The sequence below is a fragment of the Chiloscyllium plagiosum genome, unplaced genomic scaffold (assembly GCF_037043375.1).
Source record: "Chiloscyllium plagiosum isolate Xiang-an unplaced genomic scaffold, Cpla_swu_hap1 HiC_scaffold_35, whole genome shotgun sequence".
Lineage (NCBI taxonomy): Eukaryota > Metazoa > Chordata > Chondrichthyes > Orectolobiformes > Hemiscylliidae > Chiloscyllium > Chiloscyllium plagiosum.
In genome coordinates, this window is record NW_028270173.1 from 24,390,283 (window position 1) to 24,451,230 (window position 60,948).

Consider the following 60,948-nt stretch of genomic DNA (forward strand, 5'->3'; position numbering starts at 1 on the left):
CAGTATTTACGAACGAGAGGGACCGTATTGTAGAAGAGGAGAGTGTGAAATGGACTGGTAAGCTAGAAGAGATACCTGTTAGGAAGGAAGATGTGTTGGACATTTTGAACAACTTGAGGATAGACAAGTCCCCCGGGCCTGACGGGATATATCCTAGGATTATGTGGGAAGCAAGAGAGGAAATTGCAGTACCGTTGGCAATGATCTTCTCGTCTTCACTGGCAACGGGGGTGGTACCAGGGGACTGGAGAGTAGCGAATGTTGTGCCCCTGTTCAAAAAAGGAAATAGGGATAACCCCGGGAATTACAGGCCTGTTAGTCTTACTTCTGTGGTAGGCAAAGTAATGGAAAGGGTACTGAGGGATAGGATTTATGAGTATCTGGAAATACACTGCTTGATTAGGGACAGCCAGCACGGATTTGTGAAGGGTAGGTCTTGCCTTACAAGTCTTATTGAATTCTTCGAGGAGGTGACCAAGCATGTGGATGAGGGTAGAGCAGTGGATGTAGTGTACATGGATTTTAGTAAGGCATTTGATAAGGTTCCCCATGGTAGGCTTATGCGGAAAGTTAGGAGGCATGGGATAGAGGGAAATTTGGCCAATTGGATAGAAAACTGGCTAACCGGTCGAAGGCAGAGAGTGGTGGTAGATGGTAAATATTCAGCCTGGAGCCCAGTTACAAGTGGAGTTCCGCAGGGATCAGTTCTGGGTCCTCTGCTGTTTGTAATTTTTATTAATGACTTAGATGAGGGAGTTGAAGGGTGGGTCAGTAAATTTGCAGATGATACGAAGATAGGTGGAGTTGTGGACAGTGAGGAGGGCTGTTGTCGGCTGCAGAGGGATTTAGATATGATGCAGAGCTGGGCTGAGGAGTGGCAGATGGACTTCAACCCTGCCAAGTGTGAGGTTGTCCATTTTGGAAGAACAAATAAGAATGCGGAATACAGGGTTAATGGTAGGGTTCTAAGTCAGGTGGAGGAACAGAGGGATCTTGGGGTCTATGTACATAGATCTTTGAAGGTTGCCACTCAGGTGGATAGAGTTTGTAAGAAGGCCTATGGAGTATTATCGTTCATTAGCAGAGGGATTGAATTCAAGAGTCGTGAAGTGATGTTGCAGCTGTACAGGACTTTGGTTAGGCCACATTTGGAGTACTGTGTGCAGTTCTGGTCGCCTCACTTTAGGAAAGATGCAGAAGCTTTGGAGAGGGTGCAGAGAAGATTTACCAGGATGTTGCCTGGAATGGAGAGGAAGTCGTACGAGGATAGGTTGAGAGTTCTCGGCCTTTTCTCGTTGGAACGGCGAAGGATGAGGGGTGACTTGATAGAGGTTTATAAGATAATCAGAGGAATAGATAGAGTAGACAGTCAGAAACTTTTTCCCCGGGTACAACAGAGTGTTACAAGGGGACATAAATTTAAGGTGAAGGGTGGAAGGTATAGGGGAGATGTCAGGGGTGGGTTCTTTACCCAGAGAGTGGTGGGGGCATGGAATGCGCTGCCCGTGGGAGTGGTAGAGTCGGAATCATTGGCGACCTTTAAGCGGCATTTGGATAGGTACATGGATGGGTACTTAATCTAGGTTAGAAGTTCGGCACAACATCGTGGACCGAAGGGCCTGTTCTGTGCTGTATTGTTCTATGTTCTATGTTCTATGTTCTATGATAGCCAATTAAAAATAATGTACAATATTGATCTCTATGTGATATAAAGCATGGGGGTAGCATAGTGGCCGAATGGTTAGAACTGCTGCCTCACAGTCTTGGGCTCAATTCCAGCCTCGGGTGACTGTCTATGTGAAGTTTGCATGTTCTCACTGTGTGTGTGTGTGCATGTGCGTGCGTGTGTGCATGTGTGCTTGCGCGTGCATGTGTGTATGTGCGTGAGTGTGTGCGTGCGTGTGCGCGTGCGTGTGCGTGCGTGTGTGTGTGTGGGTGCGTGTGTGTGCGTGTGGGTGCTGTTTTCCTCTTGGGTTAGTTGGATTGGCCATGTTAATTGAATTTATTTATTGTCACGTGTCCCGAGGCACAGTGAAAAGCTTTGTCTTGCGAGCGATACAGGCAGGTCACAGAGTTAAGTAGCACAGATAGTAAATACTAGGTAAACAGCGGCAAAAACAAAACACAGGTACAGGCGAATGTTAAGAGTTTGTGAGTCCATTCAGTATTCTAACAACAGTAGGGTAGAAAATGTTCCGAAACCGGCTGGTGCATGTGTTCAGGCTTCTGTACCTTCTTCCCCAGTGGTAGAGGTTGTAGAAAAACATTGCCAGGGTGGGATAGATCTTTGAGAATGCTGGCGGCCTTTCCTTGACAGCGGGCCTGGTAGATTAGATTACTTACAGTGTGGAAACAGGCCCTTCGGCCCAACAAGTCCATACCAACCCTCCGAAGCACATCCACTCAGACCCATTCCCCTACATTTCCCCCTTCACCTAACACTACGGGCAATTTAGTATGGCCAATTCACCTAACCTGCACATCTTTGGACTGTGGGAGGAAACCGGAGCACCCAGAGGAAACCCACATAGATACGGGGAGAATGTGTAAACTCCACACAGTCAGTCGCCTGAGGCAGGAATTGAACCCGGGTCTCTGGCACTGTGAGGCAGCAGTGCTGACCACTGTGCCACCGTGCCATCATAGATAGATTCGATAGATGTGAGGTTGGCCTTTGTGATTCCTGAAGAAGGGCCTGTGCCCGAAACGTCGAATCTCCTGTTCCCTGGATGCTGCCTGACCTGCTGTGCTGTTCCAGCAATAAAGTTTCAACTTCGATCTCCAGCATCTGCAGACCTCACTTTCTCCTTTGTGATTGTCCAAGCTGAGTTCACCACTCTCTGTAATCGTCTCCGACCTTGAATGGTACAGTTGCCATACCAGGTAGTGATACATCCAGGAGAAAGTGAGGACTGCAGATGCTGGAGTACCAGAGTTGAAAAATGTGGTGCTGGAAAAACACAGCAGGCCAGGCAGCATTCGAGGAGCAGGAGACTCGACGTTTCAGGCGTAAGCCCTTCTTCAGGAATGAGGCTGGTGTGCCAAGTGGGCTGAGATAAAAAGTAGGGGGGAGGGAATTTGGGGGAGGGGCACTGGGAATACGATAGGTGGAAGGAGGTGAGGGTGAGGGTGATAGGCCAGAGAGGGGGTGGGGGTGGAGAGGTCAGGAAGAAGATTGCAAGTCAAGAGGGCGGTGCTGAATCCGGGGGTTGGGACTGAGAAAAGGTGGGGGAGGGGAAATGAAGCTGGAGAAATCTACATTCATCCCGTGTGGTTGGAGGGTTCCTAGGCGGAAGATGAGGCGCTCTTCCTCCAGGTGTTGTGTGGCCAGGGTCTGACGATGGAGGAGGCCAAGGACCTGCATGTATTTGGCGGAGTGGGAGGGGGAGCTAAAGTGTTCAGCCACGGGGTGGTTGGGTTGGTTGGTGCGGGTGTCCCAGAGGTGTTCCCTGAAACGTTTCGCAAATAGGCGGCCTGTCTCCCTAATGTAGAGGAGGCCACATCGGGTGCAGCGGATACAGTAAGTGATATGTGTGGAGGTGCAGGTGAATTTGCGACGGATATAGAAGGATCCATTGGGGCCTTGGAGGGAGGTGAGGGGGGAGGTGAGGGCGCAAATTTTGCATTTCTTGCGGTTGCAGGGGAAGGTGCCGGGAGTGGATGTTGGGTTGGTTGGGGGAGTGTGGACCTGACAAGGGAGTTGGGGAGGGAATGGTCTCTCCTGAATGCTGATAGGGATGAAGAGGGAAATATATCCTTGGTGGTGGGGTCTGTTTGGAGGTGGCAGAAATGACGGAGGATGATATGATGTATCCGGAGGTTGGTGGGGTGGTAGGTGAAGACCAGTGGGGTTCTGTCCTAGTGGCGACTGGAGGGGCGGGGTTCAAGGGCGGACGAGCGGGAAGTGAAGGGGATGTGGTGGAGAGCATCGTCGACCATGGTGGAGGGGAAATTGTGGTCTTTGAAGAAGGAGGCCATTTGAGTTGTTTGGTAGTGGAACTGGTCCTCCTGGGAGCAGATGCAGCGGAGGCGGAGGAATTAGGAATATGGGATGGCGTTTTTACAGGGGGCAGGGTGGGAGGAGGTGTAATCTAGGTAGCTGTGGGAGTCGATCGGTTTATAGTAATTGTCTGTGTTGAGTCGGTCGCCCGAGATAGAAATGGAGAGGTCTAGGAAGGGGAGGGAGGAGTCTGAGACGGTCCAGGTAAATTTGAGTCGGGGTGGAAGGTGTTAGTAAAGTGGATGAAATGTTCATCCTCCTCGTGGGAGCACGAGGCAGCGCCGATACAATCATCGGTTACCTCGTGCTCCCACAAGGAGATTTCAGGGAACACCTCTGGGACACCCGCAGCAACCAACCCAACCGCCCTGTGGCTGAACACTTTAGCTCCCCCTCCCACTCCGCCAATGACAAACAGGTCCTTTGCCTCCTCCATCGCCAGACCCTGGCCACATCATCTTCCGCCTAGGAACCCTCCAACCACACGGGATGAATGTAGATTTCTCCAGCTTCCTCATTTCCCCTCCCCCCATCTTATCTCAGTCCCAACCCTTGGATTCAGCACTGCCCTCTTGACCTGCAATCTTCTTCCCGACCTCTCCGGCCTATCACCCTCACCTTAACCTCCTTCCACCTATCGTATTCCCAGCGCCCCTCCCCCAAATTCACCCGTCCCCCCCCCCCTACCTTTTATCTCAGCCTGCCTGGCACACCAAACTCATTCTTGAAGAAGGGCTTATGCCTGAAACGTCAATTCTCCTGCTCCTCGAATGCTGCCTGGCCTGTTGTGCTTTTCCAGCACCACATTTTTCAACAGTGATACATCCAGGCAGGATACTCTCGATGGCTCACCTATTAAAGTTGGCAAGGGTACTCGCCGTCATGCCAAATTTCCTCAGCTGCCTGAGGAAGAAGAGACGTAGATGGGCCTTTGTAACCAGTGAGTCCACATGAAGAGTCCAAGAAAGCTGGTTGTGGATGACCACTCCCGGGAGCTTGACACTCTGCACTCGTTCCACCTCTGTGCTATGTAGGGGGGCATGAGTAACATCTCGCTGAAAGTCAATAATGAGTTCCTTGGTGTACTCCCCCACTAACACCCTGGAGAGGGAACACCCCGAGCCCCTGTTTATTGTAACTAGTGACTTCAATCAAGGCAATCTAAGGAAGGTGTTGCCCAAGTACCACCAGAACATTACCTGCCCCACCAGGGGTCCGAACATGTTAGACCACTGCTACACCACTGTGAAAGATGCCTCCTGCTCCATCCCCCGCCCTCATTTCGGGAACTCCGACCCCAATGCCGTGTTTCTTCTCCCGTCTTACAGACAAAAGCTCAAGCAGGAGACCTCCTCGCGGATACAGGCCCAGTGCTGGTCGGAGGAGGCAGAGGATCAACTCCGATGCTGTCCGGAATCGGCTGGTTGGGCCGTGTTCAAACAGGCCGCAGGTGCCTTGGACGAGTACGTCACCACCGTCATAGACTTTACCAGCAAGCGTGTGGAGGGCTGCGTACCGAGGAAATCAATCCGGGTGTTCCCCAATAGGAAACCCTGGATGAATCAGGACATACAGGACCTGCTAAAAACTAGGCATGAGGCCTTCAGCTCAGGAGACCCACTCAAATATAAGGAATCCAAGTGTGACCTTCGCAGAGTATATTGCTCTGCATTGTCCAGGGTCGTGCAGGCTAGGTGGATTAGCCACGGGAACTGTGGGAATAGAGTGATTCTAGATTGGCTGCTCTTTGGAGTGCTGGTGTAGACTCAATGGGCCAAATGGCCTCAATCTGTACTATACAGCTTCTAAGCTATGAGAAGATAAAAGGTCTCTAGGATGACAGCAGAACCGAAAGTTTATAAGTAACACAAAGACTGAATAGGCAGTGACTCTCATCCTTCGAAAATAAAAGGTTTGATGGGTTATAAATACTGGAACAGAGCATAGGAACAGAAATAGACTGCTCTGACTTTGAATCAGATTGTGGCTGGTGTAATTGGGGTTATGGTCAACGAGGAGAAGGTGAGGACTGCAGATGCTGGAGGTCAGAGCTGAAAAATGTGTTGCTGGAAAAGCGCAGCAGGTCAGGCAGCATCAAAGGAGCAGGAGAATCGACGTTTCGGGCATAAGCCCTTCTTCAGGAATGAGGAAGGTGTGCCAAGGTTAAGATAAATGGTAGGGAGGAGGGACTTGGGGGAGGGGCATTGGGAATGCGATAGGTGGAAGGAGGTTAAGGTGAGGGTGATAGGCCGGAGAGGGGGTGGGGGGGGAGAGGTTGGGAAGAAGATTGCAGGTCAAGAAGGCGGTGCTGAGTCCGAGGGTTGGGACTGAGATAAGATGGGGGGGAAGGGAAATGAGGAAGCTGGAGAAATCTGCATTCATCCCTTGAGGTTGGAGGGTTCCTAGGCGGAAGATGAGTCGCTCTTCCTCCAGGTGTCATGTGGCCAGGGTCTGACGATGGAGGAGGCCAAGGACCTGCATGTCCTTGGCGGAGTGGGAGGGGGAGCTAAAGTGTTCAGCCACGGGGTGGTTGGGTTGGTTGGTGCGGGTGTCCCAGAGGTGTTCTCTGAAACGTTCCGCAAGTAGGGGGCCTGTCTCCCTAATGTAGAGGAGGCCACATCGGGTGCAGTGGATGCAGTAAATGATGTGTGTGGAGGCGCAGGTGAATTTGTGACGGATATGGAAGAATCCCTTGGGGCCTTGGAGGGAAGTGAGGGGAGGTGTGGGCGCAAGTTTTGCATTTCTTGCGGTTGCAGGGGAAGGTGCTGGGAGTGGATGTTGGGTTGGTGGAGGGTGTGGACCTGACGAGGGAGTCGCGGAGGGAGTGGTCTTTCCGGAACGCTGATAGGGGAGGGGAGGGAAATATATCCCTGGTGGTGGGGTCCGTTTGGAGGTGGCAGAAATGACGACGACTGGTACGATGTAGATGGAGGTTGGTGAGGTGGTAGGTGAGGACCAGTGGGGTTCTGTCCTGGTGGCAGTTGGAGGGGCGGGGTTCAAGGGCGGTGGAGCGGGAAGTGGAGGAGATGTGGTGGAGAGCATCATCAACCATGTCTGAGGGGAAATTGCGGTCTTTGAAGAAGGAGGCCATCTGGGTTGTTCGGTATTGGAACTGGTCCTCCTGGGAGCAGATGCGGCGGAGGCAAAGGAATTGGGAATATGGGATGGCGTTTTACTGCCCCCTGCCCCCTGTAATTTTCAGTAATTGGGGTTATTCCCAATTCGAACTCTGGGGAATCCTATCCTACTGTTGTTCCAAAGAGTGCTGCGGGATTGGTTAGATCTAACTCAGAGGATTGTTCGGTTCAAGTACCGTATCAGAAAGAGGACACCTCCGACAGTTCAGCTTCCCTCAGAGAGTGGACAGAAACCAGGGAGTTAAACGAATTGCACAGTTCTCTCAGAAGAGGAGAGTGGGTAGTTTTAATCAGAATTGTTGTTGGGAAAGCCAAGAGGTTGGCAGATTACAGCATGCCCATCACTGACTTCAGAGTCAAGCAGACTTTGAACAAAAACAGTGTCTGAACCCAGTCTCTCTGCAGAGAGCCAGCATAAACTCAATGTGCTGAAGGATCTGTATTATTTCTCTTCACGGATGCTGCCAGACCTCCTGAGCTTTTCCAGCAACTTCTGTTTTTGGATCTATATTTACCGCCTGTCTTAATTCATACTAAATTCCATTCCCCTGTCAGCTCTGAGCTCAAGGGCCCTGGGTCAAGTTGCTTCTCAATTTTTGAAATTTTCTTCCTAACTTTCGAATCTCTCCATGTCCTTATCCCTTCCCTAACTCAGTAATCTCCTCCAGGCCCGGGGACGGTGTCAATTCAGAGTAGAAATAGGCTATTTGTCTCTCACAGCTGTCTGCACTCCTCTAATTCTGACTTCTTGACGAATCACCTCATCGCTAGTGGTTAGGCCTGAAGTTGCCACGGCGACATTTGTATGTCACACTTTTCCACCTTGCGTGTCTCCATTAAGAGATCTCCTTGAACCTACACCTTTAACTAAACTTTCGTTTGTCTGGTCTCATATCCCTTTGTGTACCTCGGTGTCACACCTTGTTTAATAACATACCCTGTGAAGCACTTGGTGATTTTGTTTCGGGTTGAAGGTGCTGTAGAAATATTGGTGAAAGTAGCAGCCATCAATTGAGAAACGTCTTTGAGACTGGTGACTTCCAAAATATTTACTGTTGAACTTTATTTTATTAGCAATACTCGTGTTAGTGCAGTTGTCTAAATTGTACACATGCAAATGGCGCTCTCCACGTAGACACTAATAAATGTTAGAAGGTTCCGGAGTCCTGGCTATCCCAGTGTTAATATTTAGCTTTCTGGATGAGTTCCCCTTAGCGTTAAAAATGTAAAGACGGGGTATTTAGACCTATTCCTGTCAGCATATTTAGTTGCCAAGTTTTCGTTGCATGACTCCCTTTTCAAATTCCACAATGATTTTCTTTGTCTTAACAATATCTTTAACTATTGGAATAAAATGTAAACTATGTAGAGCAGGCAATAACACGATGTAGGAAGTCATTCCCTAAGGTGATTGTTTCCAAATTATTAGCACTCGGTGTGGTCAATGTTGATGCTGCTAAGTCTGAGTCTTCAACGAGACCTCTCTTGACTCTGCGACAATCTCCCTCACATTTGGAGCCTTCTGAAAACCTTTCCTCCCACCTTGTTGTAGATAACACTCCCCACCTTCATGTCCCCCACATTTCACTTCACTCTATTCCATTATCTTTTATTCACTCATGGGATGTGGCCACTGCTGGCAGTCTGGTGTTTATTGCCTGTCCCTAGTTGCCCTTGAGAAGGTGGTGATGAGCTGATTTTTTTGGAACCGCTCCAGTCCATGTGCTGTAGGGACACCCTCCAATATCATTAGGGAGGGCATTCCAGGATTTTAACCCAGCGATAGTGAAGGAACATTTCCAAGTCAGGACGGCGAGTGGCTTGGAGGGAAACTTGCAGTTGGTGATGTATCTGCTGCCCTTGTCCTTCTGGAGAGGAATGATTGTGGGTTTGGAAGGTGCTGCCTTGGTGAATTGCTGCATCTTGTAGATGGTACACACTGTCGCTAGTGGTGGAGGGAGTGGGGGTGCGTCAATGTGGTGCTAATCAAGTGGGCTACTTGACTTGGATGGTGTTGAGCTTCTTGAGTGTTGTTGGAGCTGCACCCATCACACAGGTGTAATGGACAGCAAAGAAGGCTACAGCAATGAGTACAATAGGATCTTGATCAAATGGACCAAATGGCCAAGGGGTGACAGATGGAGTTTATTTGAGATAAATGTTGTGAGGTGCTGCATTTTGGAAAGGCAAATCAGGACAGGACTTACACACTTAATGGTAAGGTCCTGAGGAGTGCTGTTGAATAAACAGACCTTGGAATGCAGGTTGAAAGCGGAGAAGGCATTTGTTATGCTTGTCTTTATTGGTCAGTGCATTGAGTGCAGGAGTTGGGAGGTCATGTTGGAGCTGTACAGGACATTGTTTCGGCCACTTTTGGAATACTGCATGCAATTCTGGTCTCCCTGCTATAGGAAGGACCTTATGAAACTTGAAAGGGTTCAGAAAAGATTTACAAGGATGGTGGTGCATGTATGGAACGAGCTGCCAGAGGAAGTGGTGGAGGCTGGTACAATTACAACATTTTAAAGGCATTTGGACTGGTATATAAATAGGAAGGGTTTAGAGGGATATGGGCCAAGTGCTGGCAAATGGGACTAGATTAATTTCGGATATCTGGTCGGCATGGATAAGTTGGACCGAAGGGTGTGTTTCTGTGCTATACATCTCTATGATTCCATGATGTCCCTGATCTTCAAGGCACAAGTCAGGAGTGTGATGGAATACTGTCCATTTCACAGGATAACTGAAACTACAACAACATTCAAGCAGCTCAATGCCATCCCAATGAAGCAACCAACTTTATTGGCATCCTAGCCACCATCTTCAACATTCACTCCCTCCACCTCTGATGCACAGTGACAGCAGTGTCTACCAGCAACAAAAGGCACTGGAACAACCTACTGATTCTCCTTCGTCAGCACCTTCCAAACCCCCTATCCTCTATCACCTGGAAGGGCAAGAGCAGAGTTTGCGAGGGAACACTACAACCCGCCATGGCTTCAAGTACTTGGGCTCTGTGAACTGGAATTTCCATCTGTAGTGATGGTAATGAGTGGACCTCTTGTATTTGAGTTCCCTAATTGGGGCTGTGAACCTGGTCCAGTCAGGGAGCCCTGGCTGACAGACATAAAGAGGAGTGTCAGAGGTTGTGTTCACTCAGCTGGATCAGTGTCAAGGACTTTCCCATAAAGGGTGATTTGGTGACAGGATACCGGCCTCAATGGAGTTATTTCACTTCCTGTCTGATTCACTGTACTCCTTAAATATACCCCTGAATACCTGCAACCTTGCTCCAATGCTTGGCCATCCTTTTTTTTAAAAAATTCAATCCATCCAGCTATCTCCTTCTTCACCTTGGCATCAAAATATTTGGTAAATATGGCTGTTGTTAAGGACACAGGGGGATGCTTCGATGCAAGTTAAAAGGTGCTATATGAATGCAAGTTGTTTTTATTGTTCTTATCTAGACTGGCATCACCCAATCTTCTTGAGCATCTGTCTAGGTCAGTCAAAGCACTTGAATAGGAGTGGGCTGTTCAGCCCCTCAAAAACAATATTGCTGATCCATTTAGCCATCCTGTTCAGGTGTACACTCAGGTGTACACCAAGAATTATAGGGTGGGGGAGCAGGAAATAGCCATTCGGCCCTCGGGGCCTGCTGTTCCATTCAATGAGATCTTGGCCGATGTGGTGGTGGTTCTAACTCCCCATAACCTATGGCTTCCTTGTCTGTCAAAAATCTGTCTGAGCCAGCCTTGAATTAATTCAACGTGCCATCCTCTACGCTTTGAGACCACTGTGATTAGCACCATGGTGCTGTGGGGGCTGACACCATCCAAAGCGTTCAGAGGGGAGCATGAGTCGAAGCAATGGCCGAGTGGCATTATCGTGGGTTGACTTAAGCTGGAACTCAGCTAATGTTCTGGGGACACAGGTTTGAATCCTGCCAAGGCAGATGGTGGAACCCGAATTCAACTGGGGAAAGAAAAATCTGGGATTAAGAATCTACCATTACTGATTGTCAGGAAAATCCCGTCTGGCTCATTAATGCCCTTCAGGGAAGGAAATCTGCCATCCCCACCGGTCTGACCACCATGTGACTCCAGGCTCACAGCAGCACTGAGTGGCTGCCCTCTGAAATGGCCACTCAGTGCTAGGGACAGGCAATAATATTGACTAGCCAGCCATGCCCACATCCCATGAGTGGACAAAAGGCCTTCCCTTTTTTCTGAGCGCAAATTGGTTGCCGCCTTTGACCACTGTGTCCGTATCTGAATGAATTGACCTTAGAGCTGCCTGAGTTCATGCCTTCCTATCTTACACATACCTAAATACCTGCTGTAAACTTGCGCAATGTGAAACTGGAAGCCTGTAAACAACATAACTTCTGCTTGTTGGGTCTTGTCTCAATGATGATTCAGTGCTGAATGTGAGGGCAGGGGTCCACCACAAATAATCGGTCCATCACACCACATTACAGAGATTCCAGGAAGCCAGCCCTCACTCCCCACCTCCCCAATATAAGGACATGTCTTCTTCCTTTCATTTTAATCCAGAAATATTCTTACACACGACTAATGCATTTTCCCCATCACCAAATCATCCGTGGCATTCCTCATCTATTCACCATCACTAGTAAATCACTGGTGTTTCCCAGTCCATTTATTTACAAGCATAGCTTATTAAGAGTGACAGAGTGGCTCAGTGGTTAGCACTGCTGCCGCACAGCACCAGGGACCCGGGTTCAATCCCACCCTTGGGTGGGTGACTGCCTGTCTGATGCTTATACATTCTCCCTGTATCTGTGTGGGTTTCCTCCAAAGATGTGCAGCTTAGGTGGATTGGCCATAGGGTTTGCAGAGTTATTGGGTTGGGATACCCTTTGGAGGGTCAGTGTGGACTCAATGGGCTGAAGGGCCCACTTGAAAACTGTAGGGGTTCTATGATTGTAGACCACCAAAGAGAGAGAGGAGAACTGGAAGGAGAGATAAAGTTTTCTGCTCCCTCCCTCTCTCTGAAGGCATCGAGAATATTGGTGGACACTGCCACAAGGATATTTTATTCTCTATAAACGTTAGTTTCTGCAATTAAACCCTCTGTCGTTGCTGCTGCCTCATGTCATCATGTAAGACCTGTCAAATCGTGCAAGAATCTCAGAGATTTACAGAAGGACAGGACTCATTGTGTCAGTTCCCAGCTCTCGGAAACCCTGAACTTCAGGAGCTAAAGCTGTTTGGACTGAGCAAAATCGACATGTATGAAAATATAAAATGCAGGCAGTGCTCCGGTAAGTAAAGGCAAAACGGTTCAGAGTAAATAAGGGGGGTGGGGGGTGGGGGGGAGGGGGAGGGAGGCAAACCAGTGGGTTGCAAAAGTGTCCCAATGTTGCTGGCTGCAGACCGCTCACTGGCCTGCAATGGGAAATGGTTAACCCAGAGCCGAGAATGAATCTCAACCTGCACCTGCGCTGGGGAATGGTTACAGCCGAATCCTCGCCTGATGGGAGGTGCTGCCCCCCGGAGGATGGCAGCCTGCAGGCTAATGGTGTTCCAGTTCCCCCTTTCCTCCCCCCTTCCAGCTTCTTTGCAAGTCTGATCTCCTGCAGCAGTGTCGCAGTGGGAAGCACTGGCGTGGCAGAGTTCTGTTTGGCCGATACCAGCCATCGGGAAAGAAGATTGCATGGCTATTGCTTTGCCTGGACCGCCGTGCCAGGCCAGTTCCCCTGTTGGTTCTTTGGATTGGGACATTGAATGCCCGCTGGTTTAGTGAGCTGAGGAGGTGGGTGAGGCACAGTATTCAGCCCGTGCACCAACACCGTTGCTGTGTGGAAGGCATGGTTCTGGGAAAGAGGGACTTCGGCGATGAATAAGATCAGGGAGAGTTGTCAAACCATCTCAGAGAAGGGTGGCACAGTGGCTCAGTGGGTAGCACTGCCAACCAGGGACCCGGGTTCGATTCCACCCTCGGGTGACTGCCTGTGTGGAGTTTGCAGGTTCTACCGGTGTCAGCATGGGTTTGCTCTGGTTCCCTCCCACAATCCAAAGGTGTGCAGACTTGGGTGGACTGGCATTGGGAAATGGGGGTTGCAGGGACGGTGTGGTTTTGGGCGGGATGTTCTTTGGAGAGTCGGGATAGGCTGAGTGGCCTGCTTCCACAATGTAGCGATTCTATTCTATGAGTCTGAACCTGTAAGGCTCAAGACTTTGAGGAGGGTTGTGGGTGGGAGGGGGAGAGAGTTGGAGTAATGTGTTAACATCAAGACCCAGTGAGATCATGACATAATGATGATACAAAGACAAATTAGCTCCTGCACAAAGGATGAAATGCTTCCCAAGAGTAGCCAATTTAAACAGGAGCTCCCAATCGTACAATACACAGCACCTTCAAGGACAAGGGCAGCAGTTATGTGGGAATATACTTTGGATATATATACATAGTACCTTCACTGTCACTGGGCAAAGTCCTAAACTGTCAGATTACTCCCTAACACTTCTATGGCATTAATGACATACAAGTGTTTACCCCATAACAGCCCTGTGATATACACACTATAACAGCCCTGTGGTATACACACTATACCAGCCTGTGATATACAAACTATAACAGCCCTGTGATATACACCCCATAACAGCCCTGTGATATACATACTATAACCGCCCTGTGATATACACACTATAACAGCCCTGTGGTATACACACTATAACCATCCTGTGATATACAAACTATAACAGCCCTGTGATATACACCCCATAACAGCCCTGTGATATACATACTATAACTGCCCTGTGATATACACACTATAACAGCCCTGTAATATACACCTTGTAATAGCTCTGTGATATACACACGAGAACAGACATGTGATATACACCCCATAACCACCTTATGATATACACCCTATAACAGACGTGTGATATACACCCTATAACAGCCCTGTGATTTACATCTCATAACAGCACTGTGATATACACCCTACAATAGCCCTGTGATATATACCCGATAACAGCCCTGTGACATACACCCTATACCATTCCTGTGATATATACCCCATAACAGCCCTATGATATATTCCCTATAACAGCCCTGTGATATACATCTTATAACAACGCTGTGATATACATCCCATAACCACCCTGTGATGTACACCGTATAACAGCTTTTGATATATACCCGATAACCACCCTGTGATATACTCCCTACAATAGCGTTGCGATATACACACTATGACAGCCCTGTGATATAAACCCTATAACTACCCTGTGATATACACACTGCAACAACCCTGTGATATACACCCCATAACAGCATTGTGATATACATTCCATAACATCCCCATGCTATACACCCTATCACAGCTCTGTGATATACACTCTGTAACAGCCCTGTGACATACACCGTATAACAGCCCTGTGACATACATACTATGACAGCCCTGTGTTATACACCCTATAACATCCCTGTGCTATACACCCTATAATAGCCCTGTGATATACACCCTGTAACAGCCCTGTGATATACACCCCATAACTGCCCCGTGATATATACACTATAACAGCCCTGTGATATAAACCCGCTAACCGCCCTGTGACATATACACTGTAACAGCCCTGTCATGTACACCCCATAACAGCATCGTGATATACACCCTATAACAGCCCTGTGATATACACCCTTTAACCACCCTGTGATACACACTTTAACAGCCCTGTAATATACACCCTATAACAGCCCTGTGACATACGCACTATAACAGCACTGTGATAGACACCCTATAACAGCATTGTGCTATACACCCTATAACAGCCCTGTGATATACACACTATAACAGCACTGTTATATACACCCCATCACAGCCCTGTGATATACATCTTATCACAGCCCTGTGATATACACCCCATAACCGCCCTGTGATATACACCCTATAACTGCACTGTGATATACTCCCTACAACAGCATTGCAATTTACACCCTTTAACCGCCCAGTGATATACACACTATAACAGCCCTGTGATATAAACCCGTTAACCGCCCTGTGACATACACACTGTAACAGCCCTGTCATATACACCCCATAACAGCATTGTGATATACACCCTATAACAGCCCTGTGATATACACCCTTTAACCGCCTTGTGATACATACTATAATAGCCCTATGATATACACCCTATAACAGCCTTGTGATATACACTTTGTACAGCCCTGTGCTATACACCCTATAACAGCCCTGTGATATACACCCTGTAACAGCCCTGTGATATACAGCTTATAACAGCCTCGTGCTATACACCCTATACCAACCCTGTGATATACACCCTGTAACAGCCCTGTGATATGCACACTATAACAGCCCTGTGATATACACCCTGTAACAGCCCTGTTATATACACCCCAAAACAGCCCTGTGATAACAATCCATAACAACCTTGTGATATACACACTATAACAGCATTTTGATATATACCCCATACAGTGCTGTGATATACTCCCTATAACAGCCCTGTGATATACTCCCTATAACAGCCCTGTGATATTCACCCGATAACAGCCTAGTGCTATACACCCTAAAACAGCCCTGTGATATACTCCCTATAACCGCCCTGTGATATACTCCCTATAACCTCCCTGTGATATACAGCCCATAACAGCCCTGTGATATACACCCTGTAACAGCACTGTGATATACACACCATAACAGCCCTGTGATATTTCACCCTATACAAGCACTTTGATATACACACTGTAACAGCCCTGTGATATACACACTATAACAGCCCTGTGATATACTCCCTATAACAGCCCTGTGATATACACCCCGTAACAGCCCTGTGATATGAACCCTATAACAGCCCTGTGATATTCACCCGATAACAGCCCAGTGCTATACACCCTATAACAACCCTGTGATGTACTTCCTATAACCGCCCTGTGATATACACCCCGTAATCGCTCTGTGATATACACCCTGTAACAGCCCTGTGATGTACACACCATAACAGCCCTGTGATATACACCCTATAACAGCACTTTGACATACACACTGTAACAGCCTTGTGATATACACATTATAACCGCCCTTTGATGTACACCCATAACAGCCCCGTCATATACAACATGTAACAGCCCTGCAATATACACACTATAACAGCCCAGTGATATACACCCTATAACAGCCCTGTGATATATATACACTATAATCGCCTTGTGATATAACACTATAACAGACATGCGATAAACATACTATAATAGTCCTGTGATATACACCCCATAACAGCATCGTGATATACATCCCATAACAGCATTGTGATGTACACCCTATAACAGATATGTGATATACACCCTATAACCACCCTGTGATATACTCCCTACAACAGCATTGCGATATACACCCTTTAACCGCCCTGTGATATACACCCTATAACAGCCCAGTGATATACATCCCGTAACAGCATTGTGATATACTCCCCATAACCACCTTGTGGTATATACCCTATAACAGCCCTGTGATATACACACTATAACCGCCTTGTGATATAACACTATAACAGACACGTGATATACATACTATAATAGTCCTGTGATACACACCCCATAACAGTCCTGTGATATACACCCTATAACAGCCCTGAGATAACATCCCATAACAGCATTGTGATATACACCCCATAACAGCATTGTCATATACATTCCATAACAACCCTGTAATATACACCCTATAACAGCCCTGTGACATACACACTATAACAGCCCTGTGTTATACACCCTATAACAGCCCTGTGATATACACCCCATAACAGACCTGTGATATACATCCCATAACAGCATTGTCATATACATTCCATAACAACCCTGTAATATACACCCTATAACAGCCCTGTGACATACACACTATAACAGCCCTGTGTTATACACCCTATAACAGCCCTGTGATATACACCCCATAACAGACCTGTGATATACATCCCATAACAGCATTGTGAGGTCCACCCTATAACAGACATGTGATGTACATACTATAACCACCCTGTGATATACTCCCTACAACAGCATTGCGATATACACCCTTTAACCGCCCTGTGATATACACACTGTAACAGCCCTGTGATATACACCCATAACAGCATTGTGATATACATTCCATAACAGCCCTGTAATATACACCCTTTAACAGCCCTGTGACATACACCCTATAACAGCCCTGTGATATAAACCCCATAATAGCCCTGTGATAGGCACCCTATAACAGCACTGTGACATAAACCCTACAACAGCCCTGTTATATACACACTATAACAGCCCTGTGATATACACACTATAACAGCCCTGTGATATACATCTTATCACAGCCCTGTGATATACACCCCATAATGGCCCAGTGATATACACACCCATAACAGCCCTGTGATATAAACCCTATATCTGCCCTGAGATGTACACACTGTAACAACCCTGTGATATAAACCCCACAACAGCATTGTGATATACACCCTATAATAGCCCTGTGATATACACCCTTTAACCGCCCTGTGATATACACTATAACAGCCCTGTAATATACACCCTACAACAGCCCTGTGATATACACTTTATAACAGCCCTATGATATACACACTATAATAGCCCTGTGATGTACACACTATAACAGCCCTGTGATATACAACCCAAAACCGCCTTGTGATATACACACTATAACAGCATTTTGATATACACCCTATAACAGCGCTGTGATATACTCCCTATAACCGTCCTGTGATATACTCCCTATAACCGCCCTGTGATATACACCCTGTAACAGCCCTGTGATATACACACTGTAACAGCCCTGTGATATACACACTATATCAGCCCTGTGATGTACATCCCATAACAGCATTGTGATACACACCCTATAACAGATGTGATATACACCCCATAACCACCATGTGATGTACACTCTATAACAGACATGTGATATACAACCCATAACCGCCTTGTGATATAACACTATAACAGCCCTGTGGTATACACCCCATTACAGACCTGTGATATACACACTATAACAGCCCTGTGATATAGACCCCATAACAGCTTTGTGATATACACCCGATAACAGACATGTGATATATACACTATAACAGTCCTGTGATATACACCCCATAACAGCCCTATGATATACTCCCTATAACCACCCTGTGATATACACATTGTTACAGCTCTGCAATATACACACTATAACGCCCTTTGATATACATCCCATAACAGCATTGTGATATACACCCTATAACAGACATGTGATAAACATACTATAATAGTCCTGTGATATACACCCCATAACAGCATCGTGATATACATCCCATAACAGCATTGTGATGTACACCCTATAACAGATATGTGATATACACCCTATAATCACCCTGTGATATACTCCCTACAACACTCCATAACCACCTGTGATATACACCCTATAACAGACATTTGATATACACACTATAACAGTCCTTTGATATACACCCCATAACAGCCCTGTGATATACACCCTATGACAGCATTGTGATGTACACTCTATAACAGACATGTGATATACAGAGCTGAAAATGTGTTGCTGGAAAAGCGCAGCAGGTCAGGCAGCATCCAGGGAACAGGAGAATCGACGTTTCGGGCATAAGTCCTTCTTCAGGAAGGGCTTATGCCTGATATACACCCTAGGCTGATATACACCCTATAACAACCCTGTGATATACACCCCATTACAGCCCTGTGATATACACCTTGTAACAGCCCTGTGATATACACCCCATAACAGCCATATAATATACATACTATAACAGCCCTGTGGTGTACACCCCATGGCAGCCGTATGATGTACACACAATAACAGCATTGTGATATATACCCCATAACAGCCCTGTGATATACTCCCTATAACAGCTCTGTGATATACACCATATAGCAGCCCTGTGATATACACCCCATAACAGCCCTGTGATATACATCCCATAACAGCATTGTGATGTACACCCTATAACAGATATGTGATATACACCCTATAACAGCCCTGTGATATACATCCCATAACAGCATTGTGATATACACCCTATAACAGCCCTGTGATATACACACTATAACGCCCTGTGATATACACCCTATAACACCACTGTGACATACACCCTATAACAGCCCTGTAATATACACCCTATTATAAAATGCCTTGTGATATATATACCCCATAACATCCCTGTGATATACACCCTATAACATCCTGTGATATAAACCCTATAACAGCCCAGTGATATATACTCCAAAACAGCCCTGTGATATACACCCTTTAACAGCCCTGTGATATATACCCCATAACAGCACTGTAAATCTCTCTCTAATTTGTTATTCCCTCTCTCCCTTTTTAAATAGTGGGTTACATTTGCGATTCTTCAATCTGTAGGAACTGCTCAAGAGTCTTTAGAATTTTGGCATTAGACCACCCATACATCCATTATGTCCAGGGCCACTTCCTCTGGTATCTTGGGAGGTAGATTATCTGGTTCGAGTAGGCAAAAATGAGGACTGCAGACGCTGGAAACCAGAGTTTAGATCAGAGTGGTGCTGGAAAAGCACAGCAGTTCAGGCAGCATCCGAGGAGCGGTAAAATCAACGTTTCGGGCAAAAGCCCTTCATCTGGAACCTGAAACGTCGATTTTCCTGCTCCTTGAATGCTGCCTGACCTGCTGTGCTTCCCCTATCTGGTCTGAGTGATTTGTCAGCCTTTAACCCCACAAATCTCCCCAGTACTAGTTTGTTACTAACTCTGATTTTCTTCAATTCTGTTCTTGGTTCCCTGACATTTCTGGGAAAATTAGAAGAATGTAGCTTTCAACCCCTATTTATTTCACTGGTTATATTCGTTCTCTGTTAGTTCAGTTAAGCTGCAACTATGACAGTGGATACTTTCAATAAAATGCCTTTTTTAATCCCAGCAGCCAAAAATTTCCATTCAGTTGAGTACAGCCCTAGGGTGGGAAAGAATTAGACTGTGTTAATTGTAAAATTGAGGCCTATCCCTGAGAAATTCCCTTTATGTTGTGTGACTTTTCAATAGTAACTACGATATGCTATCTCGATGGGTTGTGAGGACTGGAGGACCTTGCAGAGTGAGGCCACGGCTGGAATTGCAAATAAAAGATGACAAACAACAAGGAGATTAATGGATGACTTCAGTTACAATAGTGCCTTTGGTGTGTGCGTAACAGGAATGTTCCCAAGAACTATTTGACGCCAAGCTAACTGGATAGCTGACCAAAGACTAGATCAAAGATTAAATTTCAGGAGGGATCTTAAAGGAGGAACAGTGGAGAGATTTAGAACATAGCACAGTACAGGCCCTTCGGCCCACGATGTTGTACCGAGCATTTATCTTAAGCTAAGATCAACCTCACCCACACAGCCCTCAGTTTACCGCTGTCCATGTGCTTGTCCAGCAGTCGCTTAAATGTCCCTAATGTCTCTGACTCTACTACCACCGCTGGCAGTGCATTCCACGCACTCAGCACTCTCTGGGTAAATAACCTACCTCTGACATCTCCCTTCCTGTAATCACCATAAAATTAAGACCCCCTCATGACAGCCATTTCTGTCCTGGGGAAAAGTCTCTGGCTATCTACTCTATCTATGCATTGCATTACCTTGTACACCTCTATCAAGTCACCTCTCTTCCTTCTTCCCTCCAGTGTGAAAAGCCCGAGCTTACTCAACCTCACTTCATAAGACAAGCCATCCAATCCAGGCAGCATCCTGGTAAACCTCCTCTGCACTCTGTCTAAAGCATCTACATCCTTCTACTAATGAAGCGGCCAGAACTGGACACAATATTCCAAGTGTGGTCTAACCAGGGTTTTATAGAGCTGCAGCAAAACCTCACAGCTCTCAAACTCAATCCCCCTGCCAAAATACCACGTGCCTTCTTAACAATCCTATCAACTTGGGTGGCAATTTTGCAGGGTCTATATATATACGTGGACCCCAAGATCCCACTGTTGCTCCACACTGCCAAGAATTCAGCATTCAAACTTGACCTTTCAAAATGAATCACTTTGCATTTATCGAGGTTGAATTCCATCTGCCACTTCTCAGCCCAGCTCTGCATCCGTCAATGTAGTTTGCAACAGCCCTCGACACTATCTACGACACCACTGATCTTTGTGTCATCAGCAAACTTACTAACCCACCCTTCCACTTCTTCATCCAAGTCATTGACAAAAATTGCAAAGAGCAGAGGTCCCAGAACAGAACCCTGAGGGATACCAACCTCCAGGCGGAATATTTCCCATCCATGACCACTCACTGTCTTCTTTCGGCCAGCCAATTCTGTACCCAGACAGAATGAGCCTACCATGGGGAATCTTATCAAATGCCTTACTGAAATCCATATCCACCACATCCACTGCTCGACCTACATCAGCTTGTCTCGCCACATCCACAGCCCCCTGATGAAGAAGCAGCACTCTGAAAGCTAGTAGTTCCAAACAGATGTGTTGGATGATAACCTGGTGTTGTGCGATTTTTAACTTTGTTCATGCAAAGATAGTAATTGACAATGCCACTGAGTGCTATCCAAAAGGATTGGGTTCATAGAACCCCGACAGTCCGGAAAGAGGCCATTCAGCCCATCGAGTCTGCACTGAAGAGCACCCCATACAGGCCAGCCCCCATCCCTATAATCCTGCATTTCCCATGGCTATTCCACCTAACATACACATGAACTATGAAGTAGCGTGTCTTAAGAACTTTGGAGCTCAGGCTGAGGGTTTTGATGTATGTTTGCTCACTGAGAGGCAACATTCCTTTTCAGACATTTCATCACCATACTAGGTAACATCATCAGTGAGCCTCCAGTGAAGCACTGGTTATGACCTGCTTTCTGTTTATGTGTTTAGGTTTCCTTGGGCTGGTGATGTCATTTCCTGTTCTTTTTCTCAGAGGGTGGCTGAAGGGGTCCAAGTCAATGTGTTTGTTGATAGAGTTCCGGTTAGCATGCCATGCTTCTAGAATTCTCCTGCAGGTCTCTGTTTGGCTTGTCCTAGGATGGATGTGTTGTCCCAATCGAAGTCTGGGAAATGACATCACCACAGGAAATGACATCACCAAACCAAGGAGACCTAAACACACAAATAGAAAGCGGATCATAACACCAGTGCTTCACTGGAGGCTCACTGATAATGTTATCGCATATGGTGACAAAACGTCTGAAAGCGAACCTTCCAGCTCAGCGAGCAAACTTACATTTGGAACACTGTGGAGTAATATAGCATGGCCAATCCACCTAATCTGCACATCTCCGGCCTGTTGGAGGAAACCGGAGCAAACCCATGCAGAGAATGTTGAAACTCCATACAGACGGTCACCCGATGGTAGAATCGAACCTGGTTTCCTGGCACTGTGAGGCACCAGTGCTAACCACTGTGCCACCATGAGCTGGGAGGTCAAGCATTAGGTTTGGATGGACCGTGGGAAGGAAGCTGTGGAATTCCCAAAGCAGCTGAGATTTAATAGAATTAGAGTCACACAGCAGATTCTGAGGTCACAGCAGGATCAACAAAGTGAGTTGCCTGAGGGCACAGGTGGCTTTGAAATGGGAAAGTGCTAAAACTGAGGAATTGACTGGATCAGCAGGCTCCTCCCGGAAAGGTGAGGACAGAGGGAGGCAATGGGCTGGTTGATTTGCAACAGGAAAGACAGCCTTTGGTATGTCCGTCACCTACATCCCCGAGATGATATGTAGAGCTATGGGATTTAACCCGGCCACCATTTGTAACCTTACAGTCAGTTCTAAGACCCTAATGATTGAAAAAAATTCACGAGGCTGTCCACGTTGCCTTTCGAACTGGTTCATGGTTTTAGGGCAGGTTGTGATATCAGAGCAATATTCAATATGCCGCTACCTCACCTTCAGTATCTTCAGATTCCCAGTATCTTCAACCTTTGCAATCATTTTCCCATGGAGAATCCCAGACTTCCTGCAGCATTTCCTGATACAAAATGAATACTGGATCTGATTTCACTCATTGAGGGATGTGAAGGTATCAGGGATGGTGCAGGAAGGATTTACGAGAATCCTCCCAGGGATGAGGGTCACCTGCATTACCATTGGGAGAAACTGCAGCTCCTGGGAAAGACAAAGTTGAGAGAAATTTCAAACGAGGCATGAAAGTTCCTGACAGAGTAGATTAGGGGAAACAGATCCCGTTGATCGGATAAATTTAAAGTGATTGGCAAACAGACAAACAATGATGGGAGGGAAACCTTTTCCCCGCAGAGAGTGGTTAAGATCTGGAATGCACGACTGGAGGAGGAGGATCCAACCTTGGCTTTCAACTCCAACTTCAATTTCCCTAGGAATGAAAATTTACAGGGTCCATGAGGAAACGCTGTGGGATTGGGACTTAGCTTGAGTGCCTCTCGCGAAGGGGTGACACTGACGTGGTGGCCCACTGGTCTCCAACGCTGTGTGATCACAAGCCAGAGAAGACATGGCACGAATGCTATATTGTATCTGAGTCCAAACACACAGGGAGAGGGATTACAGACCTTGTTGCAGTGACTGCAAATTGACAGAGGGTGGCAGATTTCCCACATGAATCCTAGAATGGGCAGGCATTCCAACATCCTTAACAAAACAGGAATCTTCCCGATGGAAGACGATCGATGCAAGGTCAGATTGGATAGCAGGCAGTGGAAACTTCATCACAGTTGACCTTGCCACTTTCCCCTTCAATATAGCAGCGACGACCCTTCAAAGGCTTCAGACTTCAGCTGTGAAACACATTTCAATGTGCTCAGGCCTGTATAAATGGCAAAGGGCTTGTTAGACGCGAACACTGGGTAAGATCGAGTCATGATCATGACTAGCTGATCAGAGGTCAGGAATTGGAATTACCTTGTGGCACATTAAAAGGGTTATTTGGATGAAGAGGCAGTTTTAACGTAACCTGTTTGTTCCAGGACTGGCAATGTTTATTCGGGTGTAGAGAGTTTTTTTAAATTAATTTGTGGGACGTGGGTATCACAGCTGGACCAGCATTTATTGCCCGTCCCTAGTTACCCCCTTGAGAAGGTGGGGGTGAGCTGCCCTCTTGAGCTGCTGCAGTCCACATGATGTGGGTTGACCCACAATGCCTTTGGGGAGAGAATTCCAGGATTATGACCCAGTGACAGTGAAGGAGGTATGGGATAGATTAGATTCCCTACAGTGTGGAAACAGGCCCTTTGGCCCAACAACTCCACAGTGACCGTCCGAAAAGTAACCCACCCAGACCCATTTCCCCTACATTCTACCCCTGCCTAATGCACCTATCACTACGGGCAATTTAGCACGGCCAATTCACCTGACCTGCACATCTTTGGACTGTGGGTGGAAACCGGAGCACCCGGAGGAAACCCATGCAGAGACGGGGAGAACGTGCAAACTCCACACAGACAGTGCCCGAGGCGGGAATTGAACCTGGGACCCTGGTGCTGTGAGGCAGCAGTGCTAACCACTGAATACAACAGCAGGGAGGGAATGATGGAGCTGTACCGTTAGTTAGGCCACAGCTGGAGGACTGTGTGCATTTCTGGTCCCCACGCCATAGGAAGGATGCGATTGTACCAGAGAGGGTACACAGGAGATTGTTGCCTGGGCTGGAGTGAGTCAACTATGAAGAGAGACGAGACAGGTTGGGTTTGTTTACCCTCGAGCAGAGAAGGCTGAGGGGGAGGGGGAGCTGACTGAGATGTACAAAGTTATGTGGGACATGGATAAAGAGAAACATTTCTGCCTTTGCACAGGAATCAATACCAGGGGGCTCAGTTTGAAGGTAAGGAGCAGGAGGTTTACAGGAAAAAGAAACATCACCCAGAGAGTATCCAGTACTCACTGTCTAAAAGGATGGCCTAGATGGCAGGCATTTAAGATGAACACTGAAAACTGTAAAGCAAATCAGGATACGGGCCAAGTGCTGACAAATGGGATTGGGCTAGGTGCCTGATGCAGGAACAATGGGCAGAAAGGTCTTTTTCCTGTAAAACCTCAGTGGCTATGGAAAAGTGTGGAGTGAGCTACTCCCTTCAGGAGATGGAAGATGGACGTTACACAGGGCAGTGAGACACCCTCACAGCAACAGCCTCAGGACATGCCCTGGGCACGAAGTGTCACTCCCTTCATACCAACCCGGGGCCAGTTTCTACCCAATCGCTGGGTGAGTCTCACTAGCTCCCAGTGAAGGACGCTGCAGGCGCTACACAACTCGGCCGGAACCAGACCTGAGCAAGGTGACTCAGCCTTCAGGGCTTCCTGACACCTCTCCTGTCACCCATCTCAACAACAATTATCCCCCATTTTTTTTAGGAGTTTCACTCATGTGCAGCAGGAAGTAGGCTGATTCCGGGGGAGGGGAAGGGTGGGAGTGAGGGGGTAAGGAAGGGGAGAGAGAAATTGAGGACTGCAGATGCTGGAGATCAGAGTCAAGAGTGTAGCGCTGGAAAAGCACAGCAGGTCAGGCAGCATCCGAGGAGCAGGTGAGTTGATGTTTTGGGCATAAGTTCTTCATCAGGAATGAGGCTTGTGGGCCAAGGGGGCTGAGAGAGAAATGGGATGGGGTTGGGGTTGGGGGGGTGGGGGGGGGAGGTAGTTTAGAATGTGATAGGTAGATGAAGGTGGGGGGAGGAGGTGATAGATCAGAGAGGAGAGTGGAGCGGATAAATGGGAAAGACAATGGAGGTGCCGAGTTGGAGGTTTGGGACTTGGGTAAGATGGGGGAAGGGGAAATTAGGAAACTGGTGAAATCCATATTAATTCCATGTGGTTGCGGGGTCCCAGGGCGGAAGATGAGGTGTTCTTCCTCCAAGTGGAATTGGCAGAGGATGATGCGATGTGTACGGAGGTTGGTGAGGTGGTAGGTGAGGACCAGGGGGATTCTGTCCTTATTGCATTGGGAGGGGTGGGGTTCAAGGGCGGTGATGCAGGAAGTAAAGGAGATGTGCTGGAGGGCATCATCGACCACGTGGGAAGGGAAATTGCAATCTTGGAAGGAGGAGGCCATCTGGGATTTTCTAAGGTGGAATTGGTCATCCTGGGAGGGGAGAAGGATGAGGGGAAGGGGAAGGGGAGGGGGAGGATGGGGGGTGAAAAGGAATGGAGAGGGGATGGGGAATGGCAGTACAGGATGGGGAAAGAAACGGGTTACAATAAGGATAGGAGATGGGTGGAGGAGCAGATGGGGAGGGAAAGGGGAGGGGATGGAGAGGGAAGGGGAAGGAGGAGGGAAAGAGGAGGGGATAAGGAGGGAAGGGGAAGGGGACAGTGAGGGTATAGGGAGGGAAGGGGAGGGGATGGGGAAGGGAAGGGGAGGGGATAGAGAAGGAAGGGGCAGGGATGGGAGGGAAGGAGGAAGGGATGGGGAGGGAAGGGGGCAGGGATGGGGAGGGAAGGAGATGGGGATGGGGAGGGAAGGGGGAAGGGAGAAAAGAAGGGGAGGAGGGGAGAGGGAGGGGGAGGAAAGGGGAGGGGTTGGGGAGGGGAGGGGAGGGAAGGGGGCAAGGGGAGGGGGGAGGGGGGAAGGGGAGGTGGTGGGGAGGGGGGAAGAAAAGGGAGGGGGCAGGAAGGGGGAGAGGGAGGGATGGGGGAGTGGAGATGGGAGAGAAGAGGGGTGGGAAGGGGAGGAGGAGAGGGAAGGGGAGGGAAGGAGGAGGGGATGGGGAGGGGGTGGGGAGGGGATGGAGAGGGTGGGGGAGGACGGAGGGAGAATGGGGAGGGGGAGAGGAGGGGGGGTGGGTGTGGGGAGAGGGGAGGGAAGGGGGGAGAGGAGGAGGGGATGGGGAGGGGATGGGAGAGGGGATGGGAGTGGGGATGGGAGAGGGGATGGGAGAGGGGATGGGAGAGGGGATGGGAGAGGGGATGGGAGAGGGGTTGGGAGAGGGGTTGGGAGAGGGGTTGGGAGAGGGGTTGGGGAGGGGATGGGGAGGAGATGAGGGAGAGGATGGGGAGGGGATGGGATGGGGGATGGGATGGGGGAGGAATGGGGGAGGAATGGGGGAGGAATGGGGGAAGGGATGGGAGTGGGGATGGGAGAGGGGATGGGAGTGGGGATGGGGAGGGGATGGGAGAGGGGATGAGGGAGAGGATGGGGAGGGGATGGGATGTGGATGGGATTGGGGTGAGGATGGGGAGGGGATGAGGACGGAAGGAGGAGAGGATAGGGGAGAGGATGGGGAGAGGATGGGGGAGGGGATGAGGAGGGGATGGGGGAGGGGATGGGGTGGGGATGGGGGTGGGGATGAGGGAGGGGATGGGGGAGGGGATGGGGGAACGGGATGGGAAGGGGATGGGGCAGGGGATGGGGGAGGAATGGGGGAGGGGATGGGGGACGGGATGGGAAGGGGATGGGAGAGGGGATGGGGGAGGAATGGGGGAGGGGATGGGATGTGGATGGGATTGGGGTGGGGATGGGGAGGGGATGGGGAGGGGATGAGGAGGGAAGGAGGAGGGGATGGGGAGGGAAGGAGAAGGGATGGGGAGGGAAGGCGGTGGGGATGGGATGGGGTGGGGAGGTGATGGGGAGGAATGGGGGAGGGGATGGGATGTGGATGGGAATGGGGTGGGGATGGGGAGGGGATGGAGGGGATGCGGATGGAATGGGGAGGGAAGGAGGGGGGATGGGGAGGGAAGCAAGAGGGGATGGGGAGGGAAGGAGGAGGGGATGGGGAGGGATGCAGGAGGGGATGGGGAGGGATGGAGGAGGGGATGGGGAGGGAAGGAGGAGGGGATGGGGAGGGGAGGGGATGGGGAGGGATGGAGGAGGGGATGGGGAGGGAAGGAGGAGGGGATGGGGAGGGAAGCAGGAGGGGATGGGGAGGGGAGGGGATGGAGGAGGGGATGGGGGGATGGGGAGGGAGGAGAAAGAGGGAAGGGGGTGGAAGGATGAGGTGACGGCGAGTATATATGGTGTAGGTAAAAGGAAAACATTGCTAAGGGTCAGAACAGATAAATCAACAGCAAATTATAATGCATTTTATGTCGGTCCAACTTGCATTTCATTTGTTCTTTGGGGCTATGAGAGATTGCTGGCTGGGTCAGCATATATTCCTCATTGTCCTGGGGTGGGTGGTGCTGAACTACACTCTACACAGACTTTACTGGACATTGAATCATGTGAATGAATGCTACTATCTTATTAATAATTCGTCCTTGTTAACTTATTTTTCCACTTTCCCTTCCTCGTGTGTGTGTGTGTATGGCTTCATGTGTGTCTGTGTGTGTATGTATGACTCTGTTTGTGTGTCTGTGTGTGTATATATGACTCTGTTTGTGTGTGTGTGTGTATGGCTCCATGTGTGTCTGTGTGTGTGTGTATGACTCTGTTTGTGTGTGTGTGTGTGTATGGCTCCATGTGTGTCTGTGTGTGTGTGTATGACTCTGTTTGTGTGTGTATGGCTCCATGTGTGTCTGTGTGTGTATGTATGACTCTGTTTGTGTGTGTGTGTGTGTGTATGGCTCCATGTGTGTCTGTGTGTGTATGTATGATTCTCTGTGTGTGTGTGTGTGTGTATGGCTCCATGTGTGTCTGTGTGTGTATGTATGACTCTGTTTGTGTGTGTGTGTGTGTGTGTGTATATGACTCTGTTTGTGTGTGTGTGTATGGCTCCATGTGTGTCTGTGTGTGTATGGCTCCATGTGTGTCTGTGTGTGTATGTATGACTCTGTTTGTGTGTGTGCGTGTGCTACAACATTAAAAACAGTTTGTTGTGAGCAATGTAAAAATCTGATCTCAGAACAGAAACACACCATGTTTTTATCAGGAAAAAGCAGTGCTTTGCAAAGTTAAAAACCAGTTTGTTATGGAGCTTAGACTTTTGTCGTCATGTGAGCGGGCTCGGGTTTCAACCCATAACCTGCTGGCTGAAAAGCAAGGCCAGTACTGGCTCACACAATGCTGTCCTTGCTGTCCTGGGGAATGTGGGACAAAGTGGAGGAACCCATGTTTTGGTTTTGTCAGGCCTCAGTCAGATACCCCACACCATTCCCCACCGCCACCACCCCCCCCCCCCCCCCCCCGCCTCTGAAAACTGCACCTCAACAAGGAGAGACTGGGCTTGGAGTTCGGGGTGGGTATGCAGCAGAGATTTACCAGAATGATATAGGATTCCATAATGGGGGAAGGTTTGCGTAAACCTGGATTGCAATTGCCTTGAATTTAGAAGATTGAGGTCTGATCTGATTCAGGGTGTTTAAGATTTTAAAGGGGTCTGATAAGGTTGAGCAATAGCAGCAAAATCCCAAGGGATCAGATAGAATGCCAGTTTTATATTCAGTTTAATATTTCGAAAACTGTGCAAGGTAAAACTGATCTCAAACAGATACATTTGCAAAGCTGTAAGGTTCTTCATTGTAAACAATGTTATAATTACAATTTTTACCGTCAATACCCACGCTGAAATGTATCAAAGTCATAATTACTCTCATCATTTTGTACATGTATGTGCTAATTCAGTCATTTATATAATTTCATCTGAACACTGCATGTTAATATTCCATCTAACAATAAATCAGAAACTGATTCAGTGTAATTTAAAAGATGTCTAACATTTCTAATCAACCTGTTAGTGCAAATCCCTGGAGCAGTTTGGAACTTGAACCCTGGCAAAAATGGTCTATTATTGTGCAATGAACAGGTCCAATAGCGAGAGGTTATTAACAGTTCCAGATAATTTATACATCAGTGAAGAAACAATAATCTGCAAATCAAAAACGTAACAACGAGACATATTCAACTCATGCAACAAAATTCAGAAGATGTGCTGCTGGAGAAGTCATGATTGGGTTTGAAGAGCAATCGCAGTTGGAAGAGGATTAGAGTAAATATGGTGACAGTGTTCTCTTAATAATAATAATTGGAAGCACGTGACCAAATCTCCACTGGCATTCCTAGTCTCCAATCTCCCACACTGAACTACTTTCCACCACTTCTTGTTTTGCCTTATCAGGAAAACCTTCAAGGCTTTTTGAATCAATTAGTTCAGATGTGCTGTTACACACCTCTGGCACAAATGGGACTTGAACTCAGACCTTCCAGCCCAGAGGTAAAGGCACTACCATAGAACATTACAGCGCAGTACAGGCCCTTCGGCACTCGGTGTTGTGCCGACCTGTGAAACCAATCTGAAGCCCATCCAACCTAAACTATCCCATTTTCATCCATATGTTTATCCAATGGCCATTCAAATGCCCTTAAAGTTGGTGAGTCTACTACTGTTGCAGGCAGGCCGTTCCACACCCCTACTACTCTCTGAGTAAAGAAACTACCTCTGACATCTGTCCTATATCTGTCACCCCTCAATTTAAAGCTATGTCCCCTCGTGCTAGCCATCACCATCTGAGGAAAAAGGCCCTCCCTGTCCACCCTATCTAACCCTCTGATTATCTTATACGTCTCTATTAAGTCACCTCTCAACCTTCTTCTCTCCAATGAAAACAGCCCCCCAAGTCCCTCAGCCTTTCCTCATAAGACCTTCCCTCCATACCAGGCAACATCCTGGTAAAACTCCTCTGCACCCTTTCCAAAGCTTCCACATCCTTCCTATAATGTGGTGACCAGAACTGTACACAATACTCCAAGTGGGGCCACACCAGAGTTTTGTACAGCTGCAACTTGACCTCATGGCTCCGAAACTCAATCCCTCTACCTATAAAAGCCAATACACCACGTGCCTTCTTAACAACCTTATCAGCCTGGGTGGCAACTTTCAGGGATCTATGCACTTGGACACCGAGATCTCTCATGTGCTACACGAAGCCCCTAACAAAACTTCTATTCTCCCTCAGCCACCCTAGCTTTCCCTGAAATGGATCGATATAATTTGCTTCAACGTCTCCTAGTGGTGAGTGAAATAACTTTTTTTATAATTTATAAATTAATTAATTTGTACCTGTTATTTCAAGGACAAGGTGATGGTGAAAATTCAAGAGGGAGCCAGAATGATTGGATTCTGACGTGACACTGTTAACACAACCGAATGCCAAACTCAGATGAGCATGACCCAAGGGAACATTTCCCAAGTTGTGACATTTGTTGGGTTTTAGAGGATTACTTCATGGTATGTGGCTTCCCAGTCAATTAACCTGATGTTACAAACATCAAAGGGGCTTCACACAGTGGAAGAGGAGAAACTTTTTCTCCAGGTCAGGAAAGTCAGAAAATGGTCTCAAGCCCCCCAGCCTTTTCTCATAAGACCTTCCCTCCATACCATTTGGGTGGGGGTGGGTGTGGGGGGGTGGTCCTGAACAAGGAAGGAAGGGCCTGAAGACTGGAGCGTCACCAATCAGGAGCGTTGTCAGTGTGCACTGCTTGGCACAATGGGGAGTGGGAAAAATGCCAAAACTGACCGCGTTTTTTTTGTGTGCCAGGGAAGAAGTAGGAGTTGAGATACGGATCTGCTGCCCATTTGATTGAGTGGCAGACAGACTATGGTTAGTAAATAAGCTACAGGAGGAGGCTGATGCGGCTGGTGCTGTTTACCCTGGAGTACTGGCGGCTGAGGGGCGATCTTACAGAAGTTTACATAATGGTCAGGGTCATAGATAGGGTGAACAGTCAAATCTTTTCCCTGGGGTCGGGAAGCTCAAATCTAGAGGGCATAGGTTTAGGGTGAGAGGGGAAAGATATAAAAGGGACCTAAGCAGCAACATTTCACACAGAGGATGGTACGTGTATGGAATGAGCTGCCAGAGGATGTGGTGGAGGCTGGTACAATTACAGCATTTAAAAGGCATCTGGATGGGTATATGAATAGGTCGGGTTTGGGGGGATATATATTCCTGATGAAGGGCTTTTGCCCAAAACGTCGATTTTACTGCTCCTCGGATGCTGCCTGAACTGCTGTGCTCTTCCAGCAACACTAATCCAGAATCTAGAGGGATATGGGCCAAGTGCTGACAAATGGGACTAGATTAGATGGACGGGTTGGACCGAAGGGTCTGTTTCCGTGCTGTACATCTCTATGATGTGATGAACAGCTCTCTTCTGTTTCTCTGTAAAGTGGGAAAATGCAGTTGGGCCACGGCACTCCCTCCCTGCTCCTTAAAAACGCGAGCTGACCAGTTTCAGCGGGTCCATTTTGCAGCCAGTGTAGAAATAAGGGTAGAGCTCCTCGCTGAAGGTGTCGGTGAAAGTGTAGAGATGGGACATGTCATCGGCATTGTAGAAGGACAGCTGTCCGGCCTGGTAATCCAGGAAGAGACCGATCCTCTGGGGCTTGACGCTGAGGTGCAGGGGGGTGTGGGGCGAGGTGAGGGCCGAGTATTCCTCACCCGACCTCCTCAGGGCCCAGATACGGACCTCCGCCTGGTGGCCCTTCGGCCCGATGACGGCTTGCGGGGCCACACCGAGCACCCACTCCCAGTTGGCCCTCACCTTCACCTCCCAGTAAGCCGTCCCCGAAGCGAATCCCTCCGAGGCCAGGGCGCAGAGGCAGCGACCGAAAGTGTGCGGGCGCCGGGTCTGCTGTCTCCCGCTGGCGGCGCGCAGTCTCCTGCAGTCGGCCGACAGGGTGAGGTGGGGGTGGGCCGTCTTGGGATCGAAGACCAGAGGCGCTGGAACTGAAGCAGAGCGCCGTTAGCATTGGAACCTCAGCCATCTCGCTCCCCACTCCCCTCCCCCACCTCCTCCTTTCACCCACCTCCCTCCACCTCCCCCACCTCCTCCCTTCACCCACCTCGCCACACCCACCTCCCTCCCCCTCCCCCACCTCGTCCCTTCACTCACCTTACCTCACCCACCTCGCTCCCCACTCCCCTCCCCCACCTCCTCCTTTCACCCACCTCACCTCACCCACCTCCCTCCCCCTCGCCCACCTCCTCCCTTCACCCACCTCGCTCCCCACTCCCCTCCCCCACCTCCTCCTTTCACCCACCTCACCACACCCACCTCCCTCCCTCCCCTACACCCACCTCCTCCCTTCACCCACCTCGCCTCACCCACCTCCCTCCCCCCTCACCCACCTCCTCCCTTCACCCACCTCGCCTCACCCACCTCCCTCCCCCCCCCACCCACCTCCTCCCTTCACCCATCTCGCCTCACCCACCTCCCTCCCCCTCCCCCTCACCCACCTCCTCCCTTCACCCACCTCGCCTCACCCACCTCCCTCCCCCTCCCTCTCCCCATCTCCTCCTTTCACCCACCTCCCCTCCCTCACCTCGCTCCCCACTCCCTTCACCCACCTCCTCCTTTCACCCACCTCCCCTCCCCCACCTCGCTCCCCACTCCCTTCACCCACCTCCTCCTTTCACCCACCTCACCACACCCACCTCACCCCCCTCACCCACCTCCCTCCCCCTCACCCACCTCGCCACACCCACCTCCCTCCCCCTCACCCACCTCCTCCTTTCACCCACCTCACCACACCCACCTCCTCCCTTCACCCACCTCGCCTCACCCACCACCTCCCTTCACCCACCTCCCTCCCCCTCCCCCACCTCCCTCACACTGACCCACCTCGCCTCACTCACCTCCCTCGCCCTCACCCACCTCCTCCCTTCACCCAACTCGCCTCACCCACCTCCCTCACCCTCACCTACCTCCTCCCTTCACCCACCTTGCCTCACCCACCTCCCTCACCCTCACCTACCTCCTCCCTTCACCCACCTCGCCTCACCCACCTCCCTCACCCTCACCTACCTCCTCCCTTTACCCACCTCGTCTCACCCATCTCCCTCGCCCTCACCCACCTCCTCCCTTCACCCACCTCCCTCACACTCACCCACCTCGCCTCACTCACCCCTCAACCAAGCTGCTCTCTATTCTCCCTGTCCATACCCCTCCTCATCTCACACACCCCTCAACCACCCCCACCCCTACCTTCGGTCTAAAGCAAACAATCCAAGCCTGCCTGGTCTCTCCTTCTAGCCCAGTTAAAATAAAATTTCTCCATCCCCTGGCAATCTGGGGCAGCACGGTGGCACAGTGGTTAGCACTGCTGCCTCACAGCGCCAGGGACCCGGGTTCAATTCCCGCCTCAGGCGACTTTTTGTGTGGAGTTTGCACATTCTCCCTGTGTCTGCGTGGGTTTCCTCCGGGTGCTCCGGTTTCCTCCCACAGTCCAAAGATGTGCGGGTCAGGTGAATTGGCCATGCTAAATTGCCCTTAGCGATAGGTGCATTAGTCAGAGGATAGTGGGTCTGGGTGGGTTACCCTTCGGAGTGTTGGTGTGGATTTGTTGGGCCGAAGGGCCTGTTTCCACACCATCGGGAATCTAACCTAAAAAAATGAGACATCCTGGTGAACCTCCTGTGTAGGCCCTCTAGTGGTGGACACGAAAATAGACTGAGCTAAATATCACCAGGAATTGGGGTTGGAATAGGACACCAATGGCACCAGGTTTGTGTGCCTGCCCAGGGCTACATCGCGCCCCCACCCACCCACCACTTCATTTCTGGTCTGAGAGCACACAAGGATGCATGAGGAAGGCCCAAGTCACATCCCTCTCGATCGAGCGTGACAATTGGATTATTCCGGTGGTTTGACATGACAGCGACACAAAGCATTGGTCCCAACTTCTCGAGGCACTGTGCCCCAGACAGCGCGATCGACAGCGGTGAATAGTTTACCCGTTACCCACAAGGCCTCAGCTTTCAACAGGAAAGAGAGTCGAGTGGGATGGTAAACAAGCGATCGGTTTTATATTTGAAGCCCACGGGATATGATTTCAAATCCCAGCGGGACAGTTTGAAAAACGTGAATTCTATCCTTATTCAGCGGGGGTTGAAGGAAGTTGGAGGTGAAGATCTGTCTTTAGCAAAAGTGACTCTGAAGATTGTTGTAAAAGGCCAACGATGTTCAATGAATGAATCCTACCACCCTGACCCAGACTGGCTGATATGTGACCCAAGGCCACGGCAATCTAAGTAACCTAAAATACTGGACCCGAAAACATTAATTTTTTTTAGATTAGATTACCTACAGTGTGGAAACAAGCCCTTCGGCCCAACAAGTCCACACTGACCCGCCGAAGTGCAACCCATCCAGACCCATACCCCTACATTTACCCCTTCACCTCACACTACAGGCAATTTAACATGGCCAATTCATCTAATCTACACATTTTTTGGACCGTGGGAGGAAACCGGAGCACCCGGAGGAAACCCACTCTGTTCCTTTCTCTTCACCCTTTCTGTTGGAAAATGTGGTGCTGGAAAAACACAGCAGGCCAGGCAGCATCCGAGGAGCAGGAGAATCGACGTTTCAGGCATAAGCCCTTCTTCAGGAATCCTGCTCCTCAGATGCTGCCTAGCCTGCTGTGTTTTTCCAGCACTACATTTTTCAACTCGTCTCCAGCATCGGCAGTCCTCACTTTCTCCTAGTTGATCTTCACACTTTCTGCTAGGTCTGCTGAGTTTCTCCAGCAATGCTGTGTGTTTGTTACCTTCTGGTGTCAACTGGCCATGCTCAGATGTACGGCATTGGACAATAAATGCCAGGTTTGTCAGTGTGTCCATGATCAGAAAATGCATCGTCAAACTAACTTCCTGCCCTGATGTGCCACCCAATGGGGTATTATTACAGCACTCTAACTATGAGAAAGTGGGGACTGCAGATGCTGGAGATCAGAGTCGAGAGTGTGGCGCTGGAAAAGTCAAACAGGTCAGGCAGCATCTGAGGAGCAGGAGAATTGATGTTTTGGGCAAAACCCTTCATCAGGATTCCCTAAAACGTCGATTCTCCTGCTCCTTGGATGCTGCCTGACCTGCTGTGCTTTTCCAGCAACACAATCTCAGCACTCTAACTGTGTTGAATGAACAACTCTTCAGGATATTTCAGGATAGAAAGCAACAGCTTTTACATTCACCTTTTACATTCTTGGGGCAACTCAAATCACTCCCAGGGAATCAATTACCTCTTTTTAAGTGTACCCACTGTTGTTCAATTGGAACAACTTAGTCGACAAATCTTTAAAGTTCTAACTCAGAGTAAATGTAGGAAGGGTGTTCCGGAAGACTGAGGAACCACAGTCTAAGGACGCAGGGACTGAGGCCATTGAGGACTGAGATGAGGGGAGATTTCTTCACCCAGAGAGTATTAAGCCTGTGGAATTCACTGACACAGAAAGCAGTTGAAGCCAAGCTTCGCTTGTGTTTCAGGAGTTAGATATAGTTCATAGGGCTAAAGGGATCAAAGGAGAAAGCAGGAACTGGGGACTGAGTTGGCTGATCAGCCATGACTGTGCTGAACAGCAGAGCAAGCTCAAAGGGCTGAATGGCCTACTCCTACTCCTGTTTGCATTGTGGTCTGCGTTTGATGGGCTCTCCACAAACACAGCAATGTGATGCGGGACCGACTGGCCCATTATTGGGTGTGGTACAGAGGCACTGACTCCCCAGACCACTGGATAAACAACTGTCTCTCTCACAGTTGTCCCCTGAGATCTTAAACCTGTCACGAATGCAGTCAGCAACACCTTACACTCCCAGTTCCTGTTCAGAGTCATCCACATTTAGGCTGTCTTTGAAATTCCTTCCTACTTTGAAAAGATTGAATTAAAATCTTCACAGATCTTAGTCACGCACAGGGTTTGTGTCTGGACTGATGACCAATAGGTTTTCACAGCAGTGCTATTTTTTATTTTACAGTTGGACAATGATGTCTGTGAATATAAACAGAAAAGTGCCAATATTTGGAATGAATGTTAAGCACACAATATGAACAACAGCAGGTTGGCTCAGTGATTAGCACTGCTACCCCACAGCATCAGGGACCTTCATTCCACCCTGTCTGTGTGGAGTTTGCTCATTCTCCCTATGTCTGCGTGGGTTTCCTCTGGGTGCTTTGGTTCCCTCCCACAGTCCAACGGTGTGCAGGTTAGGTGGATTGGTCATGTTAAATTACCCATAGAGTGCAGGGTAGGTGGGTTAGCCATGGGAACTGCAGGGGTATGGGGGTGCATCTGGGTGGGATGGTCTTCAATAGGCCAAATGGCCTCCTTCCACACTGTAGGGATCCGATGAGTTCAGATCCCAATTTTGAAAGTTTGATTGCTGTTTTACAATGAAATCAACAGATAAAGATTTGTCTTTGTGGTCAAGGTGGTTATGAAGTTTTTAACAAGGAACCCCAATGGATTTCCTTCTGAGAATAAGATCTGTTGTCCTTAACTGGAAATGTTAGGGTCCAATTTTAACCGAAGCCATGGGTTAGGAACAGGATTAGGCCATTCAGCCCCTCCAGACCGTTCCGCCATTCAACGAGATCCTAGCTGATCTGCAGCCTCCCTCCATATACCTGCCATTGGGTCATTTCCCTTCACACCTTTGCTTAACAAAAAACGTCGACCTCAAATGTAAAACTAATAACCGATCAGCACCATTTGAGGAAGGGTATTCAAACCATTGATCATCCTTTGTCATCGAGTCGTACAGCACGCAAACAGACCCTTCGATCTGACTGTCCACAATGACTGTAATCCCAAACTAAACTAATCCCAGCTGCCTGTGCTTGGCCCAAAATCCTCCAAACATTCCTTATTCAAGTACATATCCAAATTGTGTGTAGAAGTGCTTACTAACATCTCTCCTGAACATATTCTTCAGACTATGTCCACTAGTTCTAAAATGTGCAACCAGTGGAAATAGTTCATCTTTATCTATCCTGTCTTTCCCTGTTAATATCCTGAAGATCGAATCATCCCTTAACCTTCTAAATTTGAGCGAAAGTCAGAGTTGGGAGGCAGATGTGAACACAATGCTGTCTTGATTTGGATACAGAACTGGCTGAAAGGTAGAAGACAGAGGGTGGTGGTGGAGGGTTGTTTTTCAGACTGAGGCCTGTGACCAGTGGAGTGCCACAAGGATCGGTGCTGGGCCCTCTACTTTTTGTCATTTACGTAAATGATTTGGATGCAAGCATAAGAGGTACAGTTACTAAGTTTGCAGATGACACCAAAATTGGAGGTGTAGTGGACAGCGAAGAGGGTTACCTCAGATTACAACAGGATCTGGACCAGATGGGCCAATGGGCTGAGAAGTGGCAGATGGAGTTTAATTCAGATAAATGTGAGGTGCTGCATTTTGGGAAAGTAAATCTTAGCAGGGCTTATACACTTAAGCCCTTCCTGAGGAAGGGCTCATGCCCAAAATGTCGATTCTCCTGCTCCTTGGATGCTGCCTGACCTGCTGCGCTTTTCCAGCAACACATTTTCAGCTCTGATCTCCAGCATCTGCAGTCCTCACTTTCCCCACTTATATACTTAATGGTAAGGTCCTAGGGAGTGTTGCTGAACAGAGAGACCTTGGAGTGCAGGTTCATAGCTCCTTGAAAGTGGAGTTGCAGGTAGATAGGATAGTGAAGGCGGCGTTTGGTATGCTTTCCTTTATTGGTCAGAGTATTGAGTACAGGAGTTGGGAGGTCATGTTGCGGCTGTACAGGACATTGGTTATGCCACTGTTGGAATATTGCGTGTAATTCTGGTCTCCTTCTTATCGGAAAGATGTTGTGAAACTTGAAAGGGTTCAGAAAAGATTTACAAGGATGTTGCCAGGGTTGGAGGATTTGAGCTACAGGGAGAGGCTGAACAGGCTGGGGCTGTTTTCCCTGGAGCTTTGGAGGCTGAGGGGTGACTTTATAGAGGTTTACAAAATTATGAGGGGCATGGATAGGATAAATAGACAAAGTCTTTTCCCTGTGGTCAGGGAGTCCAGAACTAGAGGGCATAGGTTTAGGGTGAGAGGGGAAAGATATAAAAGAGAACTAAGGGGCAACTTTTTCACACAGAGGGTGGTACGTGTATGGAATGAGCTGCCAGAGGATGTGGTGGGGGCTGGTACAATTAAGGGGCATTTGGATGGGTATATGAATAGGAAGGGTTTGGACGGATATGGGCCGGGTGCTGGCAGGTGGGACTAGATTGGGTTGGGATATCTGGTCGGCATGGACAGGTTGGACCGAAGGGTCTGTTTCCGTGCTGTACATCCCTATGACTCTATGACTCACCCTCCACCCAAGTTTCCCTCCCATCGATGCCAAACCATCAACATTCAACAATTAACAATTAAACCTGGCATTCTGTGTGATAACTGGCCGGGCAATTTCTTTAAAATGATGCAACATCCCTTCGCTACAGTACTGACAGTCATTCGTCTAACCTGAATCTGCGTTTTCCCTCCCTCACCTCCACCAATCCTGTGGCACTGAAAGAATAGAGATCCATTGTTACCTGTCTTGATTTCCTTCAGCATCCGTCTCCACACTGCGTACTGCAGAGGCCCATTGAACTCTCCCAGGGCCAGAGAAACAGAAAGCGTTTTGGGACCCTGATATCCGATTCTAGACCTGAGGGAAAATTGGAAATTGATTAATTTTCCAAGCGCAGCTGTTAAATGTATCCATGCTGTCGAGTTGGTGTGAAACACAGGCTGGCTGTCTGTTTTGGAACCTTTCCCAACTTTACTCTGGGTGTAAGTGAAAGCATCATGCAGCAGGAGAGTCTATAATTGGTGGTCCACGTGCTCCCCATACATTTCATGTGTGTGTGCTCTTCGCGGTTAAAAATATTTACCAATCCTCATGCCATTCTAAGGCACATTTGTCACGATGAGTTTTGGTGAGCCGGTGAGAAGCTCCATCTTGGTAAGATAAAAGGCCAGCTGTCACTTTGGATGTGACAAGAGCAGCACGGTGGCTCAGTGGTTAGCACTGCTGCCTCACAGCACCAGGGACCCAGGTTCGATCCCAGCCTCGGATGACTGTCTGTGTGGAGTTTGTACATTCTCCCTGTGTCTGTGTGGGTTTCATGCGGGTGCTCCGGTTTCCTCCCGCAGTCCAAAAAATGTGGAGGTTAGGTGGATTTGCCATGGGGAAATGCAACTTTACAGGGATGGATAGATAGGGGTGGTGTGGGTCTGGGTGGGATCACCCTTTTGGAGGGTTGAATGGCCTGTTTCCATGCAGTAAACATTCTATCAAGTCAGATCTCAATCTGGCTCTTGAATACCTGGGTCAACATGAGGGAACATCTGGAACATCATCACCCAGTACCTGGGCTCCCTCAGAGGGTGCAACAAGCCTCTGGTGTAAGGTAAATACAAAGGTCTTTTCCCTGGGGTGGGGAGTCCAGAACTAGAGGGCATAGGTTTAGGGTGAGAGGGGAAAGATATAAAAGAGACCTAAGGGGCAACGTTTTCACGCAGAGGGTGGTACTTGTATGGAATGAGCTGCCAGAGGATGTGGTGGAGGCTGGTACAATTGCAACATTTAAAAGGCATTTGGATGGGTATATGAATAGGAAGGAGAAAGTGAGGTCTGCAGATGCTGGAGATCAGAGCTGAAAATGTGTTGCTGGAACAGCGCAGCAGGTCAGGCAGCATCAGGAGAATCGATGTTTCGGGCATAAGCACTTCTTCAGGAATATGATTAGGAAGGGTTTGGAGGGATATGGGCTGGGTGCTGGCAAGTGGGACTAGATTGGGTTGGGATATCTGGTCGGCATGGACGGGTTGGACTGAAGGGTCTGTTTCCGTGCTGTACACCTCTATGACTCTCTGACTGAAAGGGTCCACTTTATCAGCTTAGGGCAGAGTGCTTCCTCAAAGGGGTGACCCCTTGCCCTCCACTCCACACCATCAGCCAAACCGCTGCAGGGCCAGCACGTTTGTCAGCAGCCAATCCACAGCCCGCTCGACTCACCCGTTCAACTGGGTTTACCCAAATCGTTGGAGAAACAACAACTTGTATTTATGCAGCGCCTTAATTTAACGCGGTGTTCCACTGTAGTGATTATCGCACATTTGACACCCGTCCACATAAAGGGGTATTATATCAAGTCACTAAAGGTTGATAGGTTATAGTTGCAGGGGGACACTGAGGTGGAGAGATTTCAATTGAAAATGTCAGCTTTCGTAGGTTCAACTGTCAACGCGAGAGTATTAGGGTGGATAGACAGTAGGGTTAGTTCCCAGAGCTGGAGGTAGTTACAGAAATCAGTGTAGACTTTTTTTCTCCCGACTGGGAAAACTGGCAAGGCCAGCACTTATTGCCCAACATTAATTGTCATACAGTTCACCACATTGCTGTGGGTCTGGAATCACACAGAGGGCAGATTTCCTTTTCGTGAACCAGATGGGCTTTTAAAATAACTATTAGATTAGATTCCCTACAGTGTGGAAACTGGCCCTTCGAAACCAGTGTGGAAACCAGTCCACACCGACCCTCCAAAGAGTAACCCACCCAGACCCATTTCCCTCTGACTAATGCATCTAACGTTACAGGACAATTTAGTATGGCCAATTCACCCTGACCTGCACATGTTTGGACTGGGGGAGGAAACCAGAGCACCCGGAGGAAACCCATGCAGAGAATGTGCAAACTCCACGCAGACAGTCACCTGAGGCTGGATTCGAACCTGGGGCCCTGGTACTATGAGGCAGCAGTGCTAACCACTCAGCCACCATGCCTCCCCACTGATGATGGCATTATGCCCACATCACTTTCAATTCCAGATTGATTAACTGAATTTAAACTCCACAAGCTGCGATTTAAACCAATATTCCCAGAGCATTGGCCTTAACCCAGTGACAATACCACTACACCACCATCCATACAGGGGTGATGGGTGAATAGAACTTAGTTATTGAGAAAAACCTGACATCAAGCCCTCAAAAGATGTTCAACCAGGAGGGTACTAAACTTGGTCAAAGGTGATGGTTTTACGGAGCATCTTAAAGGATAGAAGAAAGGTTGAGACAAGCAGTTTTGCAGCAAATGTAAGAGATTAGTGTCTAGGTGGCGAGGGGACTGATGGATTAGGCATGAGGCCAGAACAGTGCAAAGATCTGAGGCAATGGGAGGGCTGGAGGAGGTCTTAGAGATAGAAAAGGGTGATGTCATGGAGTTGCATGGATCAGTTCAGTACACAGAAAAATATTTCATACCATTTGACATTGGACCTCATATCCTAGAATGAAAACAGAAACTTATGTCAGAATAACACTTTCATAAGAGAGAAGAGACAACACACACAAAGAAACATACACTCACAAAAACAAATACACACAGAAACAAACACACACAAATACAGACACACACCCACACAAGTAAATACACACACACAAACATTTGCACAGAAACAGACACACAAATAAATGTGCATAAGCACTCACACAAACGCACATAACAGTCGGTTCTGATATCACGTGATAGTTCCATTCTCGTGTTATAAGAAAATCATAAAATCACTTAAACTAATAGAACTGGAATCGTGGATTAGTTAATACAGGTAAGGAAAGTTCGTGTTCTGCAAATAATGGTCTAAAATTTTCAAATGCATTAAAGCCAATTCTTGAAGAAGAAACATACATTATCGCAGAATTGACTGTTCACTCAGAAACACACACACTGCACAAATAAAACCATGCACACCCTGAAAATTTGAATTAAAACAAACTGAAAATGCTCAGCAGGTCTGGCAGCTTCTGTGGAGAGAAGCAGAGTTGACATTTTTAGCAGATTAGGCTAAATACTGAAAATTAATTACTGAAAGAGTCACAGTTTATATGGGGGGAGAAAATGATATAATGTTTCAGCTTGATGGTTTGACACCAGAAATCACTATGTCTGGTGTCAAATCATCAAGTCGAAACATTATATCATTTTCTCCCTCTATATCAACTGTGACCCTTTCAGTAACTAATTGTCAGTAATTACTCTAACCTGCTCCCTTTGTTCCGAAACATCAGTAGATAGTAACTGATTGCTAATGAACAGCTAACCTCAATTCCTCATTGGGAATTATTCTGACTTTGTGCAATATGTGCAAAACAGCTTGTGCAATACTGTAGATAGCATAAAGGTGTATAAAGGGTGGTTGCTCTGATATCACCCAGGATAGACTACTGCCCCCAAATCACCTTATGCCTCTATGTTTGCATCCCTTCTGAGTTGTCAGTCATGGCTGGGTGGGCAGCACTGCCTCCTCCCAGTCAGTAGGTTTGGATTGAATTCCATGGCTTTGAACGGATAATTTGGGTTGGCTTGCTGATACAGCGCTGAGGTAGTGCTGCACTGTTAGAAGCACTGCCTTTTTGGATGAGATGTAAACTGCGGCAGTGATATAAGGAGGAGAGGAGCTCTCTAACGTCTGGTTTAACCCTAAGTCTGGATCACTAGGAAATAAAATATCACCTGTGAAAGGTGAAAGTATTGCTGAAGCTGTTCCTCTCCAGCTTATCAGGACAGACACAAGAATTCCTAATATCCGACAGACCCAGCAATTTTCACTGCAGGAGAAAAGGGTGTGGGGGTTGGTTAGCAAGGTGTAACTGTTTGAACTTAGGCAGTGTTGTGTGTTTGTCCTGATTAGCGAATGCAAGATTTTAAAAAGACCTTGACACCATGGCTCCCTCTTGTGTAATATTCCTTTTTTATCAAGAGGTAGCAGCACAACGTGCGGATTCCTCAGCCCAGGAGCACGTCTGCTCTGCATGCTCGATTTCTTCTTTTCTTTCTGTGCTTTTGTTTTAATGTTTCTGTTTTTATTATGGGACTGAAGTTTCTTTTAATAACTTTGGTAGATGGCATCTTCTCCTAGCCCAGGCCCAGCGATGAACTGCCTTCCAATAGGCCTGAAATGGTGGTGTAGGCCTGGTGGGGGCGATCTTGTCTGGGGAGGGGGAGGGTGTGGTCTCGGCCTGGAGTGGACATCTTGCTCCATCTTCGACGGCTTCCAGGTATATTCCAGCAGCCCAGGGTTGATGTCCATTCCCGGTAGGAAGGTCTCATCTCGGCATGGGCCCACCCAGTGTGGCAACTTCAGCGTCCTGAACACAGGAGCTGTCCATTGAACTTTTCCTTTCTCGTTCTTCTTACTTATGACCTCTGTCATTAAGTTAGGTGCTGTGTTATGTCAACTTATAAAACCATTCACTTATTATTTTTGTAAAAATACACGTGGCTTATATTGCTGTTCTATTCTATTCCAAGTGGAAGCAAACTCCTGCACATACTGGAATTCTGAAATAAACACCTCTGTTCACTCTGCAAGACTGAACCCAGGCTTCTGCTCACTTGACATTTTAATTCCCCATCTTGCTCCCACTCTCATTCCTTACCCTCCCTCAATGTCCCAACAGAGTTCAATGGATACTCAAGGAACTCTTTTTTTTAAAGATACCCTACAGCGTGGAAACAGGCCCTTTGGCCCAACAAATCCACACCAACCTTCTGAAGAGTAACCCAGCCAGACCCATTTCCCCCATCCTATAATTATCCCTGACTAATGAACTTAACACTATGGACAACTTAGCATGACCATTTCACCTGTCCTACACATCTTTGGATTGTGGGAGGAAACTCACACAGACACAGGGAGAATGTGCAAACTCCACACAGACAGTCACCCGAGGCTGGAATCGAACCCGGGTCCCTGGTGCTGTGAGGCAACAGGGCTAACCACTGAGCCACTGTGCCACCCAAGTAATCTTTCAAGGAAGTACTTCACAGCTTTCCAGACTCAGCTTTGAGGTCAACAGTTTCATCACCGTTAGATATAGGAGCAGAATTTGGCCATTCAACCCATCGAGTCAGCTCCACCATTCCATCATGGCTGACATGTTTCTCAAAACCCTTCCCCCATTCCATCTCTTTAGTCACTGGAAGTTTTGGTCTTCTGCTCAGTTTTCCCCCCATTATTTTTGTTCTGAGCTGCCAGCCCATTATTCCGCCATTCACCCCTCCTTCGGACAAACCCACTGGCAGTGTCTGCTGCCACCTGGAACCATGAGCCCCACTGCACACGCGTGCTAATCGTGAAACACACTCGTGCGCCACATCACGTGGAATCTAGTTGCCGTCGCAGGCAGGGCTGCACATGCTCAGAGAAGAGCCACAATATTGAACCGAGGTTCAGCAAGGGGACAGTGAGTGGTCAGGGGTAATGGAGGGGGTGTGGAGTGAGGAGACGGGGTGGGTTTGAGGGGGTGGCAAGGGTGCTCACGTCCCCCTCCCACCATTGGGATACATTCTCCATTTACTCCCACAGTCCAAAGATGTGCAGGCCAGGTGAATTGGCCATGCTAAATTGCCCATAGTGTTAGGCGCATTAGTCAGAGGGAAATGGATCTGGGTGAGTTACTGTTTGGAGGGTTGGTGTGGGCTTGTTGGGCTGAAGGACCTGTTTCCACACTGTAGGGAATTTAATCTAATCTAATCTAATCCAACGCACACACCCTTCCAAACACCAGGGGTTGTAACACCTTATTCGCTCCTCCCCCACCCTCCCATTATCACTCCATTTGGCCCTGTCCCACCTACCCTAATATGATTGACCTCTAATGTCTTCCACTCTATCACAGACCTTCTTCTGCCTTTATCTATCATTCACCTGCTAAAAACCTCTGCCACCGGTCCATGCCCCCAGCGCCCCAACACCTTCCCACCACACCCACCCCACCCCTGGCAACACGGAGTCTCTCTCCCAACACCCCCCACCTCCCCAGGTTGGCTTTTTCTCCCCTGTACACAGTGCCCCTCTCACCTGCCTGTGGACTCACCGCTGATGCCCGAGCCAGCGTCTGAGTGAAACAACTCCACCGACCCTCCGAACTGCAGCAAATATTGACAAAAAGAATGTGTAGCAATATCCCCATCTCACGGACGGGTGAGAAATAAATAAACATAACTCCCTGAACTCATTCACGGGATGTGGACTTCGGTAGCAAGATCAGCATTGGCGAACCCTTCCTTGAACTGGGGCCTGGTAAGGCCAGGTCAGGATCCCTAAGATGACCGGATGGGTTTTGTTTTACAATAAACAATTGGTGACAACTATCAGAGTGCCGTTAGCTCTCAATAAAAGATTTCATTGACTGGATGTTGATGTTTCATGTGACTTGAACCCCTGACTCTTGGCCAATTAGCCTAGAATTGCTAACTCACTGACATCACCAGCATTTCCCTTTTCAATTTAGTTTAACAGTTATCACGAGGCTGGAGATCCCGGCCTGCTGCAGTGTGAACACAGTTTGAAAAGTTCAAGTGCAGTAGCCACAAACACCAAGTGAAATACTGCAGATGCTGAAAACCTGAAACAAAAACGGAGACGTGAGTGAGGCTTGGCCATATCATAGAACATAGAACAATACAGCGCAGAACAGGTCCTTCAGCCCTCGATGTTGCGCCGACCTGTGAATTATATTCTGCTCGTCCACCTACACTATCCCAAAATCATCCATGTGCTTATCTAAGGATTGTTTAAATCTCCCTAATGTGGCTGAGTTGACTACATTAGCAGGTAGGGCATTCCACGCCCTTACCACTCTCTGCGTAAAGAACCTGCCTCTAACGTCTGCTTTAAATCTATCACCCCTCAATTTGCCCTCTCGTACAAGATGACATCATCATCCTAGGAAAAAGTCTTTCACTGTCTACCCTATCTAATCCTCTGATCATATGTATGTCTCTATCAAATCCCCTCTTAGCCTTCTTCTTGTCAATGAGAACAGGTTCAAGTCTCTCAGCCTTTCACTGAGAGAGAATCTGATCTAACAGGTTGGAAATGCAACCTTTCAACGGAACTTAAAATAACAAATAACAGAGAAATACTGGCCAAGTGTCCGAAGAGGTCTTTCAAAACCCCACGACAGGCAGTTTCACTGTTCTCTTGAGAAATGGTGCAGACAGGACCTAGAGTTTTAAGCCGGAGAGAGTTCAGAGGAAGCTGAAAATGTGTTGCCGGAAAAGCACAGCAGGTCAGGCAGCATCCAAGGAACAGGAGAATCGACGTTTCGGGCATACGCCCTTCCTGAAGAAGGGCTTATGCCCGAAACGTCGATTCTCCTATTCCTTGGATGCTGCCTGACCTGCTGCGCTTTTCCGGCAACACATTTTTAAGCTCTGATCCCCAGCATCTGCAGTCCTCACTTTCTCCTCGAAGAGTTCAGAGGAAGTTTGCCAGGATGTTGCTGGGTTTGGAAGGTCTGAGTTGGAAAGAAAGGTTGGGTAGGCTGGGACTTTTTTCACTGGACCGTAGGAGGTGACCTTAAACAGGTCCATGAGGGGTACAGATAGGGTTAATGGTAGTTGAAATTCCTGAGGATGGAGGAATTTCAAGACTAGGGAACACACTTTTAAGGCGATTGGAGAGAGATTTAAACAAAAAAGGCAGGTGGGAGAAATTGTTTACACAGAGGGTGGTTTGCGTGTGGCATGAACTTCCTGAGGAAGTGGTGGACGTGAGCACAGTTACAACATTTAAAAGACATAAGTACATGATTGCGAAAGGTTTGGAGGGATATAGGCCAGGAGCAGGCAGGTGGGATTAGTAACTGTTTGGGATTATGTTCGACATGGACTGGTTGGACCGAAGGGGCTGTTTCCGTGATGTCTAACTCTATGAATATAGTTCACTTGAAAGGTAATGCCAACCACCATTCCCCAACTCCCACCACCATCCAGGGCTTTCACTGAAGCCTCAACCATTGCAAACTCAAGTCCCTGATGCGGAATTTGAACCCACTAATCTCTGAGTCAGAGGTAAGTGCAGTGGCAGGAGTCAGGTTAACTGTGGGTTTGATCATGCTGCATTATCAGATCTGGCAGTTTGGTTTCTACCACTTGAGAGTTGCGATTAGCAGGTCATTTACAAAGTAGGTCTGGCATTGTCTGCAGAAAGAGAAACAGAGTTAATGTTTCGAGTCCAGTGACCTTTCATCAGAACCGGTTCTACCCAATTTAACTCTGCTTTCTCTCCATAGATGCTGCATTTAATCATAATCATAGTCATGTAGCACAGAAACAGACCCTTTGGTCCATCCACTGCACGCTGACCACAATCCCAAACTAAACCAGTGCAGACCTGCTGAGTTTCTCCGGCAATTTCTGTTTCCGTTTCAGTTCTCCAGCGTCTGCACGTCCGTGTCTAGTTTACAATGGAGGGAGGTGATTACCTGCAGCAGTTCCATCTCTTGCAGATCCAGCAAGCTCTCTACTTTGCTTATCGTTTGATTAATGGAGGCCAAGTCTCTCGAAATCTTTATCATATTGTCCTCTATTTCTCGTGACACCAGCTTCTGCTTTTCTTCCAGTCTCGCTAACAAGGTGGCCTCTTCTCTCCTGAGAAACTGCTGCAATTCCGCAAACTCCGAGGTGATATTCTCCCGGAGATCTTTGACATATTTCTGGGGAAGATAAACAGTCTCCCATCATGATCAAATAGCATTGGGGTGTCTTTGACTGCAACACTGAAGCAAGTCTGCGCCCACATTTACGAGTGTCTCCAACTTAACATACCCTTTTATATTTTTCTCCCTTATGTGTTTACCCAGCTTCCCCTTAAACGCACCTACTCTGTTCAGCCCCACTATTCTGAGTGGCAACAAGTTTCCCATCCTGACCACTCTGTTGAACAGGGAAATTTGGGAAATTAAAGACGTTTTTGCGACAAGTACTGGAACTAAGAGGAATGTAAAGATATGATGACGGTGATGCATTCTCGTAATTGTACATGATGGGTACATTCAGTGAGCTCAAGCACGGGGTAGCCATGTGACAATGAGCACAAACAGTTTGAAGACAGTCAGGACTGGGTACTTAACATGGATTTCTGCAGAGCACTGAGGGAAGATTGGGAAGGGGAAAAAGGAGCATGTAGAATGCTGGATATCAGTCCCCGATGCTCCTGGAGTCATCACAAAAGTGGAAGATTTTATTAAAATATGCAAACTACCTCGATTTATCTGTCTTTTAAGACAGAGATTGACAAAGGCATGAACCAGGTCTCTATGCTTAATAACATTAATTGCAAATAAATAGCTTCTAACTGCAGGTGAACTGTCAAACTACACACCGTTGAATTCTAACCCCCTTAAATGAACGAACACACACACACTCCCAAATCAAACTACTCGTGTTAAAGTACAGATTTGAGATAGCCCTGGGAATCCCTTGTGGACCCAGACCTGTAAGCCTCTCTCTTGGTTCATCCCGGAGATCGTACTCTTTGGAAGTCTGGAAGATAAAAACCTCTCACAGACAGTTTAGTTTAATTTTAGTTATCCCCTTTATTTACCAATAGCATCACTGTTACAACATAACACTGATACCAATAAGCTAAACTAGCTAGGTTCTAATAACCCAGGAGAGTAGGCTATCAGCTCTTGAAGAGCCTGAGCAGGCTACTCTGATGTCCTGATACAAAGTGGCTTTCTTTATGCAAAAGTTTACAAAAACATTGCATGTTCTTAATTAGACAGATGACAGTTAAAGACAATAATTCGTAAGGAAGAAAAGTTAATTGACTAATCACTCCTACAGGCTCTAAGCCATTCATCAGATGGGAGAAACGTTACCAGCCGAGGTAGGGGTCTGCTGGCAAGATAAGTTCCTATCATAAAAAAGTATCAGTCTGAGCTAATTGGAGAATTCATAAAATAACCTGGCACAGCTCACATGTCAGATATAATTGTTTTACAACAGGAAGGAGGACAAGCTTTTGACCACAACATGGCTTCCTGACAGATTGTGTCAGAATCTCTTCAATGTTAGGCCTAGAATAATTTTTAAGCTCGGAGCAGACTCCTGCTTTTTAAGCACTGAATCATTCTGTACCTGAGGGTGAGATGTTACCGTGAGGTCGCACTTAAACTGATTCTTTGAATTAAACATGCTTTCTTTTCAGTGTTGTGATTCAAATTCAAATAAGACATAAGATCTGATTAGTTAGAATTGACAGTGGGGCAGTCTGCAAGGTCTGTAGAATAGTCTGCTAGAACAGCAAGTAAGTTAAAGCTTCATCAATATTACTTTTTACAGAGTTTGTATTTAATAATCGGTAATGGCTACTCAATATAATCATAAAGTCTTAAAAATGCAATTCAGTTTAATCCATAGCAGGTAAGCACTAAGAATTAATTTTCTACTGGCTTCAGCAGCCTCAGCACTAAGATGGTCTCTCTCTCTCTCTCTCTAGTGTCCTTTTGAACTCTCAAGTCAGGTCTTGTTAACAGCAAAGATGTTTTTCCCTCTGTGTCTGCCTGGCTTGCAAGGGGTAATAAGAATCCATTATAACTAACAGGACCTGATCGCCAATTACAAGGCTTTTGATAGTGCCAAGTTTCATTTCAGGGTCAGAATCAAACGCTCATTAATTTCACAAGGGAACTGCCATGCATGTTATCACTTGGTGTCCTGTTTATACAGATTAACTGATGTTAAGGCAAATGTTCTTAATTGCCTTAGACCATCCTGTTACCACTTGGTGAGCACAGATATTTTTACCTTCTGCATACCTTGGGTTCCCCCTTTTCTCGTGGCCCGACCTTCCCTGTCTGTTTTCTAATGTGCAGCAAATGTGTTCTATAATTCAACATTACATTTTAGTCTAAATGTTTAAGGATTTAAGGCTATCGACTTTCTCAGTCGCACCTGCCTGCATTTGGCCCATATCCCTCCAAACATTTCTTATTCATGTACTTATCCAAATGACTTCTAAACATTGTAATTGTACCCGCATCCATCACTCCCTCTGGAAGTTCATTCCACACATTAACTACTCTGTATCAAAAAATTGCCCCTCATGTCTTTTCTAAATCTTTCTCCTCTCACCTTAAAAATATGCCCCCAGACTTGAAATCCTCCACCTAATCTATACGTATAAACATAGACAGATGGAAAAAAAACAAAACATTGGTGTTATGGCTGGAGGGAAAGGCGGAGAAGGCAGTTCAATGGCCCAAGTCAGCAGGCTACACTGAGATGATCCTTTTGGCTTTTCAGAAATTGTTGCTCATCTATTTGCCTTCTCTGGTTAACTTCATTTGTTTGTAGGTGGCACAGAGCAACTGGCCAACAACCAATAAAGTCTTTGACTTTATTGCTTACAGCAAATAGGACATAAAGAATCAAAAATGCCAAAAAAAGGATATGGGCTTTCTAATAGAGCATTGTATACAGTTCTGGGCAATATTAAAGATAGGAGTGCATTGGAGAGACCGTGGAAGAGAATTTAGTCAACGGAATAGATTGGAGTGGTTGAGATGACTTCCTTGAAGTGAAAAAAGGTGATCTGATAGAGACATTTTCAAAATCATGAGGGGGCTGGAGTTGAGTTGATAGGGAGAAACTGGCTTGCTCTTAAAAATAAAATCAAGAATGAGAAGGCCGAGATTTGACATGACTTGAAAAAGATGCAATGAGATTTGACCACCCTTTCACGCAATGCGTGGTCCAATCCCAGAATGCACTTGCCCAGAGTGTGATACAATTCAATTGAGCTGTTTGAGAGAATAATGTGTAAGGTTACACAGAAAAGGCAGGAGAATCACAGCAAGTTTTGACGCTCATCTGGAGACCTGCCGCAGATATGAAAGATTGAATAGCCTCCTTTATTGACATTTATTGCTAAAGAAATAGAGTGTAAAAACAGGAAAGCATTGCTGCAGCTGTACACGGCATTAGTGAGACCGCTGCTGGAGTATTGTATCCAATTCTGGTCCCTTGAGGAGGGACACAGTTGCATTGAGGTTCACTAGATTGATTCCAGAGATGAGGGGTTTGAGCTACGAAGAGAGATTGATCAGTTTAGGCCGACACTGTCTAGAGTTTCGAAGAATGACTGGAGATCTAATTGAGGAATATAAGATACTAAAGGGGATTGACAAGGTAGACACATAAAGGATGTTTCCTCACACGGGGCATTCTAGAAAGGGAGGTCATCGTTTTAGGCTAACGGGTAGCAGAATTAAAATCTGAGGGGAAATTACTTCTCTCAAAAGGCCACGAATCTTGAATTTACTGCCCCAGACTGTGATGGCATATTGAGTAAACTTAAGGAGGAGATAGACAGATTTTTAATACTTAATAGGGTTGAAGGGTCATGGAGAGGGGACAGGAATGTGGAGTTGAAGCCAAGGTGATATCAGGCTCAAAGGGCTGAATTGCCTCCTCCTGCTCCTAGACCTTATGTTCTGCTTCATAAAATCCCGAGTTTCTGCAATTGGTTGATTCTGACAAAGAATCCTCACAGATCTGACAGGCTGAATGGTCTCCTCTTCCATAAGAACACTCTAAGGTCAAACACTGGACACATGGCTCTGTAAATACTCAAGGGGATAAAATAGGGACACAGCGGTACAGAGTCTCACAGACATTACGTAATATTTACCTGCCACATTACATGATGTAATATTTACCTGACCACTTTACATCCAGCATTGGCCAGATCTCTTTTTCCAATCCGTCTTTATCATCTTCTACATTAAATACAGTTATCTGCTTCACCCACTCCTTTTGGTTGCGACTACTCATTCTCGCCACTCCCTGGGTAAAGAATGATTCTCTATTGGATTTTTTTTTTATTTATTCATTTTTGGGATGCGGGTATCACTGGCTGTGCCCAGCATTTCTTACCCATCCCTAGTTGCCCTTGAGAAAGTGGTGGTGAATTTCCTTCTTGAACTGCTGCAGTCCACCTGCTGTGGGTTGACCCACAGATAGTTCTTGGTGACCAACTCACATTCATCGCCCTTTGCTTTTTACCGACCCGATCAAAACCTGTTGAGACTTTAAAAGCCTTTATTTGATCATAACAGCTAGGGCTAGGAGTAGGCCATTCAGCCCATCAGGTCTGTTCAGCTGTTCAACAAGATCATGGATTGGTTGTGGCTGGACTCCATTTTCCTCTCTTCCCCAAATCCCGCAATCAAAAAATTGAACTCAGCTCCGAAGATCCAGTCTCCACTGGATAGAGAAATTGCTCAACTGTGTTTGTTTGAGGTTGTCTTTTGTGTGAATGGAGCTGATTTTTTGGTTTCAAGCAGAGGCACGGTGGCACAGTGGTTAGCACTGCTGCCTCACAGCGCCTAAGACCCGGGTTCAATTCCCGCCTCAGGCGACTGACTGTGTGGAGTTTGCACGTTCTCCCCGTGTCTGCGTGGGTTTCCTCCGGGTGCTCCGGTTTCCTCCCACCATCCAAAGATGTGCAGGGTCAGGTGAATTGGCCATACTAAATTGCCTGTAGTGTTAGGTAAGGGGTAAACGTAGGGGTATGGGTGGGCTTCGCTTCGGGGTCTGGGTGGGTTGCTGTTCAGAGGGTTGGTGTGGACTTGTTGGGCCGAAGGGCCTGTTTCCACACTGTAATCTAAATCTAAAAAAAAACTTTGTTGTTTAATTTTAATTCTGCTGAAGTGACTACATTGCTAATAAATTGCTGAGACTTTTGTTTAAGTTACAGACAGGTGCTGAGGATTGTTTATTCTCCAAGTCTGGCATTGGTTCGTCTAGTTAGAAACCACGGGGTCAATTTTGAGAGTCTTTGAAGGATTTAGTTTTACTGTGATGTGTTGTGCTGCGCCTCTGTGTCACATCAGAACATTAACGACCCTCTGAGAAAAATGTTCCCTCCTCATCGCCATCTCAATCCGTTCCTCCATGTTTTTAAACTGCGCCTCTTAGTTTCTCCTCCTCAGCATCTGCCCTGTCAAGCCCTCTCAGAATCTTACATTGTCGATAAGATCACCTCCTATTCTTCCAATCTCACATCAGTATCGGTCCAAACTGGTCAACCTCCTCTCAGAAGTCAACACCTCAACCCAGGAAACAGCTTCATGATGCCTCTTTGAACTGTTTTCAAGTATGTGGATATGCCACTTTTGGAATATAGCGTGCAATTCTGGTCTCCTTCCTGTCGGAAGGATATTAGATTCCCTACAGTGTGGAAACAGGCCCTTCGGCCCAACAAGTCCATACCGACCCTCTCAACAGCAACCCACCCAGGCCCATTCCTCTAACACTACGGGCAATTTAGCATGGCCAATTCACCTAACCTGCACATCTTTGGACTGTGGGAGGAAACCAAAGCACCCAGAGGAAACCCACACAGACACGGGGAGAATGTGCAAACTCCGCACAGACAGTTGCCAGAGGTGGGAATTGAACCCGGATCCTGGCGCTGTGAGACAGTAGTGCGTCACTGAGCAACCATTTTCTTCCCGAAAGAACATTAGTGAGCCATATGGGCTTTACTGACAATTGACAGTGGATTCATGGTCATCATTAGACTCTTAATTTCGATTTTTAATTGATTTAAAATCCCACCAGCTGCCTGTAGTGGGATTTGAACCCTAGTTCCCAGGACAATAGCAGGGTCTCCGGATTAATAGTCTGGAGATAAACGCCACTGCGCTACCACGTCAACCCAGCACTGCCTACTTGTTTCAGTGAGACTGAGAGAAAGTGAAGATTGCAGATGCTGGAGGTTAGAGTTGAAAAGTGTGGACGCTGGAAAAGCACAGCAGGTCAGGCAGCATCCCAGGAGCAAGAGAGTCCGCACAGGCAATGTGACATTCCTGATGAAGGGCTTTTGCCCGAAACGTCAACTCTCTTGCTCCTGGGATGCTGCCTGCCCTGCTGTGCTTTTCCAGCGTCCACACTTTTCAACTCTAACCTCCAGCATCTGCAATCTTCACTTTCTCTCAGTCTCACTGAAACAAGTAGGCAGTTCCAGCGAGACACCAACTGCTTAAATAACAAAGACAGATCGGTTGAAGCCGGATTTCATCCTGTCGTATCTTGTACCTCTGGGGTCATGGGGACACAAAACGGACAGTGTTGTTTCTGGACATTCAGTCATTTTAGATACTCAGTTCGACCGGGGAGCCTCATGTGGCTGGACATTGGTCTGGAGGGAAGTCCGGGCATCCAGCCATCGGTTGGACTTGCCCCAAGCAGAGTGCAACATCTCACCTTCAGTTCCACCCGGTTGGCTGCCTCTACGCCTCGGCACTGGTCAAGGTGCTCCTTCTGTTTCTGAAGGGAACCCAGTTTATTCCTCAGCATCTCCTGGATCAAAACGAACGAACGCAGTCAGACGGGATGTTGTTGCAATGGCGGGAGAAGGCAGTGGGGCCCTCAGAGTCAAACCTGGCTTTTTTCACCTGACACCGAGCTCGGGAGCAGACTCATTTCAAATGCTGTTTTCTTTCTCCTACCTTTTTTTTAGCATTTTATTCCGTTTCCCTCTTTATTTTCTACGTCACCTCACTCATGACTTTTTCTCTCTCTCTCGACCTTTTTTAGTCGAAAGTTTCTCCCTTTCAACTTTGTCTCTCGCACACAACCATTTCTCTCTCTCACAATCATCTCTTTTTCTCAACTTTCTCTCTCACACAATTATTTCTCTCCTTTACTTCCTCGAAATATTTCTCTCTCACTCACTCTGTGTACTTTTATTCCCTGGTACAATGATTTCTCTCGTTTACTTTCTCCCTACTGTCTTGCAATCCTATACTTGTTTCTCTCTCTCTCTCTCTCTCTCTCGATTTGCTCGAAATTCTTGTTTCTTGCTCATTTGTTTCCCCTTTCATTTCCTCCCCTCATCTCTCGTTCCTTGATTTATTTCAGACATCCGTTGTTTTCTCTCTCTCCTGATTTCCCTCGCCTTAAACTTGCCCATTTCTCCCTTTCTTTCTTCCTTTCAGGTGGATGTCACTCTGCACCTCTCTCTCTCTCTGAGTGTGTGTGATTTGTCTCCCTCCTCCTTACCTTATAGAGCCCGGCCACCTCCTTCATGGAACTGCTCGATTGGACGCTGCAGCCGCCCGCTCCCTGTGCGGCTGATGGAGCCTGGTCCTCGGTCAGGCGGCTGAGCTGTATCCGAGCCCTTTCTGCTTTCCTCCTGAGGCTCCTGGCAGGGCGGACGCTGGCCTGGGTGAACTCCTGCTGACACTGGGGGCAGAGCAGCTGACCCTGACCCTGACCCTGAAGCAGGCAGCCCCTGCAGAAACTGTGGCCGCACGGGCTCTTCACTGGGTTCCGGTAGCAATCCAGGCAGAGGGGGCACATCGCGCCGCTCAGCATCGTCCCAGAGCCACTGGCTGCACTACAGCAACCGGGCACAGTGTCAGCAACACCCCTCAGCGCTCTCCGGATCTCTCACGCTCCAGTTTCGGTTTCCCTAAACACTCCAGGCTCAGGTCCGGTTGGTTCATGACGTGAAGTTTCGGTTTCTGGTGCAGTCAAAACAGGCTGAGGGTGGGAGGGCAGGTATTGGGCTATAACAAGGTCGGGGGGGGCAGGTATTGGGACAATAATAGGGTGGGGGCAGATATTGGGCTATAACAGGGTGGGATGGCAGACATTGGGCTATAACAGGGTGGGATGGCAGACATTGGGCTATACCAGGGTGGGGGGCAGGTATTGGGACAATAACAGGGTGGGGGCAGATATTGGGACAATAACAGGGTGGGGGGCAGGTATTGGGACAATAACAGGGTGGGGGCAGATATTGGGCTATAACAGGGTGGGATGGCAGACATTGGGCTATAACAGGGTGGGATGGCAGATACTGGGCTATACCAGGGTGGGGGGCAGGTATTGGGACAATAACAGGGTGGGGGCAGATATTGGGACAATACCAGGGTGGGGGGCAGATATTGGGCTATAACAGAGGTTGGGGGCAGATATTAGGCTGTAACAGGGTGGGAGTGCAGATATTGGGACAATAACAGGGTGGGGGCAGATATTGGGGTATAACAGGGTGGGAGTGCAGATATTGGGGTATAACAGGGTGGGAGGGCAGACATTGGGCTATACCAGGGTGAGGGGCAGGTATTGGGACAATAACAGGGTGGGAGGGCAGATATTGGGGCTATAACAGGGTGGGGGCAGATATTGGGGCTATAACTGGGTGGGTGGGCAGATATTGGGCTATAACAGGGTGGGTGGCAGATATTGGGGCAATAACAGAGTGGGGGCAGATATTGGAGCTATAACTGGGTGGGTGGGCAGATATTGGGGCAATAACAGGGTGGGGCAGATATTGTGACAATAACAGGGTCGGCGGTAGATATTGGGGTTGTAACACGGTGGGGGCAGATATTGGGCTGTAACAGGGTGGGGAGCAGATACTGGGCTATAACAGAGTGGGGTGTGTTATTGTTGCTGTAACAGGGTGGGGGGAGATATTTGAGCTGTAACAGGGTGGGGGGCAGATACTGGGGCTGTAACAGGGTGAGGGGCAGATATGGGACTATAACTGGGTGGGTGGTCACATATTGGGCTATAACAGGGTGAGGGGCAGATATGGGGCTACAACAGGGTGGGAGAGCAGGTATTGCGCTGTAACAGGGTGGGGGGCAGATATTGGGCTATTGAGCTGAAAATGTGTTGCTGGAACAGCGCAGCAGGTCAGGCAGCATCCAGGGAACAGGAGAATCGACGTTTCGGGCATAAGCCCTTCTTCAGGATATTGGGCAGATATTGCACTGTAACAGGGTGGGGGCAGATATTGCACTGTAACAGGGTGGGGGCAGATGCTCGGACTGTAACAGGGTGGGAGGGCAGATATTGGGGCTGTAACAGGGTGGGAGGGCAGATATTGGGGCTGTAACAGGGTGGGGGCAGATGCTCGGACTGTAACAGGGTGGGGGCAGATACTGGGGCTGTAACAGGGTGAGGGGCAGATATGGGACTCTGGGTGGGTGGGCAGATATTGGGCTATAACAGGGTGGGGGCAGATATTGGGGCAATAACAGGGTGGGGGCAGATATTGGAGCTATAACTGGGTGGGTGGGCAGATATTGGGCTATAATAGGTTGGGGGGCAGATATTGTGACAATAACAGGGCGGGGGCAGATATTGGGACAATAACAGGGTCGGGGGTAGATATTGGGGCTGTAACATGGTGGGGGCAGATATTCGAGCTGTAACAGGGAGGGGGGCAGATACTGGGGCTGTAACAGGGTGAGGGGCAGATATGGGACTATAACTGGGTGGGTGGGCACATATTGGGCTATAACAGGGTGGGTGGGCAGATATTGGGCTGAAACAGGGTGGGAGAGCAGGTATTGCGCTGTAACAGGGTGGGGGGGGCAGATATTGGGCAGTAACAGGGTGGGGGCACATATTGGGCTGTAACAGGGTGGGAGGGCAAATATTGTGCTGTAACAGGGTGGGAGAGCAGATATTGGGCTATAAACACGGTGGGGGCAGATATTCGGCTGCAACAGGGCGGGAGGGCAGATATTGGGGCTGTAACAGGGTGGGGGCAGATATTGCACTGTAACAGGGTGGGGGCAGATATTGCACTGTAACAGAGTGGGAGGGCAGATATTGGGGCTGTAACAGGGTGGGGGCAGATGCTCGGACTGTAACAGGGTGGGGGGCAGATACTGGGGCTGTAACAGGGTGAGGGGCAGATATGGGAATATAACTGGGTGGGTGGCAGATATTGGGCTATAACAGGGTGGGTGGGCAGATATTGGCCTGCAACAGGGTGGGAGAGCTGATGTTGGGCTGCAATAGGGTGGGAGAGCAGGTATTGGGCTGTAACAGGGTGGGGGCAGATATTGGGCTGTAACAGGGTGGGAGAGCAGATATTGTGACAATAACAGGGTGAGGACAGATATTGTGCTGTAACAGGGTGGGAGAGCAGATATTGGACTACAACATGGTGAGGGCAGATATTGGGCTGTAACAGAGTGGTGGGCAGATATTGGGCTATAACAGGATGGGAGAGCAGATATTGGGCTATAACAGGGTGGGGGGCAGATATTAGGCTATAACAGAGTGGGGGGTATTATTGGGGCTGCAACAGAGTGGTTGGCAGATATTGGGCTATAACAGGGTGGGGAGGCAGATATTGGGCTGTAATAGTGTGGGGGCAGATATTGGGCTATAACATGGTGGGGTCAGATATTGGGCTACAACAGAGTGGGAGAGCAGATATTTGGCGAGAACAGGGTGGGGGGCAGATATTGGACTATAACAGGGTCGGGGGCAGATATTGGACTATAACAGGGTGGGGGCAGATATTGGGCTATAACAGAGTGGGGGCAGATTTTGGGGCTGTAACAGGGTGGAGGCAGATATTGGGCTATAACATGGTAGGGGGCAGATATTGGGCTATAACAGGGTGGGAGAGCAGATATTGGGCTATAACAGGGTGGGGGGGCAGATATTGGGCTATAACAGGGTGGGGAGTAGATTAGATTAGTCTTGATTAGATTACTTACAGTGTGGAAACAGGCCCTTGGGCCTAACAAGTCCACACCGACCCTCCGAAGAGCAACCCACTCAGACCCATTCCCCTACATTTACCCCTTCACCTAACACTACGGGCAATTTAGCATGGCCAATTCACCTAAGCTGCACATTTTCGGATTGTGGGAGGAAACCGGAGCAACCCCACGCAAACAGGGGGAGAATGTGCAAATTCCACACAACAGTTACCTGATGCAGGAATTGAACCCGAGTCTCTGGCGCTGTGAAGCAGCAGTGCTAACCACTGTGCCACCGTGCTGCCCATATTGGGCTATAACAGGGTGGGGTATGTTATTGGTGCTGTAACAGGCTGGGGGACAGATATTGGGGCTGTAACAGGGTGGGGGGCAGATAGTGGGCTATAACAGGGTGGGGGTGTTATTGGGGCTGTAACAGGGTGGGGGCAGATATTGGGCTGTAACAGGGTGGGGGTGTTATTGGGTTTGTAACAGTATGGGGGTGTATTGGTGCTGTAATACGGTGGGGGGCAGATATTGCGCTGTAACAGGGTGGGGGTGTTATTGGGGCAATAACAGGGTAGGGCTGGGGGGGGCAGAGTTAGTGGGGCTGTGAAAGGGTAGGGCTGGGGGAGAGATATCGGGACTGAGAAAAGGGGGGCTGTGGTGGAGTTATTGGGGTTGGGAAAGGGTGGGGCTGGGGGGAGAGTTATTGGGGCTGGGAAAGGGAGGGGCTGGGGAGGTGGGCTTTTGGGGCTGGTAAAAGGTGGGGTGGGGGTGAGGGTTATTGGGGCTGGGACAGGGTGGAGCTGGGGGGAGTTATTGGGGCTGGGAAAGGGTGGGGCTGGGGAGGTGGGTTATTGGGGCTGGGAAAGGGTGGGGCTGGGGGGAGTTATTGGGGCTGGGGAAGGGTGGGGCTGGGGAGGTGGGTTATTGGGATTGGGTAAGGGTGGGGCTGGGGGGAGAGTTATTGGGGCTGGGAAAGGGTGGGGTTGGGGGAAGGTTTATTGGGGCTGGGAAAGGGTGGGGGCTGGGGGGTGGGTTATTGTGGCTGGGAAAGGGTGGGGTCGGGGGAAGGTTATTGGGGCTGAGAAAGGGTGGGGCTGGGGGGAGTTATTGGGGCTGGGAAAGGGTGGGGCTGGGGAGGTGGGTTATTGGGGCTGGGAAAAGGTGGGGCTGTGGAGGTGGGTTATTGGGGCTGGGAAAAGGTGGGGCTGGGGAAGGGTGGGACTGGGGAGGTGGATTATTGGGATTGGGAAAGGGTGGGGCAGGGGGGAGAGTTATTGGGGCTGGGAAAGGGTGGGGTTGGGGGAGGGTTATTGGGGCTGGGAAGGGTAGGGCTGGGGGGAGAGTTATTGGGGCTGGGAAAGGGTGGGATTGGGGGAGGGTTATTGGGGCTGGGAAGGGTGGGGCTGGGGGGGAGAGTTATTGGAGCTGGGAGAGGGTGGGGCTGGGGAGGTGGGTTTTTGGGGCTGGGAAAGGGTGGGGCTGGGGCAGAGTTATTGGGGCTGGGAAAGGGTGGGGTTGGGGGGAGGGTTATTGGAGCTGGGAAAGTGTGAGGTGGGGGAGGGTTATTGGGGTTGGGAAAGGGTGGGGCTGGGGGGAGAGTTATTGGGGCTGGGAAAGGGTGGGGCTGGGGGAGAGTTATTGGGGCTGGGAAAGGGTGGGGCTGGGGAGGTGGGTTTTTGGGGTTGGGAAAGGGTGGGGCTGGGGGCAGTGTTATTGGGGCTGGGAAAGGGTGGGGTTGGGGGGCAGGGTTATTGGGGCTGGGAAAGGGTGGGGTGGGGGGAGGGTTATTGGGGCTGGGAAAGGGCGGGGCTGTGGGGGAGTGTTATTGG

The 60,948-nt window shown here is 48.4% G+C and overlaps 1 protein-coding gene across 2 annotated transcripts; it reads right to left on the minus strand.

The window, feature by feature from the left end:
* Window positions 1-29,438: 29,438 nt before the first annotated feature.
* LOC122548158 (E3 ubiquitin-protein ligase TRIM39-like) lies at window positions 29,439-56,002 on the minus strand. Of its 2 annotated transcripts, XM_043686711.2 has the most exons (6): window positions 55,656-56,002; window positions 54,858-54,953; window positions 48,065-48,295; window positions 42,056-42,078; window positions 39,343-39,458; window positions 29,439-32,737 (listed from the first exon to the last, which is right to left on the minus strand). In XM_043686711.2, exons 1-6 carry the CDS (start codon window positions 55,968-55,970, stop codon window positions 32,220-32,222), a joined length of 1,299 nt encoding a protein of 432 aa, XP_043542646.2. In that variant the 5' UTR covers window positions 55,971-56,002; the 3' UTR covers window positions 29,439-32,219. The 2 variants fall into 2 exon arrangements, with proteins under 2 accessions (XP_043542646.2, XP_043542647.2); XM_043686712.2 differs by lacking the exon at window positions 54,858-54,953.
* Between the last annotated feature and the right edge of the window lie 4,946 nt (window positions 56,003-60,948).

Excerpts from the sequence above, each read along its gene's own strand:
- LOC122548158 (XM_043686711.2), bottom strand. The coding sequence starts at position 55,970 with ATGCTGAGCGGCGCGATGTGCCCCCTCTGCCTGGATTGCTACCGGAAC. Across the intron at positions 48,296-54,857 it reads CCAACCGGGTGGAACTGAAG|AAATATGTCAAAGATCTCCG; the intron begins GTGAGATGTTGC and ends TATCTTCCCCAG. Across the intron at positions 39,459-42,055 it reads ATGAGGTCCAATGTCAAATG|GTCTAGAATCGGATATCAGG; the intron begins GTATGAAATATT and ends ATTTTCCCTCAG.